The 55,651-nt window shown below is 34.6% G+C and overlaps 3 protein-coding genes across 3 annotated transcripts; 2 read left to right on the top strand and 1 right to left on the bottom strand.

The window, feature by feature from the left end:
• Positions 1-5,628: 5,628 nt before the first annotated feature.
• On the top strand, positions 5,629-9,221 carry LOC130728515 (aquaporin NIP2-1-like). Its single transcript, XM_057580012.1, has 5 exons — positions 5,629-5,812; positions 6,000-6,224; positions 7,606-7,800; positions 7,898-7,959; positions 8,604-9,221. Exons 1-5 carry the CDS (start codon positions 5,672-5,674, stop codon positions 8,860-8,862), a joined length of 882 nt encoding a protein of 293 aa, XP_057435995.1. The 5' UTR covers positions 5,629-5,671; the 3' UTR covers positions 8,863-9,221.
• Positions 9,222-24,104: 14,883 nt separating this feature from the next.
• On the top strand, positions 24,105-26,925 carry LOC130715468 (uncharacterized). The gene is made up of 7 exons (XM_057565576.1): positions 24,105-24,605; positions 24,949-25,020; positions 25,372-25,436; positions 25,540-25,693; positions 26,221-26,301; positions 26,413-26,468; positions 26,569-26,925. The coding sequence occupies exons 1-7, from the start codon at positions 24,288-24,290 to the stop codon at positions 26,654-26,656; spliced, it is 834 nt and encodes a 277-aa protein (XP_057421559.1). The 5' UTR covers positions 24,105-24,287; the 3' UTR covers positions 26,657-26,925.
• A 1,604-nt stretch (positions 26,926-28,529) lies between these two features.
• On the bottom strand, positions 28,530-30,156 carry LOC130728514 (gibberellin-regulated protein 4). Its single transcript, XM_057580011.1, has 4 exons — positions 29,991-30,156; positions 29,838-29,885; positions 29,643-29,676; positions 28,530-28,951 (listed from the first exon to the last, which is right to left on the bottom strand). The coding sequence occupies exons 1-4, from the start codon at positions 30,057-30,059 to the stop codon at positions 28,770-28,772; spliced, it is 333 nt and encodes a 110-aa protein (XP_057435994.1). The 5' UTR covers positions 30,060-30,156; the 3' UTR covers positions 28,530-28,769.
• Positions 30,157-55,651: the final 25,495 nt, after the last annotated feature.

Genomic DNA, 55,651 nt, shown 5'->3' with positions numbered 1-55,651 from the left:
CAACATGTAGATATAGCCTGAAGTGGATCTCTTACTATCTTGGCATCCAGCAAAATCAGAGTCAGAATATCCAATGATCTCCAATTGGTCTGACCTCCTATATGTGAGCATATAATCTTTTGTTCTCTGTAAATACCTCATAACCCTTTTGGCTGCTTTCCAATGATCCATTCCTGGATTGCTCAAATATCTGCCTAACATCCCAACTATGAACGCTATATCTGGACGCGTACAAACTTGGGCATACATAAGACTCCCTACAGCTGATGCATAAGGAATCTTTTGCATTTCCTGAATTTCTAAGTTTCCTTTTGGGCATTGACTGAGACTAAATTTGTCTCCCTTAGCAACTGGAGTATCCCCTGATGTACAATTCTGCATGCCAAACCTTTTAAGTACCTTTTCGATATAGCTCTTTTGTGACAATCCCAGAATACCCCGAGATCGGTCTCGGTGTATCTGAATTCCTAATACAAAGGAAGCGTCACCAAGATCTTTCATTTCAAATTTTCTTGATAGAAATCTCTTGGTTTCGTGCAACATGCCTATATCATTAGTGGCAAGCAGTATGTCATCAACATACAGAACCAGGAAAATATATTTGCTCCCACTGAATTTGTGATACACACAATCTTCAACAACATTCACCTCAAAACCGAATGAGAGAATTATTTCATGAAATTTGTGGTACCACTGACGAGATGCCTGCTTTAGTCCATAAATGGATTTTGTCAATTTGCAAACCGTATTCTTTGGGTCTCCTGACACAAAGTTTTCTGGTTGCACCATATAGATTGTCTCATCAATGTTTCCATTGAGAAACGCTGTCTTGACATCCATTTGATGGAGTTCCAAATCATAATGTGCAACAAGAGCCATGATTGTCCTAAAAGAGTCTTTCGATGAAACCGGAGAGAAAGTCTCTTTAAAGTCAATCCCTTCCTTTTGAGTATAACCCTTAGCCACAAGACGAGCCTTATACCTCTCCACATTACCATTAGAATCCCGCTTGGTCTTAAATATCCATTTGCAACCAATGGGTTTCACACCTTCCGGTAATGGGACAAGTTCCCAAACCTTATTGTCTTGCATGGACTTATACTCTTCCTTCATTGCTTCAATCCACTTTTCAGAGTTGGAATCCTGCATGGCTTGCTGGAAGTTGATTGGATCAGCTTCCATCATACCATTATTTTCCTCATGTTCTTGGAGAAAGACTATGTAATCATCTAGAATAGCATTTCTCTTTTCTCTAGTGGATCTCCGCAAAGGTATTGGTTCTTGTAACACTTGTTCTTGAGGATCTTGAGTTTGTTCTTCATGAACCACCATATCATCTTGAGTAGGAGGAGATTCAACAACAATGTCTTGTAGAGGTTCCGTACTTGCTTCATCAGAAGCAACTGTATGAATCAGTTTTGGAATTGTTACTGACTCTTCCTCTAAAGCAAAGTCCCTAATCTTGTTCTCCCCTCCAAACTCAATTTCCTCAAAGAACATGGCTGTTCCCGTCTCAAAAATTGTCTTTAATTTGGGATCATAAAATTTATAGCCCCTGGATCTTTCAGAATAACCAATAAAGTAGCTGCTCACTGTTCGGGATTCCAATTTCTTTTCATTTGGCCTATAAGGCCTTGCCTCAGCTGGACATCCCCATACATGAAAATGTTTCAAACTAGGCTTTCGCCCAGTCCAAAGCTCATAAGGTGTTTTGGCAGCTGCTTTAGTTGGCACTCTATTTAGAATGTAAGCTGCAGTCTTTAGTGCCTCTCCCCAGAGTGACTCTGGCAAAGTAGAATGACAAATCATACTCCTTACCATATCCTTAAGAGTCCGGTTTCGTCTTTCAGCCACACCATTCATGCTAGGTGACCCTGGCATGGTGTACTGTGGGACGATTCCGCATTCCTCTAGGTATTTGGCAAAAGGCCCTGGACGTTGTTCACCTGAACCATCATATCTACCGTAATATTCACCACCACGGTCAGATTTGATGCTCTTAATTCTTTTGTTGAGTTGGTTCTCAACTTCAGCCTTAAATGATTTGAACACATCCAATGATTGAGACTTTTCATGTATAAGAAATAAGTATGCATATCTCGAATAATCATCTATGAATGATATAAAATATTGTTGACCATTCCAAGAAGGTGTTGGAAATGGTCCACAAATATCCGTATGTATCAATTCCAAGACGCCTGTAGCTCTATATGCACCAAATTTCTTTGTTTTGGTCTGTTTACCTTTAACGCATTCAACACAAACATCAAAGTTTGTGAAGTCAATGGAATCCAAAATTCCATCTGACACTAGCCGCTCAACTCTATTTTTAGAGATGTGACCTAGGCGCTTGTGCCATAATGCTCCTGAATCGTTATTATCAATTTTACGCTTAGTACCACATGATTCCACATTCAGGGATTCACTATAGGTGGCTACAGTGCTCAGCAAATACATATTATCATATCCAATAAGTGAACCGGTTCCAACAATATTTGAATTAAAAGACAACTCGGCTTTACTGTTTCCAAATGAACATGAATAACCTGATTTGTCCAAATTAGAAACTGAAATTAAATTCCGTCTAAATGACGGTACCACAAAAGTGTCTTTCAAATCCAAATAAAATCCAGTACACAATAATAATCTAAAATGCCCTATAGCTTCCACCTCCACCGTCTTGCCATCTCCAACATAGATGTATCTTTCAACATCATTTGGCTTCCGGTAGCTTAGGCAACCCTGCATTGAAACACTGATGTTAGTAGTTGCACCAGAGTCTAACCACCAAGTGTTTCTAGGTACTGAAGCTAAATTGACCTCAGAACAGACCAAAGCAAAAAATGTACCTTTCCTTGCACGCCAAGCGTGATATTTAGTACATTTCTTTTTCATATGCCCAGACACATTGCAAAAGTAACAGGTATCATCCTCTTTCTGTTTCTTTTGTGCTGGAGCATCTGCAGCTTCATTCTTGGGCTCAACAGTTTTCTTTCTTTTGCCCTTGTCTTTAGAGGTGCTAACAAAATGAGCACTTTCTTTCCTTTCTTGCTTCAACCTTTCCTCTTCTTGCACACAAAATGAAATGAGCTCGTTAAGAGACCATTTCTCCTTTTGACAGTTATAAGATATCTTAAACTGACTGAATTGTGCAGGAAGAGAAAGCAATACTAAATGAATGAGCAAGTCATCCGACAGCTCAAGCTTTAGCGCCTTAAGTTTTGAAGCAATATTTGACATGCCCATAATGTATTCCCTTATATTTCCTTTGCCCTGATATTTCATGGAAATCAAGTTCTGAAGAAGAGTACTTGTTTCCGCCTTATCGCTTTTTGCAAAGCGCTTTTCGATTTCAGCAAGGAAATCTTTGGCACCTTTTATCTCTTCCGAGATAGTACCCCTAAAGACCTCAGGAATGCCGCGCTTAATGATCATAAGACTCATGCGATTGGAGCGATCCCACTTCTCATAATCTTTCCTCTGTTCAGAGGTACTAGATTCCGTAGGAGAAGCGGGTTTCTCCACCCTTAGTGCAAGGTCAAGATCCATGCAGCCAAGAACAATTTCCATGTTCTCTTTCCAATCCTTAAAATTTGTTCCATCAAGGATCGGAACCGAATTCAGATTAGCAGATATCGAACCGATAGTAGCTGAAAATAGAACAAAAACAAATGCTATAAATATACTCACATTAAGAAAAATTGAATCATCAATACGTTCAAATAATGGCATAACTCATCTCAAGATACCTAGTGCACCATCAATATCATGTCTTTTGACAGTAATACTAATTGCTAGTGGTACTCTTGTTGTAATGATCAAACATTGATAATAAATCATGTCAAATAACAAACCCTTCTTTGGATTGATTTATCATTCACATGTAAACCCTTAAAATTATCACATGTTTATCATCACAGGTGTGTATGAAATCCGGCCAAGCATTAACTTTTCCTTTGGGATCCATTAATACTCACATGGATAAACATACACACGCACAAACTTTTAATATTTCTTATGAGCAATCTCCATAAAAAGAGGTCACTTTTGTGACTTTCTTATTTTAATTGACTCATTTAAAATATTAAACAATTGTATAAAAATACAAACCATAGCCAAAATTTGAAAACACACTAATAAACTCAAGCACTGAAACTCAACCTGTACATGAAATTCATATACACCTAATGTTGTTGAATCCAAACCAGCAAATATATATTCCAAAGCTTACTGGTCTTATAAACAAAGTTTTTGGATTCAAAAACAAATTGAATTCATACATACAAAAATAATACCACTTGCAAATATATATATAAACCAAAAAACTAGTATACATATCAACATATGTAATACGTGAATATCAAATAATCCATATTAGAGACAGAAAACTGAATCAAGTATATATATATATATATATATATATATATATATATATATATATATATCCTGAGACGAGCAATAGCTAGTGGTGCCAGCAAGCCCACCAGTTCGATTTAAATATTACCAATTTCGTTTTATTATAAGCCAAACGAAACAAGATGCAGTTTATGATTGCATACATATCTGAATTTTCTCAACAATTAAAACGAAAACCCAATACTTCATCAACCAAACATGTGATGACCAATGGCAAAATAAAAAACCGAAACTGCAGACATGAAAAAATAACCTAAAATTGAAACCCTAATCTCAAAATTACCAAAATCATACATGAATCAGGCATGGGTGGCTCTGATACCACTTGTAGGTTTCTAATAAATAAGGATTTGTTCCTAACCACATGCTTTTCTACCCATATAGAAAATAGGAGCATAATCCTAAACCACACTTGATTAACCCATACCCGAAAAACATGATGAAGATCTAGAGCGGAAGCGTACCTGAATGAGCCATGGGAATCGCTGAAGGATCTGGGGTTGTGATCTTCCAATTGTAGATCACCCTTAGGGTTTCCTGATGTTCTCCTCTGATGGGGATGAGGAGAAACTTTTTACGTTGTTACGTTGTTATGTCTACAATTGGGGACCATAACCCTATAAGTAACTGCATCAGTTACAATTCTGTTTTCAATATTTCTAATTTGGCCCCTCATCAAATTAGAATATTGCCTTATGGTATCCGCACAATACCTTTTCATAACACATATGCCCTTAGCCATAAGATCAATATTAAATAGACCACTTTAGTTTTGGCTAATTAAATAATGGCCCTAACACAATTAAAAGTTACATTTGTGACCCAAAATTCTAACAACTTGTGCATTCTGTGCCTGTTGCGACTCATCTTTATGCTTCGCTGATTTGGGACATTAAAGAGCTTTTTGGGAGATCTTGGCATGTGGTGCTGCATCATGTTTTGAGAGAGGGGAATGCGTGTGCAGATTTTTTGGCTAAGCATGGCGCTTTTCATGATGAAGCTTTCATGAGTTTGCTTCTGTTGGCTGACGCGTCGGGCGTCACCTCTTTGAGGCCTTAGCCCGGGGTTTCCCGGTTTCTTTCTTTTTTCTTTATGAGTTGTACCAAAAAAAAAAACAAAACGTAGTAGTTACACTGCAGCAATCCACCCACAACATTTTCGTTATAAAAGGGCCACTTGATACCACTCGTGGTTAAACATTGGAGACCACATTTCTCAAATATATATTAAGCTCCTTAAAAAGGTATAAACAACCATGGAGGGGATAGATATTGGAAAATCATGCTGCTTTGTCACTGATACAAGTGGAATGCAAAATCCTAGAACTCTAAATCAATCATTTTGTCTTTCTTTTGCAAAACTGGCAGAGAACTACCCTGCTGGATTTCCCAGAAAGGTAATAACTTCAAGAGAACTCTAATCTTTACAATTCATATATGTCTTGTTTTCATTGGAAAATATTACATACAGAAATCACTCGCAGAAGTTAATTTCTTCTCAAATTGATTCTGACTTTAGAATTAATTATAGAAGAATTTTGAAACGGGCATTTGATTAATTTTGATTCTTGTGCTAAATAACAGGTATTTGCAGAGGTAATAGGCACCTTCCTGTTGGTATTTGTGGCAAGTGGTTCTGCTGCTATGAATGCCATTGATGAAAACAAAGTCTCAAAACTTGCAGCTTCACTTGCAGGAGGATTAATCGTGACGGTGATGATTTATTCAATTGGACACATCTCTGGGGCACATATGAATCCAGCTGTTTCCTTAGCTTTTGCCACCGTCCGGCATTTTCCTTGGAAACAGGTTTGTCTTACATGTCTTCCAAGTCCCACCACATAATGTTCGTTTTGGAGTACTCATGCTCAAGGAAGATTAATGGCATAAACAATAAGAATACTAACAAACTTTCTTTACTAAGGTTAATGTTTCATGAGATCCTTACATGATGAGTTTCATATTGTTCGCCATGTGGACCGAAGATGTTGAATCAGAACCTTTATGATTTAGTAGTCTAGAGTTTGATCTTTACCCTTCGCATATTTTAATTAAAAAGTGGAATATAAGCACATGGTTGTGCATTTATCAACGCTTCAAACCTAAAAGAGTCTTTTGTGAGGGAGTGTGTTAGAATCTAAATATAAAATCATTGATAGGGCCAACAACTTAAACTTTCAAGACAACTAGTGACTTAGCACAACAAACATCTAATTTTTCTTTCTATGTTTTTTTTTTTATCATATATTACAATTTTCTACCTTCTCAATATTTATCATTCATAATGTCAATTGAATGTATGCATTATATGTTTATGAATCATTTTTGTTTACTTTTACAATCTCCAAGATCCCAATCTTGATATCAAATTACTACTATGATCATTCGAACTGAGACCTCCCCTATATCCATACTTCTTACAGGGTTTAGTTTCACTACAAACAGAATTCTTCACAAAATTATCTAAACTCTGTAAATTTTTGAGTAGCCTATTAGTAATTTCATCATAGCATTTGCTGACCCTATAATATTTTTTTTGTGGAAATAAACGTCTAAACTGTAGGATCCACATATTACTTCATATGAATCTGAGTCTGACCCACATTTGTACTGGGTCAAGTCCAGGTCAAGATGGTTTCAGCCAAGGAAAAAAACAGGTACAGGCCAATTTCACGTCTGACAGTAGACCTAAAGTGGTCCATGGTCATGGACAAGAAATAATGGGACAATTTATATGGTCTATACATTCTCTACAAATTATATATCTGCATGTGAAAAGAATTTGAACCACATAGCCTCCCAGGTACAAAATGATGCATAGCATATTTATGTACATTCTCCTACCCTTAAAAAGTGAGAGGATTTTAAATTTTTTTATATGATATGAAATATAAAATATATTTCTTAAAATTAATAGTACTATATATTGAAATAACAAAAAAAATTATAAACTACCAACAAAATCTAGCACAGCTGGTAGATACTTGACCCCTTAAACATTTAGTCCAAGTTTTAATTCGATCTATGAGCAGTTCGATTTTTGAGTCTCGAAAAAATTAGTCTCATTGATGATTGTTGTGGAAATATCTTAGGAAAAAACCGAGAAAAAAAGACAGATTTTAAATTTGTGCTAGTTAACCAATTAATTTTATGGACTAAGTTTTGTAATTAGCTCACAATTTCCTTGCAGGTCCCATTTTACATTGCAGCTCAACTCATAGGAGCTATTTCCGCATCCTATACACTACAAGTGTTGTTAGCACCAGCAAAGCAACTTGGGACAACTTCACCTTCTGGATCAAATGTTCAAGCACTAATCATGGAAATAGTGTCTACCTTCACCATGGTGTTCATTGCCACGGCTTCCTCTATTGACACAAAAGCAGTAAAATTCTGACAACAATGATAAAATTTCCCAATTTATTTCCCCTTAAGCAATAATTTTTAACCATTTCTAAAAAAAAAATGATGTTATTTGGCAGATTGGAGAGCTAGCAGGAGTAGCAGTAGGTTCTTCTGTTAGCATAGCAAGCATTGTCGCCGGGTAAGAAATTATATGGAGTAAAAATGCTTTATCAAGAAAAATGTCACTAACAAATTAAAAGGGTTTCTTTGCAAATTGAATTTAACGTATCATATTGTAAATAATATATATGAAACACGATTCTTTATTTAGGTAATGTATTTTATGAGTAATGTATTTTTATATGAGAATGATGGAAATAATTTATGACCATTAAATTTAATAATGAATGATCATTAAAAGATAATAAATGGTTATATGGGCACTTAAACATGTCAAAAAAATCACATTACTTAAAGTTTTATTTTTAACCTTTCATTATTATATCTCATGATTTATTCTCAATATTCTCACATAAGAAGATCATTCTCATAAGATACATCATGTAATAATTAAAAATATGGTTCGTAAGTCGATCATTCTTTTGACATAGTCCGTAGAATTGCTTAAAAAGTGTATTCCTCCTCCCTTAGTTAGCAAAAAAAAATATTACATCAGCATAGAAAAAAAAACTTATTGAATAAGACTTAGTTGAAAGTTAAGTTAAAAAACCATGAAATTAGCCTATGATTTGAAAATTATTAACATAATCAATCTTGCTAAGGCAAAAGTTTTCCTTTTTTGGTCAATCCTAATGAAAAAAATTATCTTGTCCATTTATGCAGACCCATTTCAGGTGGATCAATGAACCCAGCAAGGACATTAGGTCCTGCAATTGCAGGTGCATCCTACAAGGGAATTTGGGTCTATATTCTTGGACCTGTTACTGGGGCACTTTTAGGGGCATGGTCTTACAGTTTGATACAGGATCAAGGAAAGCCCGTTCTTGATATTTCTCAATCTTCTTCCCTCTCATTTTTGTTGCGCCAAAAGATTAGTGAAATTGAGCAAATTAGTAACAACAACCATGATTGCTCGGCGTGAATACAATATTTTAAACACCCTCCATGTAATGATCTCAAGTTCAATATCATATATCAACTTTCAAGAATCAAGATTAACCTTGTGTACGTATTTGAACATTGTTTTTGTCCTTAAATGAGAAGCTAGTTACGAAAGAAATGACATGAATATAAATTCATTTAATCACATTCACTCCCAAAGTGGGATAAGAGACTATTAATCAAGACATGTACTTAAACATTTTTTTTCAAAGAAGCTTAGAACGATTAAGGAGGTAAAGATGTCACTCGTGGTGAACAAAATGTTGGGGTTTGGGGCTTCTTTCCTATGTGGAGAAAGACTCAAATATATAAGTCCACTTTGTCTCACTTAACAAGTGGAGAGAGGTCAGTTTTGAGCAAAAAGAAAGTTAGCTCATTTTGTGAAGAGAGAAGCTCAAAAGTGAGAGGGAAATAAGAGAAACAATTTTCGCACATACTCAGAGCAGTCTCGGTAGATCTGTCGTAGCGCATTCGTTCACTGTCGGATTTGTCCAAAATTTGGACAGGAGGTTCGTGACTCCTGGGTCTTCAATTTGGACTGTTGGATCGGTGAGAAGTCGTCTGTGGAGGGAGAAATATGGCTCGGACAGTAGCAGTGTTTTGCTCGTTTTTCTGTTCTACTTTGTTCTCAATTTCATGCTTGTTGCCTTGTTGTTTTGGCTGATTATTGAGCACGATTTGTGCTACATTTTGAGACTCTCTTGTATCCTTATTTGATCATAGTGGAGCTTGATTACTGGCGTGTGCCCGTGGTTGTTTTACTTCTCACATTGAGAAGATTTTTTCCCCGTTAAAAATATTGGTGTCTCTTTTATTGTGATTTTTAGTTGCTGCTATATTTGTTATTGCTCCTCACGGATTCAACAAGTTGGGGAAATTGATTATCCGTTGCTTATTGCACAGTTAGAGTTGTTGTTAATTGTGTTGAATTTCCCATCATAGTGGTATCAGAGCTCTTTGGTTAAGGGGCTTTTGACTTGTTTGAATGATGGAGGCAAATACAAGTAGGATGATCTGTTTGAATGACACTAATTATCACTTGTGGAAGGGCAAGATGAAGGATCTTTTATTTGTGAAGAAGTTGCATCGTCCTGTGTTTTCTACAGAGAAGCCGGAAGACATGTCCGATGAGGAATGGGGTTTTGATCATCAGCAGGATTGTGGTTTCATTCGGCAATTTGTAGAAGACAATGTTTACAATCACATTTCTAGTGAGGAACATGCAAGATCCTTGTGGCAGAAGATTGAATCTTTGTATGGTTCTTAATCAGGAAATAATAAATTGTATTTGTTGAATTCCTTGATGAATTTGAGGTACAAGGAGGGGACTTCTATTTCAAATCACTTGAATGATTTTCAGGGGCTTTGAGATAAATTGTCAGGAATGAGCATCAAATTTGATGACGAAGGGTTGAGACTATGGCTACTGAATACTCTACCAAATTCTTGGAAAACTTTTCGGGTTTCAATTACTAATTCATCCTCAGATGGTGTTGTCTCTTTTGAAAATGTAAAGGGCAGTGTTATTAATCAGGAGATGAGATGGAAGACACATAGTACTTCATCTCATTTCGAGGTACTTGTTACTGAGAACAGGGGGAGAAGTCAGAAAAAAGGAACCAAAAAAGGGAGTAGAGAGAAAAGCATAAGTGCAAGTAGAGATAAAAACAGAAGTAAGTACAAGTCAAGATACAAGAAAAAACTGTTTTATATGTAAACGAGAGAGCAAAGGCAACAAGAGTAAGTAGAGAGAGAAGGATCATATGATCGTGTTACTATTGCTACTTGTGATGATTTAATTATTCTCCGTGACCATGATTTAGTCAATTTTTTATCAGATGAGATCATGTGGATAATTTATAGTGGTGCTACACTGCATGTTACACCAATGAAGAATTTCTTCACATCTTACACTTATGGTGATTTCAGAGTGTTGAAGATGGGTAATGATGATGTGTCTAAGGTGGTTGGTATTGGTGATATTTGTTTGCAGACCAACATGGGAGTGTAGTTGTTGCTTAGAGGAGTCAAACATGCTCCAGATGTTCGCTTTAATTTGATCTCCGTGCATATGTTTGATGATGGTGGTTATGATAATCACTTTGGTTTTTGAAAATTGAAACTCACCAGAGGTAACATGGTTATGACCAGAAGAGAGAAAATTAATAAACTGAATTGGACTAAAGCATTGGTTGCTAAAGACAATGTGAACACCATGGATAAGGAGGCTTCTTTGTGGCAGCGCAGGCTTAGTCATATCAGTGAAAAATGGTTGAATTGTTTAGCTAAAAATGTGCTTCCATGATTCAAGAGTGCAGAGTTGGAGAAATGTTCTCATTGCATGACTAGTAAGCAGACTAGAGTATCCTTCAAGAAACATCATCACTCAAGGAAGTCAGAGTTGCTTGAATTGGTGCATTCTGATGTTTGTGGCCCTTTGAAGCTAAAGTCTTTTAGTGGTGCACTTTACTTTGTTATCTTTATTGATGATTGTTCCAGGAAGCTTGTGGTATATGCTTTGAAGACAAAGGACCAAGTTTTGGAGAAATTCAAAGAGTTCCATGTAATGGCTGAGAGATAGTCAAGCAAGAAGCTGAATGCATTCGTACTGACAATGGTGATGGGTATTGTGGTCCATTTGATGTTTATTGCAAGTAGCAGGGTATCAGACATGAAAAGACTCCTCTTAAAACTCATCAGCTGAAAGGGTTAGCGGAGAGGATGAACAGGACTTTGATTGAAAAAATTAGGTGTATGCTTTATGCAGCAAAGTTGCCCAAGAATTTTTGGGGAGAAGAATTGTACACGGTAGTGCATGTTATTAATATCAGTCCTGCAGTTGCTTTGAATGCAGATGTGCCAGACAAAATTTGATTTAGCAAGAATGTCAGGTATGATCATTTACGTGTGTTTGGTTGCAACGCAGATGTGTATGTTCCAAAGGATGAAAGATCCAAGTTGGATGCGAAGACAAGGCAGTGCATCTTTATCATTTATGATCAAGATGAATTTGGCTACAGGCTGTATGATCTTGTTGAGAAGAAGGCAGTAAGAAGTTGTGATGTGAAGTTCATGCAAGATCAAACCATTGAATACATTGATAAGATGGAGAAGACTACACCCGAGAGAGATAATAGTTTGTCTGATGTTGATCCAATTCGGACACTTTTTCATGATTTGGGTATTGCTGAGAATAATGTTCAGAATGGTGAGCAACATGATGATGTTGGTGATCAGCAGCTTGGAGATGATTTAGATGTTCCTGTTGATGATGCTGAAGAGGAACATGAGATGTTACAAGATGAGAATTTTGGTGAAGCTCATGTACCACCTCAAGCTCGACTTTGGAGGTCTACTAGGCAGAGAAAACCATCTACCATGTATTCTTCTGATGACTATGTTACCTTGACAGATCGAGGAGAACCTGAGAGTTTTCAAGAGGCCATGGAGAGTGATTAAAAGAAGAAGTTGTTGGACGCTACGCAAGAAGAGATTAAGTCTTTGCATGATAATCACACTTTTGATGTGGTGAATTTCCAAAAGGCAAGAAGGCTTTGGAAAACATGTGGATTTACAGGGTGAAGCAAGAAAGTAATTCTAAATATCCGAGGAACAAACAGAGAAAGGGTGTTGATTTCAAAGAGATTTTTTCTCCTGTGGTGAAGATGTCATCCATTAGAACCGTGTTGAGTTTGGCTGCTACTCTAGATTTGGAAGTATAGCAAATGGATGAAAAAACCGTTTTCCTTCATGGTGATTTGGAGGAAGAGATTTACTTGCAGCAACTTTGTGGCTTTCTTGTTGATGGAAAGGAAGACTATGATCGTAGGTTGAGGAAGATCCTATATGGCTTGAAGCAGGCTCCGCGTCAGTGGTATAAGAAGTTTGAGTCTGTTATGTGCGATCAAGGATACGAGAAGACTAATTCTGATCACTGTGTCTTTATTAAAAAGTTTGATGATGATGATTTCATTATCCTGTTATTGTATGTTCAAGACATGCTTATTGTTGGGGAAAATATTTCCATGATTGACAGGTTAAAGAAGAAATAGGGCGAGTCATTTTCCATGAAAGACATGAGAGCTGTTAAGTAGATTCTTGGTATAAGAATCATGTGTGCTAGGAAAGAGAAGAAACTTTGGTTGTCACAAGAGCACTATGTCAAAAGGGTGCTACAGAGGTTCCATATGGAAAAGGCTAAGGTGGTAAGCACTCCTCTTGCTCCTCATTTTAAATTGAGTGCTAAACAGAGTCTCTCAAATGAAGCTAAAAAATCAGATATGCAACAAGTTCCTTATGCATCAGCTGTGAGTACCTTTATGTATGCAATGGTGTGCACAAGACCAGATATAGTGCATGTTGTTGGTACAGACAGTAGATTTCTGTCTAATCCAGGTAGAGAGCATTGGAATGCTGTGAAATATATTTTGAGGTATCTTTATGGTACTAGTAGTTTGAGGCTTTGTTTTGGAGGTGATAAGCCTACCCTTGTGGGCTATACTGATTCTAATATGGCCGGAGACATTGATTCCAAAAAGTTCACTTCAGACTACCTAATTAAGTTTGCAGGGGGAGTTGTGGCATGAAAATCAAGATTGCAAAGGTGTCTTGCATTGTCCACTACTGAGGCATAGATCATTACCATTACAGAAGCATGCAAGAAGTTAATTTGGTTGAAGAAATTCTTGCAGGAGCTGGGTTTTGTGCAGGACAAATACTTGCTATTTTGTGATAGTCCAAGTGCGTTTCATCTTGGTAAGAATCCAACTTTTCATTCTAGGTCCAAACACATTGATGTGAGGTATCATTGGATACGTGATGCATTGGATGCTGGGTTGTTTGAATTGGCCAAGATTCATACAGATGATAATGGTGCTGATATGATGACAAAGGCATTACCGAGAGGCAAGTTTGAAACTTGCTGTGAGATCGCCGGTTTGGCGGTCCTCTCCACATAGTTGTTAGGGGGAGATTTGTTGGGGTTTCGGGCTCTCTTCCTATATGGAGAAAGACCGAAATATGTAAGCTCACTTTGTCTCACTTAACAAGTGGAGAGAGGTCAGTTTGAGCAAAAAGAGAGTTAGCCCATTTTGTGAAGATAGAGAAGCTGAAAAGTGAGAGAGAAAGAACAGAAACCATTTTCGCCACATACTCATAGCAGTCTCTGTAGATCTGTCGTAGCGCCTTCGTTCACTGTCGAATCGATCCGAATTTTGGACATCAGGTTCGTGACTCCCGGGTCTTCAATCTAGACGGTTGCATCGGTGAGAAGTCGTTTGTGGAGGGAGAAATCTGGCTCAAGTAGTAGGAGCTGGGGACATATGGATTGGGTAGGAGAGGTTCAGGGATTGATTCCTGGCATGTACAACTTATCTTTCCGATGTATCAATAAAAAATTCAGACTTTATCTTTATCTCTTACTTCACTAACTAATATATAAATACTTTTAAAAATGACAATGAATAAAAAATCAATCTTGTTTCTAATGTAAAAATCAAGTTAATATATATATATATATATATATATATATATATATATATATATTTTAGATATTCTTAAATTTATTACTTTTTTGTTATGCTAACTTTAATACTTAATAAATTTGTTATATATTAGGCATATTAATTATTTTGATTTAAAATTAAAATCATATTAATCTTAATTTTAATATATGAGAAATTAAAAAGTCTTATAATTAGTATAAATATATAATATTATTAATTAATAATTAATATTGCTATTAATTTAAGGGTCAAGTCATATTTACTTATTATTACTATTTCTATTATTATTATCATTTAAAAATTTCCTAAAATTTTGATTAATAAATAAAATTCAGATAATATTAATATCTAATTTTAAATATGAGATTTTTTTTGAAATTAGTAATTAATATAATGAATAACATAAATAGTCATAATAACTTATTAATTTTTTTTATTAATTTCAGTCAATTTCACTTTTACTTATTATCACCATTATTATTTTTATTTTATTTTTCTCAAATTGTAATTAATATTAAAAAATTTAATAATATTAAGTTTTTAATTTTTTTTTTGTTACAGTAGGATTAAGTTTTTTATTTTAAATATGAAAAGGAGAATTTTTTTACAATTATTAATTAATATAATTCATACTATAAATGTTATTAGTAACTAATTCCTATTCTTTAATGTATAGATCAAGTGATGTTTACGTGTATATATATTGATTGATTATTATTGATGCAATACAATTAAATTTATTGCAATTAAAGATATCTGGTAATTTTCAAATTTTATACAATGACCCTAGCATTTATTTTATAGAAGAAAGGAAATATAAAATAACAATTATGAACTTATATATTAAGCTCCATATATTACTTTCAAAAAAAAAAATTAAGCTCCATATATACGTCAGTCCAAAAAATAAGTGATCTAGCTAACAAAATTTACAAGCCAACACATGCTAGCTCATTCCTAAGGACGGAGCATCTCCTTCAAGAGATTGTATGTTCAATTTTCATTACGAGAGAGAGTTATGTTAGTGAATGATTTATATAAACCTCTATAAAGGATATATAAACCTCACTTGGGCGGTAGCTGAAACTAAACTCATCCAAATATTTATTCATTAAAAAAAGTGACTCAACCAAATTTAATTCGTGAATTTTGTGGTATCTAGATTTTTTTTGGGTGTGGTACCCCATGTAATATTTTAAGTTATAATTTTGTTGGAAAAAAGGCGAAATGATATATTATTGTCATTTTAAAAAGTTCAATGATCGACTTAATGAATTAATAACATATAATTCTTAAGTTTGTTTATTTTATGAAATGCACAATTTTAAAATTAGGGTTTTTAGTTCAACTTGCAATTCTGAGAGGTCATAAAAATTCTTTTCATGTGAGTATTTCTTCCTTCAAGCTTCACCCATATTAAACCTCCAAATCTTCCTTTATCCTCTTCCTCTAAGTTTAAATTGTATATTTTCTATTGGTTAATGGCATTTTAGGTACCACACCTTAATTTGGTTTAAAGTACTACAGCAAGCACCACATTTAAAAGGTTTCACTTATACCTATTTAATGCATACATGTGAAATGGAATAGATACAAAATTTCAACATCAACATCAGTAAACATTAGAAAATTTTCACTCCTGATCCACATATCTACATAGATTTTGAATCTGCTCATAATCCAAGTCTTAAACACAACTCACTTTCAAAAAAAAAAACACAACTCACCAAATAAACTCAGCTTATAGTTGATTGATCACAGTAACACCTGCAGGAAGCCTCAACCGGAATTTAGTGCTGACATGCCACATACCTGACTATGTGTAAGCAGATAGCTCACACAGAGTAACCAAATAAACATAGAAAAAGAAAAAAAGCAGTGATGATGAAATAAAAGAAAACCCCAGTCGGTGAGGCTTTACTGCTTGCTCTTTCAGTTTCATTTCCATCAAGCTTTTTCTGCTAATAATCACTGATTTCAGTTAACTTTTGATTTGAAAGCAGAAAAAACCAAGCAGGGTCATGAGGAAATGGTGCTTCCAGCTCCCCTGGATAGTACTGCCAAAACCCACCTCTTCTATGTGGCATCAGGGCATCAATTCAAAGACTCAATGTCAGCCAAATATTGAGCCAGATGGGATCAGAACACCTGGACCCTACTTTAATCTGCAATGTAATCTCAGTTTCTGATAAGAAACATCCTCTGATGTGTTTTAATCACATCTCAGTTACTAGTATAAATAGGTGTATGGTCCAGCTCATGCTTAGAACAGAGAGCTCAGGCACAAATTAAAGAGCAATAGAGACAGAGACAGTGATCCCAGAAACTCTGAGTAAAATATTTTTTCTCTTTGCAGTCTTTTTCTTTCTCAATAATAATTGTTTTCTGATTCTGTCAACAATAGTCAAATAGTGGTTCAGTCTCCTTCTCTCCTAATTGACTAGAATGTTTAGTTTTCATTTCAGAACTGATCACTTGTGGCTTTCTAAAACACGTCTTCACTATTTTTTATATTCTTGGGTTTACATGCAGTTTTTTTCTTTTTTCTGGATTTACTTTTGATCTATAGATTCCTGATCATGCATGCATGGAAAACTCATGACTTTTGAAGCTGTATTTTCTTTTAATTAAGTTTGAAGATTTATTCGAACGTGGATGTTCTTCTTTCTCATGATCCAAGATTACTTGCTTGTTTATGCATGTAAAATGGTGAAGATCTGAGCAGTGCTTATGAAGCTTTCTACAAACTCTTTTCTTTTCTTTCCTTTCTTCTCACTTTTCAATTTCTAGACCATGCTTTCATGCACATGATCTGCATCCTAGAGACTGTTTGTATACTTTCTCACAGAGGTATAACGGGACAAATGGGTTTTTGCTGTGTTTTCTAGCTTCATTTGTTACTTATTATTTCATCAGAATCATCATGCATGTTTGTTTCCATTATAGAAATGGAGGAATGCAAAAAGGAAGATCAAGTCACTGTGATCACCCCTAAGGAAGTTTTCGTAACCCCAGTTCAGGAAACTTCAGCTACCAACGACCACATTATTGCTGTCCCCATTGAAGAACTGGGTGTTATCATTGCTGAAAAGGATGATGAGAAGCCTGAAACTAATAATGATGATTGCTGCCGCTTCTGTCTTCAGGATGGATTGTTGGAAAGACTCGAAGAACCCTGCGGTTGCATTGGAAGTGTGAAGGTTGTGAAATTTAATTTTACCTTAAATTGTTAACATTTATTTGTTTCTTGCATGATTACTAGTAGATATTGTTTATTACCATAGATAATTTTGAAATCTTAGAATATAAATTTTCTACGAGTGCTTTCAATTACAACCGGGGTTTTAAATTGCGGTTCGCAACAACAATTACACGTTCGTGCATCGATAGCGCAATTGCTATCTCATTAACCCGCATTTGTTGGCAATTTTGCGATGTGACCCGTAATCGCAATTTAAAACTCAGAGTTTACATTTAAATACTCACATGGTTTGAACGCCAAAAAACTAATTAAATGCAAATCTTCTTGCTCTATACATGCCATAGTTTGCTCACAGGAAATGCGTTGCTCAGTGGTGCAACACCAAGCGTGACACAACATGTGAGATCTGCAAGCAGGTATGAATAACTATGGTTTATCTTCTCAGGTTTATGCTTATTTTTGTAGTATTGCATTCAGTTGATTCCAAATATATACAGCTTACAACATTTCAGCCAACCAAATTTATTTTTTCATCTTCCTATTAAATTGATCATTAAAAAAAAGAGCCAAATGCAATACCATTACTTTTGATAAAAACCATGCACTATAAAACTTAATGTTTATTTATTGTATTTTTTGTTTGTTTGCAGCTAGAGAATTGAATGCTACAGTAAATAATTTCATTTATCTACCAAAAAAAATATAATTTCATTTCCATATATAAGGTTTCTATTTTAAAATGCAATTAATCTAAGGGAAAATATATTATCAAAAAAAATGTAAGGGAAAATAACTTACATTCGGTTCAAAAAAAAACTTACATTAATAATGCTTATATCTATACTTCATGATTCTGATATGCAGCCATACCAACCAAACTATGCTGTGACTACACCACCTCCTTATGATGATGTGGAAATATACATGAGGCAAGTTTCTATTGTGTAAATTGTACTAAAACATTAGTAATTAACATATTTTTTATTCAAAAAACATTATTAAAACTTCCAAATTATTCTAAAAAATACCTATTTCTTTTCTTGCAGTGAGCGTTGGAGGATTCCTTTTACTGAAATTCGGGTCCTCACACCCCTGCAGCTGGCGGAGCGCGGCATCAACCGCCTACTCCGATCAATGAATGTGGACTTCAGCTTGAGGAACCCCACTGTGGGAATGATCTTCGGAACTGTACTCCTCCTCGTAAGACTTGAGAACCCCCACTGTGGATGATGTATAACATGTTTGGATCACATTTTTTCCTAAATAAATTAATTTTGGCACCCATAAACGACTCAAGTAAGGTTTTCTCCATAGTTAAGGTCAACTTCAAAATCAATTATAAATATTTTAATAAAATGCACTTAACTTCAAAGTAATTATAGAAAAATTTCATAAAATTCACTTAACCCCAATTGGAAGTGATTGTTGATAGTTCTAGGAGAATTTTTGGTTTTAATTGGGAGTATAATTATCATTGAGTGAAACTACAAAATATAATGAAATTATCATGTTTTGGATTGTATAGTCACCGCTAATTCAAACATACTATAAAGCTTCACATTTTGTGTTTACTTGACATGACATTACCTTCACTTGCAGCTTTTTGCAGCAATGATTATAAGGGATGCTTACCACTATACGCCATCCAAGGAGGATAAACTTACTCACATTCTGTTTTGTGTATGTGCAATGAGCAACATTTTCCATCCTCGTACATAATCACATATGTTATTTGAGTATTAATCAACTTAGTTGAATCAATTTAAATATTTTAGTTTTTAGATATCATCTTTTATCATAATTTTAAAGAAAAGTTTGGTCTCACAGGTTCTGATGGTTATCATTCCTCCTATCTATATCTTATCATGGATTGTGGAATGCAGGTAAGTTAATTAATTATACACATAAATATGTGTGTGTGTCACTATCCATTTTAATATTATATAAGATCTCATTTGGGTACCTATTTGTAATTTTTTGAAATTCAGGGACCAGAGAGAAAGGGAGAGGTTACTGATGACGATGACCAGGGAGAGGGAGGGAGAGACCGAGCTTCTTCCATAGCATCATCGGAGTTTAATTTGGAGAAAAAAGTTTGCCCCTGGGTTAACCATATAAAAATTATTTGTAGATCAGCTATATATAAGAATCAAAGTGGACAAACATAGAAAAAAAATTATGTAAAGAAGAGGTGATCAAATAAGGTCATTGGGAACTAGTGTGCAACTATCATCTTAGCAAGTACATGTCCAATTGCGTCTGGTTATAAATTACATATGAACCAATGAGCATTGTCTCAATGTTGAAAAAAGCTTGTTTTGTATCCCGGGTTGTTCATATTTTAAACTCTTGAAGTGGGTAATCAAGTGAAAGTTTTCTTTCTTTGTATCACCCATGAGTTTTGCGCTACAATATCTACAAACAAATTTCATTTTTCATCTATCATTTTTCCTTTTAAAATGATTCCAAACATATGATGTTAGCTTTTTTGTAACACCCAAATTCTGACTTGGAGGAAGAATTTGATTTATGTCTTGAATTGTATTTTCTACATTTGTTCCACCGACATGTGTATAACTCATAAGATTATTCCGAGTATATGATTTCTCAATAGACATTCTATAAATAAATTAAAAGAAAAGAAACAATAAGTGATAATGAAAAGGAAGGTCATAATAAACCATAACATGCTACAATGTAAAAAGCATCATTTATACACATAAATAACTGAAAATTAAAGAAGGGAAATGTGAAAAACAATATTTTTTTAACAGTTATACAACAACAAAACTGGTATTTAGCGACGGTTATTCTACAGCGCTTCAACGAAAACCACTGTTAGAAGTCACTCTGCGGCGCTTCCCGATGCAGTTTTTATAACTGCGGCGATGTTATTGCGTTTGGCAGCGGTTTTATTTCATTTAGCGGGGGTTTCTAAAGGGTCAAATTAAACTTGTAAATTAAAAGAAGAAGCATATATTGTTGAAACCCTAAAACGTTAGAACAATTCATCTTTCTCGGGTCTCTCACTCGCTCTCACGCCCTCTACGAACCAGCGTTCACTCGCTGTCGTTGCTCCACCACCAAAAACCCTCAGGTTCTTGTTGAACCGCAGTTTCAGATGTGCTACTGCATCAAGTACCACCACGATACATACAGAGGTTTTGACGGCGGAGCGTGAAGTGCAGTCGGTGACGATTGGGGAGCTTGGATGAGGCTTCTCTTCGTCGATAGGCTCTCGAAGCTTCGGAAAGCTCTTCACATTTCCATGGCCAAGCTCCTCCCCTAGAAACTCAACCTCGTTCTCCTCTCTACCAGCATGTATTCAAAAAATTCATCACTTTCTAGAACTAATTTATGAATAATCATCTCTAGATGTTGGAAGATTAATACAGGAAGCAGAAGAAACGTCTTAATTTTGAAGTTGCAAGTGCAATCCTAACAAGGAGATTTTAGCTAAGAGTTTATATACTTAAATTGCTTACAGAACAATAGAGCATGAATAAATGCCTGACCTTCTGCCTCATAAGCCCAGCCCACAAGCGCTCAATAGACTTGGAAAAATAACCCAAAATAACTTGTTTAAATATTTTCTCAACTTTATGTCATCAATTAATATTTTAACTACTAATTTTATATAAATTTTTATATTTAATAAATATAATATTGAAAATGAAAATGAACAACAAATTAATCTTTTAATTAATTTTTTTTTTTGAAAGAAAAACTATTTTTATTAATCTTATTATCAATGTAAAACACAGACACACAGACAGACACATATATATTAATTAGATATACTTACATTTATTACATTTGTTGTGTTCTAGCTTTTTAATACTTTATAAATTTTTTATATATAAAAAATAATTATTATTTTGATTTAGTATTTTGAAAAAACCCCTTAAATTTTGATTAATTTTTTAAAAAAGTATAGAACATTTTTTCTGAAAAATTAAAATAATTTTAATCTTACTTTTTATATATGAGAAATTCAAAAGTCATATAATTAGTTAAAAAAAATTATTAACTATTGCTCATTATTATTATCATTATTATATTATTATTATTATTTCTCTTCCTATTATTAATTTCATTTTAAAATATCATAAACTAAAATTTGAATAATAATATTCACATTTTAATATTCAAATTTTAATTATTAATCACAACTTGAGAAAATAAAATAAAAGTAATAATGATAATAATAAGTAAAAATAAAATTGACTCAATTCAAAGACTCAATGTAAATAATTAATTTAAAAAAAGTTGTAGTAACTAGGGTGGGTGATTGAGGTCGTACTTGATGTAAATAATTAATTTAAAAAAAGCTGTAGTAACTAGGAAGTGACTCCTAGGTCGTTTTCCAAGGATTATCGTTTCAACAAAGATTCAATACTTCAAAAACGCACACACACTAAGGGGGGTTCTATGATTTAGTTCAGTAGACAAGCAGTAGATAATATGCGAATTAACAAGATCGAGTAAAACGGATGAATTCATTTGTTCAGTATATCGCTACTCAATCACTGGTATAAAAAGATGAATTCATTCTTATTAATTTCCTAGTTCGTGAAAATTAATTAACTAAGCGATAACTAATTCACAGTTTCCTAAACTAAGTGATTAAGATACGCATACGAACTAACATAAACTAAGCGAATGTGCATCATCTTCTAAGCTATGGAATCAAGCAAACCTAAATCAGTAGTAGAGATGAAGAAGACTAATTAAGAACGAATTCTACATTAAGGACTATACATTAAGAGCGCGATATACGTTGCAAAGGAATTCAATCCTAGGAAGTTAGCCTTCCATGGATGGGGCGAAATCAGCAACAATATTGGAGAAGGTAGGGAGTAAAAGCATAAACCCTAACATAACTCTAATAAATACTGAAAAACGAAATTATATTGAATAATAAAGTAGAAGGTAAATTATTGTTTCAGCATAAATCCTTAAATAGAGCTGAGATCAAATCCTAATAAAAATCAAATTCTAAAAAATAAAATCCTAAAGATAAGATCCTAAAATAACAAACTTAAATAAGTTTGAATCTTAAAGTTAATTTATTCCGAAATTAAATCCTAATATAATCTAAAATACAATCTTCAATTCAGCATAAATTCAATCTTCATTCCGCAATCCCCAAAATGCCCTTGCTGCAAAATATAACCTGAAAATAATAATAAACTTAATTAGACCTCATAATATAAATCAATTCCAAACAAAGTCAATTAATTAAGCATAAGCATTAAAGAACCATCAACAATGGTAAATTAAGATTATGAAAAGTAGGTAAAATATTGCTCATCAATCAGTGGGTGAATATTAGAAAATTTTTACTCCTACCACAAATCTACATAGATTTTGAATCTACTCATAATCCAAGTCTTAAACACAACTCACCAAATAAACTCAGCTTATAGTTGATTGATCACTACACAAAACAAAGAAGTAACACCTGCAGGAAGCCTCAGCCGGAATTTAGTGCTGACATGCCACATACCTGACTATGTGTAAGCAGATAGCTCACACAGAGTAACCAAATAAACATAGAAAAAGAAAAAAAGCAGTGATGATGAAATAAAAGAAAACCCCAGTCGGTGAGGCTTAACTGCTTGCTCTTTCAGTTTCATTTCCATCAAGCTTTTTCTGCTAATAATCACTGATTTCAGTTAACTTTTGATTTGAAAGCAGAAAAAACCAAGCAGGGTCATGAGGAAATGGTGCTTCCAGCTCCCCTGGATAGTACTGCCAAAACCCACCTCTTCTATGTGGCATCAGGGCATCAATTCAAAGACTCAATGTCAGCCAAATATTGAGCCAGATGGGATCAGAACCCCTGGACCCGACTTTAATCTGCAATGTAAACTCAGTTTCTTATCAGAAACATCCTCTGAAGTGTTTTAATCACATCTCAGCTACTAGTATAAATAGGTGTATGGTCCAGCTCATGCTTAGAACAGAGAGCCCAAGCACAAAGAGCAATAGGGAGAGAGAGAGAGAGACAGAGATGGCAGAAACTCTGAGTAAAATCTTTTTTCTCTTTGCAGTCTTTTTCTTTTCTCAATAATAATTGTTTTCTGATTTTGTCAGGAGTAGTCAAATAGTAGATCAGTCTCTTTCTCCCCTAATTGGCTAGAATGTTTAGTTTTCATTTCAGAACTAATCATTTGTTGCTTTTTCTAACACTTTCACTATTTTTTATGTTCTGGAATCTGGCATGCAGCTTTTTTTCTTTTTTCTGGACTTACTTTTCATCTATTGATTCCAGATCATGCATGCATGGAAAACTCATGACTTTTGAAGTTGTTTTTCCTTTAATTCACATAGAAGCTTTATTTTAACATGGCTTTTCTTCTTTCTCATGATCCACGATTGCTTGCTGATGCATGTAAAATGGTGAAGATATGAGCAGTGATTATATATATGAAGCTTTCTGCGAAATCTTTTCTTTTCTTTCCTTTCCTTTCTTCTCCCTTTTCAATTTCTGGATCATGCACATGATCTGCATCCGAGAGCCTGATGGGTTTTCGCTGTGTTTTCATGCTTCATTTGATACTTTTCATTTTTTTTTTCCTTCTTGCTCTTCATGTTGATTAATTAGTTGGCTCATACATGAACCTGACCAAGATAAGGGGTGGGTTTTCAATGAAGCTTTTGATAGATACTCTCTGTCCTTAACTTCCTGAACTAATGATATCTTATATCCCCAATAATCATGTTATTTTTTCCATTATAGAAATGGAGGTTGGAAACAAGGAAGATCAAGTCACTGTTATCACCCCTAAGGAAGTTCCTGTGATCCCAGTTCAGGAAACTTCAGCTACTAAAGACCACATCATTGCTATTCCGATTGAAGAATTGGGTGATGATATCAATGAAGCTGCAAAAGATAATGAGAAGCCTGCTGAAACTAAGAAAGACATGGATGATGACTGCTGTCGCTTCTGTCATCAGGATGGATTGGAGGAGAGGCTTGAAGAGCCCTGCGGTTGCATTGGCAGTGTGAAGGTTGTGAAATTTTCACCTTAAATTGTTAACATTTATTTGTTTCTTGCATGATTTACTAGTAGATAATGTTTATTACCATAGATAATTTTAAAATCTCAGAATATAAATTTTCTAAGAGTGCTTTCAATTACAACCAGTGTTTCAAATTGCGATTCGCAACAACAATTAAACGTTCGTGCATCGATAGCGCAATTGCTATCTCATTAGCCCGCATTTGTTGGCAATTTTGCGATGTGACCCGTAACCGCAATTTAAAGCTCAGAGTTTACATTTAAATACTCACCTAGTTTGAACGCTAAAAAACTAATTAAATGCAAATCTTCTTGCTCTATATATGCCACAGTTTGCTCACAGGAAATGCGTTGCTCAGTGGTGCAACACCAAGCGTGACACAACATGTGAGATCTGCAAGCAGGTATGAATAACTGTGGTTTTATCTTCTCAGGTTTATGCTTATTTTTGTGGTATTGCATTCAATTGATTCCAAATATGTATAGCTTGTGACATTGCAAATTTTCAGCCGACCAAATTTATATATTCATCTTCCTATTAAATTGATCATTAAAAAAAAGGTCAAATGCAATATTATTACTTTTGATGAAACCATGCACTATAAAATTATTTATTGCATTTTTGTTTGTTTGCAGGTAGAGAATTGAATACGTGAATATAACTGCATTTTCATATAAGATTTCTATTCTAAAATGCATTGAATGTAAATGAAAATAATTTACAATAATGGTTACATCTCTTCTTCACGATGCAGCCATACCAACCAAACTATGCTGTGACCACACCACCTCCTTATGATGATGTGGAAATATACATGAGGCAAGTCTCTACTGAAACTTTAAATAACTTATTTTTTATTGAAATAACTTTATTAAAACTTCCATATTATACTAAAAAATACAACTATTTTCTTTTCTTGCAGTGAGCGTTGGAGGATTCCTTTTACTGAAACTCGAGTCCTCACACCCCTGCAGCTGGCAGAGCGCGGCATCAACCGCCTGCTCCGATCAATGAATGTTGACTTCAGCTTGAGAAACCCCACTGTGGGAATGATCTTTGGAACTGCACTCCTCCTGGTAAGACTTGAAATAAAAAAATTAAATTATAGTTTAAGGTTACAATTTAGTCACAATTCTTTGAATTATACTATATGAAAACTTCTAGACAAATGTGGATAGGTAAATGTGGATGATGTACAACATGTTCAGATCACCTTTTTTTTTAATAAATCAATTCCGGCACAACTCACCGAAGGTTTTCTCCATAGTTAATTTTAACTTCAAAATCAATTACACTTCAAAGTCAATTATAGAAATTTTTTATAAAATTCACTTAACCGCAATTAGAATCACAATGTGATTGTTGAGAATTCTAGGAGCATTTTTGGTTTTAATTGGGAGTATAATAATCATTCTAGAATGAAACTACAAAATATACTAATATAGCCTACATATGGGTTATCATGTTTTGGATTGTATCGCCACGGCTAATTCAAACATGATATAAAGCTTCACATTTTATATTTACTTGACATGACACATTACCTTCATTACATTTAATGTCTTTCAATTGTTAATTTTATTTGGTCATGAATCACTTGCAGTTTCTGGCGGCGATGGTTATAAGGGATGCTTCCCATTATGCGCCATCCAAGGAGGATAAGATAGTTCACGTCCTGTTCTGTGTATGTGTAATACCAACATTTTCCATTCGCATGTTATTTGAGTATTAATCAATTTAAATATTTAGATATCATCTTTTTATCATAATTTTAAAGAAAATTTTGGTCTCACAGGCTTTGATGGTTATCATTACTCCTATCTATATCCTTTCATGGATTGTGGAATGCAGGTAAGTTAATTAACTATAGTCACATATATATGTCACTTCCTTTTTCAATATTATATAAGATCTCATTTGGGTACCTCTTTGTAATTTTTTGAAAATTCAGGGACCAGAGAGAGAGGGAGAGAGAGCGGTTAAGGGTCGTGGCGATGATGAGGGAGAGGGAGACTGCAGAGACCGAGCTTCCTGCATAGCAACATCCGAGTCTGAAGAACAAAGCTTGCACCTGGGTTATATATGGAAGCTAGTAGAATAAAAAGACTATAGTCTATGTCTTGTGATGAATGTCCAGCTTTTAAATTCCCTTTTATTTTGAGTCCTTGTGTGGTTTGTCGTTCAGTAAAACTCTATCTATATGAGATGTAAAATATGTGTGTGGTTCCTATTGTGGTCTATGTAACTTGTGAAAACTCTGTCTCAGTTTGTGTGCCAATTAATAAATGCTATATATGGCTTTAATTAATTCTACAATTATGCTTTAATTTGTATTTATGTTTGATCTAGCTACTCTGATTCTAAATCCTCTCCATCACTCTCCATCAACCTTGGACATAATTGCCCCACATATCTTAGTTACTTCAACATATCTTATTTTCTTTATTGTTACTCATGGGAACAATGCACTTCAGAGGGACACAGAATCTATTCAGGTAAAGAGTAGCTAATTGAAGTTCTTTACCTTCGATTTCAGCCATAACCAAGACTTGAACTGGATTTGATCTAAGCCTAAGTGTATATCAGTGCCTACCTGGCCAAAAATCACTGAAGGGACAAATAACTTCAGGGTAGCTGCAAGTGAAGAAGAGATGAAATGTGAATTTACATGTCAAAGAATACAAGGGAGTGAAGGGACAAACAACTTCAGGGTCATCAATCAGCAATACTCTTCTTTTCCTGAGATATTCTCTTGTCTGAATTCGATTCAACAACAACTTTCATGCTAGAGAAATCACATTGGGTGAAGCTTTATTGGACCACAACTAGTAAAATATTCTATCATCAGGTTCAACAACACCATCAAGAATTTGATCATATGCCGATTTCACTGAGCATCCACCCCCTTTGTCTTTTGATCAGACATTAATAGGACTAGTCGACACAAACCCACATTTTTTGCTTTAGGATTTGTTCAAATTCCAATTTGGGGCAGCCAGATTCTGGCACAAAAAATTCTTGTGGTTTATACGCATACAAGCTCTACAACCACATGGGCTGCATCTATTGAAACAATAGTGCAAATTGATACACAAGTGATTGATTTGAGCATTGAGGCAGCAACAATAGAAGAGCCTCATAAATTGTCTTCTCAAGATTCTCACCATGAGGTTTTAGATTGTATAATTCCTAAATTGAATTCTGACTCAGTTTTCTACTCATCTGACCTAGTTACTAAAACCACCATTTGTTGAACTGCATGTGCTAAATGGTGTAGGAGTCTATGTTGGTTCATACCCTAGACCAATTGATTTCATGTTACTTAAATCTCCTCATATTGTTGCTAGAATACATGCCCAACATGGTTCGAGATTGGGTTGGGAAATGATATCCTTTATCAATATTGCAAGATTGATCCTTGCCAAACAAACATGTCTCTCTAATAACACTGCCACTTGAACTACAAGATAGAAAGAGGGGCATCAATGTTTTACAGTTTTAGTAAGACTACATTCTTTCTATGGATTATTTTTTGTCCATATAAACTTCATCATAGTCCAGTTCTCAAAAATGAAGATTATTTTCGGCCCATAGCATGTTTTAACTTTTTTTGTCTAATAATTTAGTTTGTTTTGAACAAAAATATATATCTTATCAATTGGTCACATACTGTTCTTCTTTCTTGCTTTCTTGTTGGCAGCTCTTAATGGGCCTGCACAGAGAGCGTATATGCAGGTTTTTTTGTTTTCCTTTTCAATATTTGGTCTAGTTATATTTTTCAGTGATCAGCTATCTATTAAATGTACTAGACTTTATTGATTAATTTTCATGAGCATAATTTCAACACATCATTACGAAATAACAAATTTACATCTAGTAGGAAGCATGTAATAATTGGTTTACCAAGACAAGTTTACTCAACAAAAAAGTTCCATAGATGATAACAACCACATTGATAGACCACTCACATTAAAGGCAAACAAGCCTAAAGGAGTGATATAGTAGATGGAGCCCATAAACAACAAAAGGGCATCCCAAAATACAACATGACATTTTCATAGAACCAAAATAGTAGAGAAGTAAATAAGCAACACAAGGAATGGAAATTGTAACATATAATTAGAAAAATGACTTTTGAGGAAAAGTTGAAGCTCAAGGGCACTTTGGTCCTCCTTGTTGGGTCTTCCAGTTGTTGTAGCAAGGGCACACAGCTTTGTTCCCATAATACCCCGGAGGTACACACAGGCACTTCCTGCAGCACTTCTGACAGAAAAACATGCAGGGCTTGTGGTATTGGGTCTGACCGCATCTCCTCGTGCATTGTGATGGACATTCTGGTCATTTCACATTCCAAAACAGACAAACCAGTAAAGTTAATAAACAAGCATTATCAACTCATCACTGTGACCAATGGTCATTATTTCTTTTTCACACATCCCAGTCAAACACTCCAACAGAAAAGCAGCTTTTACGGAAGCAATTTTGACCAAAGTCGAAGTAAAATTGACTGAAACACTGTGGTCATAATTATATAAAAATAAAATGAAAGTGTCCCTTCTAAGTTCTAAAAACAATTTTTACACAAAAAAAACACAGTACTCCTTAATATATTCAATTTAACATTTATAAAAAGTACTTTACATTTAACCCATGATCTGCTTTCTTTTTTGCGTAGTTCTTAAAATGTCCCTTCTTCCAATCTCATTGTTTACACCATTTTCATGTCCAAAAGTAGGAGAAAACTCTACAATGCTTCACACTATAGATCTGTAATGGTTTTCTCAAAATTAACTTGAAAATTTACTAGAAAGTACTACTGGAAAATTTTCACTAAAATTGATTCAGTATATATTTGAATACACACTGAAAATTTACATTAATTAAAGCCAAAATTACAGTGAACTGGACAAAAAGCTAAGAATAAATGCTTGTCCGCCATTTTAACTCATTTTTTACTGTGTATCCAAATATACCTAGTCTAACAAAAAGAGCAACAAAAAGAAAAGTATAATGAATTTTACTTACGGGAGCTCTTGAGACTGCCGGGTCCATATTGGCTCTGAGAAAAAACACACAAAGAAACAGCATAAGTTAGCATCAATTATAATATTCACCTAAGAATCCAAAATTCCAAGACCCCATCTTGATTCTGAAAAAATAAACCCAAAAAGAGATCACAGGAAGAGAAAGGGAAGAGGAGGGTTGGGATAATGTATATACCTTCATCTTCTCATCATACAAGTCTCCTTTCCCATTTTCAGCCATGACCTGAAAACCAAACCATAATCAAATGTAAGAGACCCCTTAAATTCTAACAAAAAAAATGTGTTATGTGAATGTGTGTGGCTATGATCTTTAAAATTAAAGACTAACCAAAGTTTGAAGCATGGAAATGGCAATGAGTGCCAAGATCAAAGCAGCAAAGAACTTAGCCATGGCCATTATTGCAGAGACACGCCCTCCTGATTTGGCAAAACTCAACCAAAACCAAATCACAAAGGGATATTTGAGGAGATAGTTGGTTTGATTTGAAGTACAAAGGAGGCATGAGGTATTTATAGAACCTTCACAGTGTGATATTTAGGTGCAGCATTTATTAGGTGTGCTCGGTAGCAGAGTGTTGTCCTCACTATGAAGAACCACGGCATGACACGTGTACCGGCACGATTATCTAATTGGTGCGAGCCACTTGATATCTGATCGTACGGTTTATGTTGCACATTGAGTTTTTTTTAGTAGTAGGAAAAAAGTAAATTCAGAATAGCAAGTTGGAACATGCCTTTATTAATTGCTGCTCCTAAAACCTACAACACTAGCAAATAAAGAGGAATGGGTACTTTATTGCATTATTTTATGTCTGCTGATGCTCATGATCAATTTTTTATAACCAAATTCAGTTTTTGAATTCATATATTTCAAAGATAGATTCGGTTTAAATTCTTTATTCATTTGCTTAGAGAATGTTTGGATATCAATGGGTTGAATTCAAAAAACACATTTTTTACTTTCCAATGAAAAAAAAACTAAGGAGATACATTGGGAGAACATGTTTTTACTTTTTTTCACCTTTTAAGGTCGTGTAAGTTTACGATCTTGATTCATGTTAGCATCCTAAATTTCAGGAGATGAAAGTGGACGTAGCTATGTTATTAGATGGTTTAAGAATTTAATATCTTTTCACGTTATATGATAATGTCAAGTGAACAATATATTTATTTATTTCTTCATGAAAGAGATTTTCTAATTGAAACAGGTTTGATGATCATTTTTTTTCTGACCATCCGAAACTTTATGGAGTTCCATAGCGTGTTCGTACGAGTTTGGCTAGTCTTTTGATGGGTTTTGCGTGGGTTTTTTTTTGTTTTTTCAAGGTGTGTGGCTTTTGGGTTGTTCCGCTTTGTCTCGTTTCCTTGCAAGCCCTTTCTTGTTTTTCCTATCTTTCTGTCTTAAGTGTTTTTTTCCTAGGTTTTCGATCGGGCTCGCTCCTTAGGGTTGTTTTCAGAAGCTTTGTGTCTTTTCCGATCTTTGCGGTCTTTTATTGTCGCCGACGTTGGTTGGTTTATCTTCTCTGCTTGAAAGTACTGTTCTCCATTCTTTTGATAATATAATATATTCTTATCTTTCTAAAAAATCAAATGTCCCAAAAAAATTCTACCTATTTATTGCATATGAAAAGAGAAAACTTGGTGGTGATGTGCGGGAGGAGGAGAAAATATGGTGGCTCTGTCTCTTTTCTGGATTAGATGTTGGGAATAGGGGCGATCATCAGTTGAGGAGGGAAAATATGGTGGTGGTGGTGGTGGTGGTGGTGGTTGTGGCAAAGGAGGTTGAGAGTAGAGTAGGCAGGGGAAAAGATGTGTGGTGTTGTAGAGGTGGGGTGGGGGTGAGTCCTTACATAATTTATGATAGATTTGGGACAATAGTGTAAAACATTTTTTTATTATTAAAAATGAGAAAAAAAAGGCAAAATCACTATGATGTGTCAAATCTCACTAGTGTAAAGGTTACACACACAAAAATTATGCATGTTAGGCGGACCTTAAGAGACTAGTCATAAAAGTGAAGGAAGGCAATCTTTTAGCATAGCGTAATTTTCATATGTTTTTAAGATTGTACTGGTATATAGACGATTTTAACCATGAATATGATATTAGAATATTGAATGGTTGAGATTAATTCAAATCAATGGCTGAAATGCCCATCTTGCTAACACAACGCCCCTGCTAGAGTCTTCTCAAAGGGACCTTCAAGCTCCACCAGGACCCATTCAGGTTTTCCACTTTCATCTCCATGGTGATTCTTCTCCTTTCCATACCAATTAAATAAAGTTGGCTTTTTTTGGGTCGAATCTCATAAACTCATCTAAGAAAACAACAAAAATTGAAGGTGGAGCCCAACCACTCACCCTCGAGCTCCAATGTGAATCAATCGGGTTCTCTAATGTCACCACCATAGGGGTTTCTCCTAAATGGTGGTTTTACCCACCAATTTAATAAATGTATCATTTTGTGGGGCTTGATCTCAGAAACCCAACTTAGAGAAACTACAGAACTTGAAGGTGGAGCACAACCACTCACACTTGAGCTCCACAATGAACCATCGTTTTCATCACCACAGGGGTTCCGCCTCCATGGTGGTATTTTTTCCGTCCACACCAATTGAATAAAAGTGCCATTTTTGGGGTTTGATCTCACAAAATCAGCTTAGTAAAACAACAAAAGTTGATGTGGCGCCCAACCCCTCACTCCACTTCCTACACATTCGTTACCAAAACAAAAGTACTATGAGAAATATAGTAAGTTAAACCCTTCTCTACGCAAAATTAAATAGAACCCATTTCTCATTTTGTTCACCAGAACACCATCGAAGATTGTGAGGGGAAGAGAAAAGGAGAGGCAGAGATGGAACAAGTCTTACAATATGTCATCGACAAGGATATAAGTGACATTACCTTGGCAGTGGCAACCTTATGGTGAGGAGCATGCATGGTTGGAGTTATCGACCAGTGTTGCTGAGAGACACGGTGTTGCAGTTGTGGTGGTCGCTTTACAAAGGTTACTAGTTCATACGGTGGTTACTACAAAATGGAATTGAGTGGCCGGACAACGATTTGATAAAGAAGATGGTGCCACGATCTTCAAATGTCATCCTCTATATCGTCAATTAATCTCGACGAACAAAGAATTATCACACATGACAATAATCTACTGAAACACATAAAACGATATTAAATCCAAATTAACTTTTGAGTACCACAAAATTCGCTAACTTTAAAACTCTCATTTCAATATACTTTCTTCTGTGCACCATATATTTTCTTCTATTAATTAAAATTCATAAGTTTCACTTGAAATTTATTACCTTCATAATTCGGTGAAATCTATATCAAGTTTTCAAGTTTTACCTATTAAAAAAATTGAAATTACTTTGATAGTAAATGAAATCTGGTTTATGGTCATATGATGTCAGCCCCACCATGTGCGACCATGTGACTTAAGCTGCGCGGATTTTACTAACATGCGCGGTTTGCACTTGTATCACAATGTCTTTTTCTTTGTCTATGATCTGCTTTCTGAATGATTTCCTTTCTTCTAGGATAAAATATATTGGGTTAAGCATCATATTAGTCCCTGTCTTTGTGTCGCCGTCTGATCTAGGTCCCTCGCCGGAAAAATTATTGTAAAAGGTCCTCATATTTGAAAATCGTTTAGAGCAGGTCCTCACCGGAGCCCGGAGCTCCGACGAGTGATGAGTTGGAACGCTGACTAGGCTAAGTGAGTTGACATGGATTTAAAAAAAATTAAAAATTAAATAACAAGTCAGATTTATTAATCAAATTAACTAAAATTAAATCTATTAACAACCCTAATCTAATTAATAAAACCAATTTCCCCCAAATAAAAAAAAAACCTAAATCAATTTGGAATTTCTAAGAAAAGCATACCCACCCAGCAAATCAAACAAAAACCCAGAAAAGTTAATCTCTCCACCCCCAATTTTTCGTTCTCTTCCTTCTTTCTCAAAGCATTGCCTCACCCACACATGCTCTTCTTTCACTGTCCTTCTATCTCCAAGAAAACTGAGGCATCTCCAACCTCCCTCACTCTTCATCTTCTTCCTCTCAACAAATCAGAAACCCAGAACTACTGAAACTCGCGCCTGCATGCCCACGCCACCACCTCCGTCATCAAACGCATAGATCCACACACGATTTCTAGATCTGAGCCTCGATCTGCGAATCGTTTGGTACTAGTGTTGTCTCCAGTTCTGTTGCTGCATAGTATGGAAGAGGTGGAAGCTTTTGGGGGTGGCGGCGATGGTTGTCCTGGGTGCGCATGATGGCGGACATGAGGGAGTTCGATACTGACGCCGATCTGGGTCTCCTGAATCTGGGTACGATTCAAAGCAAGCAATGAATTTTTCAGAGGGGATCTTCTTTTATTTCTTGTTTCAACTTTTGATTCATTTTCATGAGGGTCTAGGAAGGTTGTCGGTTATCTGGAGATGAAAGAAGACGAAATAAATTTGGGTTTGTTGGCTTTATGAGTTATTGGGATGATGAGTGTTCATTGTTGATTTGTTGTGTATTGAAGAGTTCTAGACATTCAAGTTTCTTGCTTTTTATGGATTCTTTGAGGTGGGTATTGGATTTTTCTTACTCAACGACATCTGATTATTGCTCAAATAACAGAGACATCTCACTCAAGTTTCTTACTTGTTCATTGTTGATTTTGCTTTTACTGAATTTATTGGTTCTTATTTTTGTTGTGTTTTTCCTCTTCCAACCGAAGCTGTTGTGACTGAGTGCTTCACATTTATGGGTTTGTTTGCGTTTCTGCTTCTGATTTGGATTCGGGTACATAAACAAAATTAGGATTTTGGAAAAAGATGACAGATTAGATCAAAACTAGGAAGAAGATGAAAAAATAGATTGGGTTTTGGGTTGCAGAGTATGAACCCTAATTTGATTGGGATGATTGAGAATTTGGGTTAATTTGTGGAATTGTAATTAATTTGGGAGAAATTGATTTTGTTAATTAATTTAGGTTTTTTGTTAATTTGATTAATAAATCTTATTTGTTATTTAATTTTTAATTTTTTTTAAATCCATGTCAGCTCACTTAGCTTAGTCAGCGTTCCAAATCATCACTCGCCGGAGCTCAGGCGAGGACCTGCTCCAAACGATTTTCAAATATAAGGATCTTTTACAATAATTTTTCCGGCGAGGGACCTAAATCAGACGGTGACACAAAGACAGGGACTAATATGATGTTTAACCCAAATATATTCTATTAATTTTATTTTGTCAAGAAAATTTGAATTAATTTTTATCATAAGTATTTCAATTGGTTTTTATAAGAATCATATGCTTTAGTAGTTTAGTTTATTTATTAATTTTTCATAATAGCACGTCAATCTTATATTTTAGCAAACCATATATATGTTGTATTTTTTAAGTTGGAATAGTAACTAAATTGATAGTGTACCATGTCTTTTTTATAATAACTATGTCGTCTATATTGATTTACGAACTATATTAATTGATTTTTAGCAATATTGCCCTTATTTAACTATGAGTCATCACATTAATTATAATTTCTCATTTCCTTTGTGTCTAACTCAATTCTCTCTCTAACTTGCCAAGAGAGCCCATCTTTTTCTCTTCTCCATCTAATAGAAATTCAGCCAGTCATCATAGCCACTCAACCTCATCAAAAAACCAAACAACCACTATGTAAGTCATTGCAAATAGAAATCCATCATCACAAAACCCCCTTAATAAAAGTAAAAATCAAAGGTCGTAAAGGAGAACGAGAAGACTGCTGTAGTGATGACGATTTCGGTGTCGGAGGTTAATCCGCATCCAAGAATATATCAAAGAACATTTTGTCGTAATCGTCGAGGATCGAGAGGTAATTTATTGTCAGACTCATGACCGTGTGCACTCCATTGTCGTTCTTCAAACCTAAGATCCAACGACGGAGGCGGAGTCATAGGAGAAGATTGAATTGATCTTCAGCTATGAAGCACGGACATCGGATAGGACACCAAACTAGTACCACGACACAATTAAAATTCACAAAGCTTAAGAAATTGATTTGATGTTTTCTTCGTAAAAAGACTAACTTGTCTACAAACAGAGCTAATCTCTCTACTGGTTTACACCCTCTTATTGATCATCGTCATTGAAAATGTCTTTGTTTCTAATTCTTCAAGTGATAAATTAGTAATTCCTTTCATGCTTCACTCTTAAAAATTATATATATATATATATATATATATATATATATATATATATATTAAATACAAGTGTCCTAGAGGCTAATCTATCCACTAGTTTTCATCCTCTCTTTTTTTTATAAGCCTAGTTTTCACTCTCTTATTGATCATCAGCATTGAAAATGCCTTTGACTCTGATTCTTCAAGTGATGAATTATCAATTTCTCTCATGCTTCACTCTTAAAAATTAATTTTTATTTTAAATACAAGTGTCCTTGAGGTGTCTAGCCAAGAAGCTGTGCCGAATCAAGTGTCTAAGCCGCAAAAAATAGTTTTTTAATCCAATAATGCAAAAAAGTGTCTGACACGTGTCCTTCTAGGGTTGTATGGGTGTTGGTGTCCGACACCGGGACACTCCATATGTTAGAGGTTTCGTGCTTTATAGATCTTCGGCCATCGAGTTGTTATCATGACGTACATGTCGAGCACGTGAAAAATCTTCTTCGGCGGCGATATCTTAGACTTCGCTACGAGTTTGTAGGAATATTCCAAAGAGAAGAGATGCACCTTCCTTAGAATTTTTCAGCAAAGTAAGATTTCTGACGTGCTCTGACAAACTAAAAATGTAGTCGTAGGGAAATTCTCTCTGTTGAAGAGTGTTGGTGGGTTCTTTTTAAGGTTCACCATGTCTATGTATTTTTTGAAGTAGATGGTGAAACTCATAAGCGTGCTTTGTAATTGATACTATACATTCAGTCTTCATTGAAAGTAACAATGTTTAATTAAAGGACAAAGAAAGGGGCATCATCTTACTAAAGCCAGAGAAATGAAAGAGTTGAAGCTGGAGAAAGAGGAAAGATAAAAAAGTTGCATTACGATGAAGAAAATGGAGGCATACGAGTTATTTATCTTAAATTTTCTTTTATGTATTTTAAGTTTTAGAAATACATTACCCCGCCTAAAATATATAATCCAACAATGTAGGTTTATATTTATTTGGTGGAGAAGTTTACCATACCCCATGGACGTGTCTTTAAATTTTCATATTAAAGCATCTTCAATGGAGATCTTATGAGTTGGTTCTTAAGCTAATGATCATAGTTCTGAAATTTGAAACTCGTTGGAGTTTGCTGATATGAAGTGCTTGGAATTATGTACAAATAAATATCATTGTTTTTCTTGGTATAAGATAATTAGTGTATGTAAAGAATAAAAAGCTATGAAATAATATACATCTTATGTTTTGATCTATTGTGTTAATGTTTTTATTGGTATAAGATAATTAGTGTATGTAAAGAATAAAAAGCTATGAAATAATATACATCTTATGTTTTGATCTATTGTGTTAACTAAGTAGGATAATGACAATGTTCAGTTATAATACTTCTTCGAATCAGCAATCTATTGTGATGTATATGTCGAAAGAGGCTTAACAGCTAATTCATGTGGGAGAGATTAAAACCTCATCTCAAGATACTGCTAACACGTATGGTCGAATATTGAATGTCATTTGTGACGTAACTAAGGTTGAGAAAATATATTCAGTTTTTTAAATAATCACGAATTTTAGATCCAGACTCATCATGCCGGTTGTTTTAGTGAAATGCAATTTTAAAGTTAAGTAATTTGAATATTTTCTTCACAATACAAGAATAGATGACATTTGATGACCGTACAAATGACTTGACATGAGAAATGTGAAACAAACCTTTTAATTACTTTTGTCATTGTATATTAATTTTCTTATATCAAGTTAACAATTATTTATCATATACTTTGAAATTGTGATTAATTTGATTGACATGAAATCTGGCTTATTAATTATATTGATATGATGTTTTAATTATATTGATATGATGTTTTGCTAAGTGCTAGTGCAAATGTTTTGATTTCTAATGATGTGTAAATTACATTTAGCATGTCGCTAATGATTGTCTATCCAAACATGGTGATGAATTACATCATTTGTTAACAGTTTTTAGGACCATAAATTGATGCTCTCGAGCAAGCCACACATTGTCCTTCGTTTGGAGATACTAACATAATAATTTCAAGTTAGGGATAGTGTTTGTCCTAGTAGAAGACGATCAATTTTGTATCTTGAAAAATTGTGATCAAATGGTGTTTATCATCATCATTTGTGTATTGACAGTCTCTATTAGTGTCGGCCAAGCCGACGCTGTGTAGAGTCAGTCGTTGGACCAAACTCTAAATAGCGGCGAATTATACGATTGATTCTCAAATTTACGCGTTTACATTGGTCATGTCTCCGATGGGTTTGTGTTGGCCTAGAGTCGGCTAGACCGATGATAACACTTAGTGTCGGTCAATTTGCCGAGTCAACACGCTAACATTGATTCTTTTAAATACTTGGCCTACCACCACGCTTAGTTAGTGCTAACACGGTTGTGGCGGTTTTTTGATTTTTACCGGTACTATTTCATAAATTTCTTATAATGTTCGTATCACATCACATATCACATTTATTATTTTTCTCTCCTCTCTTCATAATATAATATTATATTATTATTATTATTATATACCAAAGAAAAAGTGCTGTAGAAACATTATTCGTATAAATTTATTTCTCCTTCTATCTGTGCCAGAAAAATGATTTGCAAATTTATTTACCTGGCCATATGAGGTGAGGCAAATGCCAAATAATTTTGATTCTGCCCTTTAAACTGTCTTACAGGTTCCTGTCTTCCATCCGAAGCTGTGGGCCACTTGATGAACATAACATGATATTTATTATTTATATACACCCTCCGGTCACATATATAAGGAAAAAAACACATTATAGGTTCATTCATTTAATGCATTAATGACTAGGTACATGCATTAAATAAATGAACCTAGAATGTGTTTTTTTACTTATACATGTGATCGGAGGGTGTACACAGTTTCTGCACATGAATTAGGGATCTACAGCACTAGCAATAATTAGTAAAGACATATGCAAATCCACATGCAAACAATCAGTAAAGAAGTGTGGTGGTAGGCTCGGGGTAATCCATGTTTCCACGAATTATTGCAAGTTCACAGTCACACCATAAGGGGTTTCATATGATTGAATGCAATTAAGTTTATGTAGATAGATTAAGTCTTCTATATGCATTGTAAGTGTTTGTTGAGTCAGATAATTTTTCTTATCTTAGGGCCATCATCAACCAAAATTTTCTTCGCCTAAATATGTTTGTGGTATATAAGCAATTTGTAAAATGAACTTGTAACTACAAATTCAGTTTCTAACCTTTAAAATTGTGAATGCAATATTAAAAAAAAAATTTACCCCACTTTTTTTTTCTTGTTAATTTTTTAGCCACCCACAACCTCTTTTCGCCTTAAAATTTGAATTTTGTATGAATTATACATGAGTGCGTAGAAAGAACTAACTTTAATGGTTGATCGAGTAGAGAATAATAGGGTGTGATATCTTTTACTAATTGTAGGTATAAGTAACCACTCATCCCATTACATGAGATAAATAAATTCTTTTTTATGAGCTCAACAAATTTTCTATATTGGACTAAGACATTATCCTTTACTCTAAATTTTTTATTGATCATCTGAAAAAAAAAAAGAACTCACATACAATATAAATAGATTAAATTTGTCAACATAAAACTCTGGTCCCTATCACGAGTAGAGTTCCATAATGTTCATGCTTTTAAATAAGCTTTTATAGGCAAATTGTGTTAGTGGCTTAGTGATATCTACTGCATTTAATGTGTTGAGTGGTGGAGTAATACATGCATTGCACGGTACAGAGTTATGATATATACACACCTCTTCACTTCTTTTTCACCTCCATTCTATTTATTTCTTTCTTCTTTATCAATCAAATCACATATCACATCTTTACTTTCTCTCCTTTCTTCTTATCTCTCTCTTCTTCCACCTCTCCACACCTCAAAAATGAGGTGTTTGAGGTGTGGAGATATAATTATCCGCACGCTACACCATACGGAAAGAGAGAAGTAAAGTATAAAAGCTAGTTGCAATCCAATTGCAGCTAAACTCATGTTCTAGCATGTGGGCTTGCTTCAACACCCACATGGGGGAGAACCTGATTTATTTCAAGCATAATGATTGATGTGCTCAAAAGATCACAACTTTTTTTTTTCCGATTTGGATCTGAGAGTAATGATGAAGATATATTCAAGTCTTTACATTAGTTTGTGATGCTAGCTTTGCATTGTATATTTATTAGGATATTATTTTTTAGTAGATTGTTGTTTTGAAAGATCTAGTGGATACTCAAAACGAGTGCACACACTCACTTGGTGCGGAGGAATGGGTAGCTTACATAATTGAGTTAAGGGTATTGTAGATGAAAAGTAAGTCCAAATCTCAATAAAGAATAATTTAAATTAATTTATTAATAATTAACATTTGCCTATAAAAAATATGTAAATGATTGGTGATGATAATTTAAACTCATATATTTTTTTTAAGAAGTAAAATAATATATTAATCACAGCTTTGATAAAGTGGTCAAAACTTAAAATGAGACAAAGTAGACAATGGTGATTAGTAACAACAAAAAACTAATCACTCCTCACAGTGAAAGACAATCCTCAAAGAAAAAAAAAATCCAAAAGGCTATACAACATATAAGAACCCCTACAAAAACAAACAATTAAGGAACCCACCACAAATTAAACCAACCTAAAAACCAAAAAACTAGGAGACCAAAAAGCTAAAAACCAGAAAGATCACAAAGGCCCAATGACAACTAGATTTGATCAGAAACACTTATGAGATATTAAATCTTGACACTGGTATATTAAATATATTAATATCTTGGACAGATTATCATAAAAAACATTTTTTTATAGGCAAATGTTAGTGGTTAGTTGTTAGTAAGTTAGAAAATCCCTTCAAAGTTCCCTTCCAGGATTCGAACCCTGGACCTTCCCCTCCCCACCCTTATGTCCCCTATCTCTTACCACTTGAGCTAACTCTCGAAACATTATGAATTATTACACAAGTGTTATAAATGATTTTCAGTGTGATAATTATACATGGAGTTTTTTTACTTGGAATTACTACAATTCCTACATGAGTTGTTCTATATTTTAATATCGTTAAACGCAAATATAACAGTGATTATGAATGTAATAAATTAAGTACTATAGGACGAATCATGTAGGGGGATACGTGTGATATGATGCATATGAGATTTGTCTCTCATACACAATGAGAGTAATATCTAGGATCACTTGATAAAGTTAGACATTTATATACAAGACCATGCTCATAAAGGGTAAATACGAGATATTTTTTCCTGGAAAATCTCGGATACTAAGAAACATAAATTGAACATATATATACGATGATATCATGTCAATGTATTAACTTCAGCTAGATATGTGGACAAAAAGACCATCATATAAAATAAAGTTTTCACACACAAAAAAAAGTAACCGATTGGGTATTACTATATTTTCTTATTAAACCAGATTCATTTGATGAGATCCCAAGGCCAACAAGCAATAATGTTGATTAGGATTAGCCACATTGAGTGTGCATCCCTTTGCGTACCTATAAATAGAGTATAAAATGCTTAAATCCTGGTTTCATGAACTTTGAAACATTGATATTGCACCTATAAATAGAGTATAAAATGCTTAAATCCTGGTTTCATGAACTTTGAAACATTGATATTGCATGCACTATAGGAGTCCTTATTTTGAAGCGATTTTTGTCCACAAGATTCAGAACGATTTCATGCTTACAAATTGAGTCCAATAAAGATGTTCTGAAACCATTTGATATCATCTGAAAGTTTTTGTTTGGTTTAAGTGGTCTCTCAAATATATCTAGGTCGCACTATTTGTCTAGGGGTATGTTTATATATCCAGCCCACATTATTTGAGCACTCCAAAGTAAAATTAACAGAGAAACATATTTTTCAAAAATGTGAAAAAACCTCTTGAGCTCCATTGATTGGATGTGCTTTAATTTTTATAACAATTGTAACACAAACACACATTAATACTGAGAGTATGATATTATTTCTCTTATTTTGGCGATGCAACAATAATTTCTCCTTTTTATTTTATTTCCTAATATACCCTTGTCATTTCACTTCCACGGTCTCACTCTCGTTGCTGAAGGATGTGAGTGTGGTGGAAAACAATAAGTTGAAATGAGGATGATGTTTTTTTTGGTTAAGCGAAATGAGGATGATGTGGTGGGAGTGAAATGGAAAGGGTATATTAGATTTTTACTTTTTAAAGGAGGTGTGATGTGGATGAGCAGTTGGAGGAGCCAAAAGTAATGGCCCTATAGTTTATTGTATTTTAAACTTCTTTTTTTTTTGGTCGAAGTATTTTAAACTTCATGGAGTCCAAAATGTGAATTGAATAGAAAGAAACAAGCCTAAAGTTGTTTTATTTTGTCAAACAAGCCTAAAGTTTAACAGCAAAAAATAGAAGTCTGGTCCACGAAAAGTGCTGCATACTTTTGGACCAAAAAAAACTTAGATGCCCAAGCCATGATGAAGCCCTAGCGTGTCCAAACAAAATTCAAAACAAAAAAAATCGCTCTTTTTTTTTGTTAAACATTTTAACTACTTCCTTTATATTTATTGGTCAAATTTTCCCAAATTTAAGCTACTTCTTTGAATTAGACAGGCCAAAAATATTAGAAACAGGCCATTCAATTCTAGGCACATGACATCTTTGTTTTCCAGTCAACAGCTCTTTCCATTTTTCATCTTATATGTTTGCTCCTTTGGGAAAGAACTTTTTCAACGTCCATATCTGCTCTTTTTCATAAAGAACTTTTTCAATTGGGCTGGATTTGGCTGCTCTTCAGAACTTCTTCAGAACGTCCATAACCCAGCAAAAAATTTAAGAGCTGTTGGCCACGTCGTTTTTTTTTCCAAAGCTTTGTAATCAAATTAAGGGCTAAACACCCATGGACTCAGTTGGCATTGCAAGTTAAGTGTGTGGGAAAATGTCTCAAGTTCAATTCCCGCACAATACTCTTTGGGGGCGTTTGGTAGATAGGCATCTTAAAACTTCCCATGTTTGGTAGAAGTTTACATTTTTTTATTCCCGGGTATGAAAGATTCCCAGGTAAGTAAATTACACATGATTTTTCAAATCTCATTCTCATCTCAAAGAAGGGGAATCTTACATTCGCATGGGAATGGAAGTTATTTTCCACTAACTCTCTCTTCCACTACTTATTTTCTATTTTAATATTTTTTCTATTAAATGATTTTGAAAAGCATTCCCGGGAATAACTTATACTAACCAAACACATTTTTCATTTTACCCGGGAATGACTTTCCTGGTAATGAGATTCCTGGGAAACAACATTCCTGGGAATATTTTTGTAAAACTTGTAACAAGCGCTCCATTTGGGTCGGAGAAAGATGAAAAGTCTTAACTGTGACCAATTTCCGAATTTATAATAGTCAGCAGCATCTGACGAATGACCTTTAATTATAAAAAGAAATTAAGAGCTAAACCAAGTAAAACGAGACATTCACATTCAAGGAAACCAATATCTAAAAGGTACTACAACATAGTAACACAGATATATACCCATTGCACAACAATTTACCATGCTCTAATTGATTATTATTCTTGAAACTAGAGTAAACACAAACTGAAAAACGAAAAATACACTTGACGACAAAAAAAACTCCAACACTTGATTTGCTGCCCTCTAAGTGAAAATTTGACCCAAACTACCACAATTATGTCCAGCAATTTTTCTAAAACATCCAATTGGTGAGGTTAGAAACCGCCATAAAATCTGGGTATCATTGTATTGTCGACGTACTATACCTATGTTCATACATCATTATATTATTCTAAGTTAATAGATATATATAACGTTTTACCAAACATAAGTGATAAACAAACACTAAATAACAAAAGGGTAAATGGTCACATTGGTCCCTGAATGTTCGCACCGACTTCAGAATCGTCCTTGGATGAATTTTATTAGGCTCGCGGTCCCCAGATGTGGCAAAAAATAGTCATATTAGTCCCTGACGTTAAAATCTCCTAACGTCCGTTAACCCAATTAATAAAAGTCAACATTTTCTTTCTAATTTTCTTTCACTTTGGTCCCTTTCTTCTTTCTTCCACCCTCTTCACCCCCTCCTTCCATCATTTTCTTTCACTTTGGTCCCTTTCTTCTTTCTTCCACCCTCTTCACCAAAGAAAAAGAAAATGCAGGAAATTGAGAGAAAAGAAAAAGAGAGGAAGAAAGAAGAGACCGTGGGGAAGGTGTTGCTGGTGTAGGAAATTAGCAAGCAGGTTTTGCCAACAACTCCATCCCCAACAGTGACGCACTTGATGAACCTCGAAGCGCTCATCTTTCTTCAACAAAACAAAAAAAAACGGAAAAAGCCTAAGATCTTCTTCAACCTGAGGACCCAATTACACGCCCTCTTCCTCCTTCTCCTCCTCTTCTTCCTCCTCCACCTCCTCTAGCTTCTTCTTCTGCTTCAATTACACATCTGCACCCAACAAAAAAATCCCAAATCGAGAAACAAACAAAAACAGAAACTTTCAGGAACGAGAAAACCAAAAAGATGAATGGCGAACCTTAATTGCGAAAATGCAGAAAGAGATTGCGAGGGAAAAACGGGGAATTGTGATTTGGGGAAATGAGGGAAACCCTAATTCTTTGGACAGACAGAGATGAAAGAAAGGGGTAAATGGTCTGAAAAAAAAGAAAAAAAAAGGGGAATGGGTTGATGAAGAAGGAGAGGAGTTTTTGGTGAAGATGATGGAAGAAGGGGATGAAGATGAATAAAGTGAAGATGAACAAGATGAAGGTGAAGGAGGTGAAGATTGTGGGTTTACTTTCTGGTTTCTGAAGCATGATGGGGGGTGGGTTTTGGTGAAAATGATGGAAGGAGGGGGTGAAGAGGGTGGAAGAAAGAAGAAAGGGACCAAAGTGAAAGAAAATTAGAAAGAAAATGTTGACTTTTATTAATTGGGTTAACGGACGTTAGGAGATTTTAACGTCAGGGACTAATATGACTATTTTTTGCCACATCTGGGGACCGCGAGCCTAATAAAATTCATCCAGGGACGATTCTGAAGTCGGTGCGAACATCCAGGGACCAATGTGACCATTTACCCATAACAAAATAACAGCTAGCTTCAGAACTGTGATATCTTCCTTGCAAGTGTTTCTGGAAAATCTTTTCAAAGAAGAGGTTATAATATTCCCTTCAATGAGACGGGTGCTTAATTGATTACAGTTTAGAGAACACAATCAGAAGTGCATTTGAGAACTGGCCGTGATGAGTGCTCTAACTATGATCTCTGAGATGGATTAATTGGTTTCTGCTTACTTTTTTTCTTATCAAAATTAGGAATAGATTTCCTTCTTCACCAAAGTGGTGTCCTCTGTGAGGGAAGATTATTAAGGTAGTTAAGGCACAAGATTCATAATGGTAGCATCTTTCAATATAAGCATTTTGTATAGTATTTGGTTGGAAGCACAAGAACAAAATTGCCAGTTGTGGAAGTGACATTACATTACGCATTATGACATTTTACACTAGCTCATTTGCTAATATTAATTGTGTTACTTTCTTTGTTGATTGAAAACCTTTTTTCTAGACTTTTTGAACCTGTGACATTTGTTTGACACTAACCCTGCAGGGATGGAAAGAGTCATGTAGGACCAGAGGAGCACTCTTGTTAATGCTTTCTTCTAACAAGTAGCCATGATCTCTCAAGCACAATGTTCATATTGAGATGGTTTTAATTTAAACTTTCTGAAACTTGCGCAGTTGAAAGGGACTATTAGGTAGATATGTCAGACGCCATAATAAGAATATGTGGCCTATTACAAGGTTCTACAACTTAATTTACCTCCTCAAGGACCCTTTTGAATAGACCATTAAGAAAATATGGGCCACCAATTGCACACTTTTGGTTTCACTTTAATTCTCTCACTTTCACTTACAGCTAATTAATTTTGAATTTTTTAGTTTTCATTGGAACGGGAAAGGTTGTACATACTCTCTCTGTTTCAGAATAATTGTTTGTTTTAGTCACTATTTAATTTTTTCAAAAAGTTTATTGTTTTAGAAAACTAATGAATTTATTTCTATTTTTTTTTTATCTATACCTTCACTTAATAAAAAAATTCTCACTTATCACATTTCATATTGATCAACCACGATTCTTCTCTATCAACTACATTTTTCTCTATCTAATGTCAAATTTAGTAGTTGCACACGTTACTAGTAAAATTAAATAGGAGTGTTTTGGTAACATTGTATTATCAATAAGGCTTAATTGCACTTTTGGTCCCCCAACTTTGCCCTTCCTGTGAAAATCGTCCCCCAACTAAAAAATTAGCAAAAAGTATCCCTAAAGTTTACACCCAATTGCAAAATAGGTCTTCCGTTAATTCCGTCAAAAAACTAACAAAATATTCCGTTAAAAATGAAATAAAATTAAAGAAAAAATAAAATTCCTCTTTACATCCCTCATGTTTCACGATTGTGCAATTTTGGTCCCCTTATTTTAAAACGGGCAATTTTAGTCCCCAACGTTTGTGCCGTGAGCAATTTTGGTCCAACCGTTAATTTTTTAACGGCAGAGGCTGACATGACTTTCATTAATTGAGCTGGCACTCTTATTGTATTTCCAAGTCATTCTTTTTTTTCCAAAAAAATTAATCATAATACCTAGATTAAAACTAAAAAACTAAAAATTTCCCAACCCTTGGATCAGTTTGCTTTGGATTAGATCAGATGACAAGGAATAAAAATCAAAATCCCTAAATTCCCAACCCTAATACTGTGTTCGCTTGGATTGTGCGATATCAATCTGTCATCATCTCGCTTGGATTGTGCGATTGCAATCCCTCATCATCTCGTTGTTCCACTGCTGCAATCTGTTAGTCACCTTCGAGATTCTCCATGGCTAGACGGGGAAGAACGCGTGGAAATTGCAAAAAACCCAGTGCAGAAAACAATAAACCAATGCAGAATTCAGCAGTAGAACAATGAGACCAGTGCAGAGAAATAAACCAGTGCAGAAAAATAAACCAGTGCAGAAATCATTAGTAGAGCAGTGGATACATTAGGAAACAAAATGAGGAGAAGACAGCTGCCTGAAACAACAATGATTTTTCAATTTCCAGACAAGGGACATCCAATGCAGCATAGAAGCTCAATCAAGGAGGTAATCAGAGGTAATCCAAACAACTCGGATTTGAAATCCAATCACACAGTCGTAGAACCTTCTTCCTGGATTTTCCTTCGACCACGGCGTAATCAAGGGTGATTGAACACCACAACCGCAAATAAACAGGTCCATCCCCCATGGAGGTCGATGGCGAAATGGAGCTTTCGGGTGCCATGGGAACAACCTTCATTTCTTTCTTTCCCACTTCAATTGCTTCCACTTTGTTCCTCTGCAGTATTCCTTCGATTGCAATTTTAGGGTTCAATTAGCAGATGAATTTATCCCCAATTCAGTTTCACTTTGCTTCCTCACGTGACTTGCACATGCTTCTTAAGTGGTATTTAGTTTTTCTGAAAAAAAAATAATGAGTTGGAAATAATTAACAATGCCAGCTCAATTAATGAAAGCCATGTCAGCCTCTACCGTTAAAAAATTAATGGTTGGACCAAAATTGCTCACGGCACAAACGTTGGGGACTAAAATTGTTCGTTTTAAAATAAGGGGACCAAAATTGCACAATCGTGAAACATGAGGGATGTAAAGAGGAATTAAGCCTATTGAAAATTAACCTCAATAATAGAAACCTAATTACAGCCTAATTAATTTCATTTATTCATTACCAAAAGTTCATCTTCTAAACCTATAAATTTAACCCTTTTCTTCATCTTCAAAACCCAGGCACCATAATTCCCTTCATCTTCTTCTTCCTTCTTCTCATCCCACTCCCACCTAACACCACCATCACCAGCGAACCCTCCCCCCCCACCACCGCCACCTAACATAACCACTGCACAGCTATAGCGTTCCAAGCCTACACCGCCCTTGTGCGTTTCACTCGAGGTCTAGCCTCCTCCATGACAGCTGTGGCGGCTGCGAGAGCAAGCTCAGCCAAGGTGTGTTTAACGGTTTGAATCCAGATCTGGTTGCCTTTCACGGGTACTGCTGCGAGGTGGTTGTCGTTTTCTCCGTAGAAGATGATTGAGAAGGGGTAGAGGAGAATGATGGGGATGCAGGGTTGTGATGGGGTGTTAGCGGTTTGGAATTTGTGGGGCTCAAATTCAGAGAAAGGGAACGAGAAATGGAACTAGAGAGAGAATTGGAAAGAGGGAAATATGATATCTTGAAGTGAAGCTTCTGTAGAATCTATCAATGGCTTTCAAGGAGGGAGAGCTTGATGCAGCAAGAACGTGAGTTTGTGAAAGAGGAGGACTATGTTCTCTGTTTCCATAACTTGAAGAAGACCCTTTTGGAGAGAAGAACTATTCATCTTCGTTTTCCTCTTCCTTCTTCTCCTTCTGCTCCACCAGATCTTCTTCCCCTCCCCCACCAATAACACCAAATCCACTAGCAGATCTCCCCCTGCTGTAACTTTAATGGGTTCTTGAAAAAAATGATTTTTTTTTTATCTAAAGCTTTGGTGGTTTATTTTATGGATAAAACCCAACGAGGAACGGAGTTAATTTTCCAGTGATGAAGAAAGGAGTTGAACCCGAAAAGAGCACAATCCTCAAATCCTCAAACACAGATCCAAGGTTTGGGGATTTGGTTGAGGGCTAGAAATTGAATCAAATGCATGTATTGATGAAGATGAACAATAATAGATGAAAATGGATATGAGGATGATTTTAATTTTAGTAGTTACAAATTTTCTGGGTTTGTATTGATGAAGATGAAGAAAGTGAGGAATGAAGAGGGGAGGAGGAGTGGTAGTTATAGAGTGGGGGACTAAAAATGCAACTCACTAAATGTTATTTAATAAAAAAATTATTTTTTCAGTTATAATTAATTTAGAAATGTCATGTCATCATTTTCAGTTAGATTTTAGACTGAATTTAACGGAAAACCAATTTTTCAACCGGGTGTAAACTTTAGAGTTGTTTTTTGCTAATTTTAAAGTTTGAGGACGATTTTCGCAGAAAGGCCAAAGTTGGGGGACCAAAAGTGAAATTAAGCCTATCAATAATTATTATCTTATTCTTTGTGTCACAAACTTAGACAACAATCTTTCTTGAATGGAGGGAGTGAGACAAATTAGGTAATGACGTAATGTGTATCATTTCTATGTGGAGAGATTTAATACATATACGCTCAACTCTTTTTTTATCTTATTTTCATAAATTTTCTCATTTTATCTCTCTATTCTTTTCCCACCATATACCTCATCATATTAATCATTTTTCTCTCTTATGTTCTCATCTTTCATTAGGAGTGTCCCCCAACTTTTTCTTTTTTTATGTTTCTTTCTTTTAAATAGTTTTGCACAAATTCATAACATATTCAGATCAACTTTTCTTTCATCAAAATCAGTTGTAAAATCTAAAATCTACCCGAACATTTCTACCCAAAATTGATTCAGACTCGATCAATTAATTATAGAAGAGATTTTGAACATACATTATAAGATCAAGAGTATAAAATTGAACATGAAGAGAGATTAGACTATAAGATAGACTTGGTTTAGAGTCCAAAATTAGCACCAACGTCACTCTTTTGTGTCGGCTAAACCAAGGCAAAGCCAAAGCAATCCGCCAAATTAAAATTTCGTTCCATTTCATGGTTGTGTCGGTTCACTGTCTGCTATTGTTTCCCCACTGTCTATTAGCGGAAGTTCCAAAACGACGCTAATTTCACCGGCCAACTTAGCGTTGGTTGTGACTAACGCTAATTTTATGTAGGTTTGACACATCTTTTAGGCTCAGAAGTTGCGTCGTTCTTACCTTCGACGTTTTCTCTGGGGATTGTTCTTATAAGATCTATCCCCCCCCCCCTTTCAAACCCTAACACTCTTACACCTGCCGCCCGAACCTCTCCACATCCTCTCTCGTCATCCCCACCTCTCCCTCCTTAAACCCTAACCATAACTCTCGGGCCCCGCCCCAACCTCTTTATTGCTGCCGCCTGACACCTCTTGCTCTCATCTCGACGCCCACCTCCACGTCTCCCCTCGCCACCATGTCTCCCCCTTAAACAAACCTTCACCCTCAACTCCCGACCTCTTTCCCCATCGCCAAACCTCCCTTAATCCTTGACACCCCTACCTCACCCATCATTGTGCCTCCATATTCTATTGTCGCGCCTCCCTCTGTCGTCCTGCTCTCCCCCCATTTTGTCTCTCATACCCCGCCGCGCCTCCTTAATGGTTGTGTAACTTAACATTAATTTTGCATAGGAAGCTAACATTAGTGTCGGCTATGACCTAAGTTTTTTTGTTCCTTATGTCGTAACACTATTTAGAGTCGATCCATATACGAATTAACAACACTAAGTTTTATCAAATTTACGTCAGCCGAAATTTTAAGTTAGTTGCATTGACTTAAAGTCCACTAATCTGACGCAAAAGCGCTATATCAGCCTTTTGGTCGATGCTAAATTAGTCAAAATGAAATCCAAAAAAGCTAGCGAAGATTGTTGAGTCTAACAACATTAATTAATAATTGCAAGTAGAAATAAGTTGATGTTAGTTGGATTTTTTTTTGTTACATGATAGCTAGTTGGATTAATAGAGTTTGTAATCTTCATATATATATATATATATATATATATATATATATATATATATATATATATAAACTTGAAAATGTTTTCACTTAAAACGAGCAGTGGGGTAGGCATAGATAAAGAATGTGATGTACCGTTAATGAGTTTGTAAGAAAGTGGGACATTTGCACATGATGATATATAATGGAGAGCTAAAACTTGCATTGTAATTCATGGGGAGAAAAGATAAGAAAGAGAAGCTTGAACCCTATTATAATGGCATAAGCGCTTATTTCTAGCAAAGTTCGACAACTACTTTCTGATAATAATTTATTGAGCATTCAACCTCTAATGAGCAAAACAAAAGAAAAAAACTACTTCAAAATTGTGGTGGCCTATTATATATCTTCATGAACTCTCCTATAATATACTTATGGAGATCGAGAATGACCATTCACTGAACATTATTAAATGTACGAGAGATTGTATATTTCTCATAGCCAAGCACTTAGGCTTCGCAGTGTAAAATGATGATATTAGCCTCTAAATATATATATTACTCCTCATGCATTGCTAGCTGTTCAACTTTCTTAGGATGAAATTAAATTAAAAGGATCAATAATCCAAGAAAAATTTATTAAAATTAGGATTGGACCTAACTTTATGTATCTAAAAACTAGGTTAGGCCGGAAGATTATTATATATATATATATATATATATATATATATTTATTTAGTAAATGAACTCTTTTCAACATATCTCTCATGGTCGTGATTAGACACCTGAAGCATAGAGTTTACAGGAGGGAACATCTTCAATGACTTATATTTATGTGGTCTTCTCAAATATCATATGAGAGTTTGGGATAGATCAATCTAACTCGTTATCAAAAGTTAGCTTACAGGCGCGATTATTGCTCTACCTTATACTTTGACTTATTTCAACTGATACTAACATACACACTATGAAATAATAAGTTGCGTAATTATTCATGATTATTTGCGAAATAACTACCAATTATCTATCTTGTATACGAGTTTAAGCACCCTTTGTACTTAGTTATGAATACATCATTTTGGCTTATAAAAAAACTACCAATTATCTATGAATTAGCGAGCATATATATACGTGGTTGCTAATTTCATAACTAATTATATATGGGAAACTTATTAGTGGTATACCTTTTTCTTAGTGTATGATAGACAAAGTCATGATCAAATGTGTGTGGATTTGGTTGAGAGCTTTCTTCCATGTGCATGAAATTATACACCAATATGATTGTGATGAAGCACTTGTTAGTCGATCAACTTTTCTGTAATTAATGAGTCCCCTAAAAATGCGTTCATGATAATCAGAATCATCTTGCTATGCACAACAACAATATAATTAGAACAGATCTTGCTAGACCATATAAAACCTAGCTAATCTTGTAAAGGTTTAATCATTTTTCGTTTTCAAGTTGCAAAGCTGGCTTCAATGAAACTTGGTGTGGTCCTTCGCTTATCACAGTTAGCACAGACATTCATTCATTCATATTAATTGGCCGGCGCATTTCGCTTCATACTTCATTTTAATCAATGTTTCTAAAAGTGAAAAATACTTAAAATCACTTTTTTTTTGTATAGGTACCAAAATCACTTCGAGTGAACGTAGAATAAAGTTATTAATACTATTATTATTATCGATCGCTTTTCAAAAAAAAATTATTTTTATTATTATCATTATTATTATTATTATTATTATTATTATTATTATTATTATTATCCATTCAGTTTTAACTATATAATATTACGTTCAAAAAAAAACTATATAATAAGAAGAAATCCATCCCTTTTTTCTTCTAACAAAAATTTCATGCTTTCATATATAGCAAGTATTTTAAAGCCATTATCTGTTAGTAAAATTGTATCACTATTTACGACGAACTTTCAATGATACTCAACAAGTTAAGCTAAGTTATATTTCTTTGTATTTTTAATCTTTATGATATATGAATTTAATTGTATGCATGTAAAAATAATTTACATGGACATCTAATGATTGGTCATCGCATAAAAAAAATTAATTTAATTAAAATTAAAATTAAGAAATGTAAGTATGTAATTACTTTTGACTATGTGACAGGTTACATAATATATATTATATGCAATATGCGTGTATATATTTATGAGCAATCATATTTACAATTTTAACATGAGGATTTGCAGCTAGCTCATGCAATTAATTTTCTTATATATCTGAATATTATATCTAGGAAAAAATGAAAAACCTATAAGTACAGGGGTTGAGATTGTATAAATTATTGAAGCAAAATGAATAACTTACTAAAGAGGCTTTGCCAACCCGTTATCCAAAGAAAGGCCTTTGCCTTGGCATAGTGTCTGGCCCATATTTCTTGAAAGGAAACCACCGCTACCGGGAAAAAAGGGAAACCTGTGTTTGTTTAAGATTTTGAGAGCAAATGTACTAGGATTTTTTTTGGGCATCTATTGTTGATATGAATTATGATAGCTATGACGGATGCTCGTACCAAACGGCAGACGACTTGTCAAAAAAATGTGATTCTCTCATGGTTAAGAAATGAAGTGAGCAACTACCACACCATATATCATGATTAAGTACTATGAATTATAGTGTTTCATCTTCAAGCTTTGTAGCATTGCTTGTGCTTATGAGTTCTTTTGAAAAAACCAAACCTACATTAAAATCTCAAAAATTTATTTTTGGTTAAATCAGAAAAATCTCAATTAATTAGATTAAGCTTGAGTTCGGGATTGCCCTAAAAGGGCCCAAATTAAACGAGAGTGGTACTGGTGGATAGTAATGTGGAAGAAATATCACACAATTGATGTAGAAATAAAGATATATATGTTGGTTGTTGCTTGACAATCACTCTTGAGGGAGACCAAAAGTGTTGTATCATACCAAAGGGTTGATCCATTCAATTGAATTAAAGTATTATGTTTTGTGCAAAGCACAGGACCACTCCAGCAAACAGATATACGCAAATATCATAAGCACTGTAATTAAAATCAGACACTACTTGGTCTTTCTTTCTAAGAGCATCTTTATCCATCACATTTACTAGAGTGTCTACACTTCATTCTTTACAATTTTTCATAGTACCACATCATCTAAACCACTTACTAATTTTTTACTCCAACCCTAAAACTCTTAAAAATTTATCTTGTAGACCCCACAATCAACTACATACTTTGGGTGATTAAATGATAAATAAATATAATAATATTTTATATGAACATATTTATGAGAGACACATGAGAGAGAAGTGTCTACACTACCACACCTAAATTAGATAAGGTGAAAGAACAATTTCTCTCCAATGGTGTGAGACACTAATGGGAGAGTCTCTTTAGTGTGAGACACTCCCATTGGAGATGCTCTAACAATTGTTGGCAAAATTGAGAACTTTTCATTCTTGAATGCCCAAAGAATGTAGGGAATTCTACATTATTCAAGAGGATAACAAAAAGTTGGTGAACAGAATTAATGAAACATTTTGAATCGGCTTGCATTTATTTTGAAAACGGGAACACTATTTGGCACGATTGAAACAGGGCACGAATGAAATGAAATCACTTAGTGAATCACCATTTTGGTCCTTAATAAAGAAGGGGTCGGTCATAATAGTCCCTTAAAATTATTAATGGTTCAAAAAATCCCTGTAAGTGTTGACGTCGGTCATAGTAGTCCCTATCCAAGTTTGGCCGTTAGTCATTGGGACGGAAAATGTCATGTGTCAAGTTATGTGCCACGTAGGTTTCAATTTGGTCCCCGATATTATCAATTTAATCCCTTACATGTAATTGAATTTTATTAAAATTTTAAAAAATACACTTAAAAAATTTAATTAACAATAGAGAGAGAGAGTCAGATCTGAGGGACCAAAATCAAACAACAATAAATCTTCGACATCACTTCAACAAATCTTCATCTCCTTCCTCATTTTCTCCGGTTCAAGCTTCCATGGCCTCATCCACCACTATCAGTGTAACTTCCCTCCCTCTCTTCATCCCCATCTCGACCACTGCCAGACAACCCCAACAAACCCAAAATTCCAGAAACTCCCCATCCAACTTTTTCGCAATCACAATTTACCTTCAACACCAACACTAAATCAAACCCATTCCACCATGCACTATATCATCTTCAAATCATTTTCATCCTCAACAACAATAAAACCAGATCTCCTTTAGCTCCCCCCGCCCCAGTAAACCAACCCTATCAGTCCATTTATAATCACCCAATAATTAAGAGTAAAGATCTGATTCAGCAATTGCCATACACATACAAAAGAAACTAATCACATAGATCCCACAATTAAGTATAAGGGATTATGCCAGCGAAACCAAACGAAAACTGAAAATAGTAAGAAATTAATGAAAAGATGTAATTTTTGCATGAATTTAAAGAGAATCAAAAGCACAAGAACCGAGTTTTCCAAACATAGAGAGAAAAGACAATGAAATTGAAAGATGAGAAGAAATTGTTTGCATCACTACTTGGCCTGGGAGAGGATTGGAGGAACAAAGGAAGAACAAGAAATGGGTTTCGAAATACAATTTTGAATTACTACCACACACCCTAAATTTTCCAATTTCTTCTACTCACTCTTATTGTCTCTGAAATTTCAATCCGACACACTCACACCCCATGTCCTTAGATCTAATCAAGACTTTCAAGTCATTGGTAAGTTTTTTCTTGCTAGTTTCTTTTCAATTTCTATTTTTGAAATTTTCACCCTAATTAGCTTTCTCTTTTGCAATTCAAATCAGGGTTGGCTAGGGTTTTTGCTTTAACAGTTAATATACTAGTGGGAAACCGAAAGTTATGATCTTTACATTGAACTCGTATCTGGGTAGACTAAAGTTTGGTTTTTTATTTCAATTTTTCTCATAAGTGACGTTGGTGAGGTTTGGTTCTTGGTGGGGTGAGAGGATGAAAAATGATGGATGATGTTGAAGAATTTTTTTGGGTTTTGGTTGTTCTTGAGGTTGAAGATGAAGATGCTGAAGATAAGGTGAAGAGGAGGATTAGTAATTAATAATTTTTTATTTTTTAATCTTAATTAAATTTAATTAGGATTTTCTATTTTTTATTTTTTAACTAATTATTTTAATTAAATTTAA

The sequence above is a fragment of the Lotus japonicus genome, chromosome 1 (assembly GCF_012489685.1).
Source record: "Lotus japonicus ecotype B-129 chromosome 1, LjGifu_v1.2".
NCBI classification, from domain to species: domain Eukaryota; kingdom Viridiplantae; phylum Streptophyta; class Magnoliopsida; order Fabales; family Fabaceae; genus Lotus; species Lotus japonicus.
Note: the sequence above shows the minus strand (reverse complement) of the source record. Positions and strands in the feature narration are given on the sequence as shown.

Coding starts and splice junctions, on each gene's coding strand:
- LOC130728514 (XM_057580011.1), bottom strand. CDS start 30,059: ATGGCCATGGCTAAGTTCTTTGCTGCTTTGATCTTGGCACTCATTGCC. Junction 29,886..29,990: donor TTTCCATGCTTCAAACTTTG/GTTAGTCTTTAA, acceptor TTTGGTTTTCAG/GTCATGGCTGAAAATGGGAA. Junction 29,677..29,837: donor TGTATGATGAGAAGATGAAG/GTATATACATTA, acceptor GTTTTTTCTCAG/AGCCAATATGGACCCGGCAG.
- LOC130715468 (XM_057565576.1), top strand. CDS start 24,288: ATGATATCTTATATCCCCAATAATCATGTTATTTTTTCCATTATAGAA. Junction 24,606..24,948: donor GTTGCATTGGCAGTGTGAAG/GTTGTGAAATTT, acceptor TATATGCCACAG/TTTGCTCACAGGAAATGCGT. Junction 25,437..25,539: donor GATGTGGAAATATACATGAG/GCAAGTCTCTAC, acceptor CTTTTCTTGCAG/TGAGCGTTGGAGGATTCCTT.
- LOC130728515 (XM_057580012.1), top strand. CDS start 5,672: ATGGAGGGGATAGATATTGGAAAATCATGCTGCTTTGTCACTGATACA. Junction 5,813..5,999: donor CTGCTGGATTTCCCAGAAAG/GTAATAACTTCA, acceptor GCTAAATAACAG/GTATTTGCAGAGGTAATAGG. Junction 6,225..7,605: donor GGCATTTTCCTTGGAAACAG/GTTTGTCTTACA, acceptor ATTTCCTTGCAG/GTCCCATTTTACATTGCAGC.